The sequence below is a fragment of the Brachionichthys hirsutus genome, chromosome 16 (assembly GCF_040956055.1).
Source record: "Brachionichthys hirsutus isolate HB-005 chromosome 16, CSIRO-AGI_Bhir_v1, whole genome shotgun sequence".
NCBI classification, from domain to species: Eukaryota; Metazoa; Chordata; class Actinopteri; order Lophiiformes; family Brachionichthyidae; genus Brachionichthys; species Brachionichthys hirsutus.
In genome coordinates this window covers 7,712,078-7,784,166 of record NC_090912.1, presented here as the reverse complement: position 1 = coordinate 7,784,166, position 72,089 = coordinate 7,712,078, and the positions used below count along the sequence as shown (strand labels likewise).

At 42.5% G+C, this 72,089-nt stretch overlaps 1 protein-coding gene across 1 annotated transcript; it reads right to left on the bottom strand.

Annotated features, from left to right (window-relative positions):
* Window positions 1–20,443: 20,443 nt before the first annotated feature.
* On the bottom strand, window positions 20,444–23,988 carry LOC137905962 (transcription factor Sox-9-A-like). The gene is made up of 3 exons (XM_068750248.1): window positions 23,561–23,988; window positions 22,937–23,184; window positions 20,444–22,604 (listed from the first exon to the last, which is right to left on the bottom strand). The coding sequence occupies exons 1-3, from the start codon at window positions 23,986–23,988 to the stop codon at window positions 21,844–21,846; spliced, it is 1,437 nt and encodes a 478-aa protein (XP_068606349.1). The 3' UTR covers window positions 20,444–21,843.
* Between the last annotated feature and the right edge of the window lie 48,101 nt (window positions 23,989–72,089).

The window sequence follows — 72,089 nt, the reverse complement described above, 5'->3', positions numbered from 1 at the left end:
TGACTGGGAGTCTCCTGTAGCTTTCAGGGGTGCATTTCCTTGACTATGGGGAATATAGAACTTCACACGCCCCCTGCTTCTGAGGCTTCTGCTAATGGGGTTTCACAGCGTGTGCATCAGCATGCATTTGGTCTAGTTCCCATGTGCAGAACCTGCTGTGATTGTATGTTGTCTATACGCACGGACATTGGTTACAAATTCCCAGTGACGTCACAAAATTGTAGTAAGAATTGCATCATAATGCAAAAGGTCGGACGTTTACTGAAAACACAACTCAAAGAAAGCACCAAAAGCCGATGTCTACGGAGACTAAATAGTCTCTTTATACTTTGATATTTTCCATATCATGACACAGAATCAGAATCAGAATACTTAATTAATCCCAGAGGAAGATTCCATCATGACAACATACAGTATAATATTCTTACGACAAAACTCTCGGAACCAATTGTCGTTGTAACTCGACGAGCCTCTGTATTGGTTTAATCAAATACAAATGCACACTTTTACATGCATATAACAACACACACACACACACACACGCAGAATCAGGAAGTATTTAAACCATTGAAAGTTGCTGCTCTGGGAGCCAAATGTATGGTGTGAACACAACAGAGAGCAGAAAAAAAAAGCAAGGAAGTGCTTTATGAATACTAATTTGTTGCTTTGAGCCAACACTTGAGCCAGCTGGGAACTGCTTGATGGCAGGTCTCTTTGTTTGCAAAGCAATATAAGTTTTTGTCTGTAATCGCTGACTTTTATCGCCGGTATTAGCATGTTACAGACGATACAGCCTTGTGAGACTGTTGTGTGAGATTGTGACTCCATTGGCAGAGAGCTGTTGTTATAAATGGAAACTGGAAAGGAAAGGAAGGAATATAAAGGCTGAATATGACTTGGTCTAGCCAGGAGCCAGACATCTCAGGTACATACGCTCGCTTGCTTTGCCAAATGCTGACTTCACTACGACTGTGTGTGTGTGTGTGTGTGTGTGTAATGTGCTGTGTGCTTTGCATGAATGTCAAGAGGTAATCTGTGACAAAAACATATCCTCGTCTCTCCATAAATAATCGGGGTCCTTATTTTCCTAGATCTTTGGTAATCCCACGCCCCTGGGGATATAACGATCAGGGATTAATCCATACTTAATGGATATGTTGGACATGACCACGGCTTTAACATTGCAAAGCCAGCCTATAAGAACTGGGTCAACGGCCCAGAGGAGGTGATTAAGGTTTGTCTGTTTGACAAGCATCCAAATCCTGACAAAAGAGAGGTAAACTTAACTTAGACGCCTTATTTCTCATGGAGATGATGGGACGTGCCCAAAACAGCGAAGGATCATTCCCCCCACTCTGATTATGTGCATGCCCATGACCTCCAGCTCAAGGCAATTATTTTCATCTTGGCACTATCTGCCTTACTTTATTTTTTACCGATTCAGCATTTTGTTACAATTTTGCTGACAAAATTAACTCGGATGCAGATTCAAGGTGAACGATGGAGCGCAGGATGCAAAGGTGACCCGGGCACTTGGGAGAGTTGTTTGCCCTGGATGAGAAATTATCTGATTTCCAGATGTCACTGGTGTCTCCTTTGACCTGTTGTGTTGCATCACTGAGGGTTTAGATGATTGCTGTGTCTCACAATGTCTCCCAAATGCAAAGACTTGATTTAATCTGCTCAGCAAAAGCCGGCTGCAGGCCTGGCTAGGCTTGACAGGCACTTTGCTGAGCTGCAGTGTGCTGGTTTGGCTGCACAAGGCTACAGGTGCTGCATGTCAGCCCAAATCACAGACTGAGCGATGAGGATGAGCAGCGTTAGCTCAAGTATGGAAACAGAAATATTATCAGAATTTTATATTCATTGCGCCTTAATAAAATAATCTGTACCTCAAAAATTGGTACATTCTGTCTCAAAAAAGATGCCAAATAATTAATCCATGCATTTGTTACTTCCAGGGTAAAGTAATTCCCCGTTTACAGGTTGTTCCAAAAAGTTTTGAAAGAGTTTACTGCTGATTCAGAAAGTTGTTCCATGTGTTTTGACCAGAACTAGTATAAATCTCAACTCAACTTTATTTATTAAGCACTTTAATACAATCATTGCTGACAGAAAGTGCTGTGCACGTGTAAATGAAAACATAAATAAGAGATTATAGCGCTCCCATATTAGGCTCTCTGAGTAATCAATGTCACAAAATTGACTTCTTCTATGGAATTTCTGTCCTTTTCCATCCTGCAGGCTACTTTGGACTCGAATTGGATCTACTGAGATTATGGTCGACACCCTCTGGCATCAGCATCATCATAATCAATCTAATTGCTATTATTATGATCATTTTAATTTTCATGGTCGCAGGTACAACAAATCCAACTTGGGGGCTTTTCCTGTGAGGAGTTTGCATGTTCTCCCCGTGTCTGAATGGGTTCTCTCCAGGTTCTCCGGCTTCCTCCCTCCACCAAAAACATGCAGCTTAGGCTGATTGATTACACACTAAATTGTCCGTAGGTGTGAGTGTGTGTGTGAATGATTGTCTGTCTATGTTTGGCCCTGCGATGAACTGGCGGTTTGTCCGCCTCTCGCTCTTAGACTGCTGGGATACTTATTAATATTATAGTTTTTCCAGCATCCTCCCTCAAAGCTGTTCCTTTTCAGCAATATGTGCACCAAGCATGTGACTTCAGAAACACCATCGTTGGTCATTACTGCACATTGCAATGCTTAATGTTTAAACTTCTCGGTTCACTGTTTATTGTTGCTTATGCTCTGCTTCTAATGCAAAGCAGGTGAGTGAGGCTGTGCCGCATGGCTCGCCAGTTTTGATAGGGTAGCTATTGCCCATATATCCTTTCCTGATGTATCAACCCCCCCCCCCCCCCCTTGCCTGCAATGTCCCTACTCTCACCCCCTTTTGAACCAGACCTAGTCCATTAATGACATCCATTTTGGTAGGCGGTAAGAGAGGTCTTTTTATGTGGCAGCGATAAAATAGCTTTTTTGCCATTGCCTTGCAATGGTGCTGCTCTTGGCAGTAGACCATTACATGAAAATAAACGTAATTATTCTCTCTGCATCTGCAGCCCCCCAGTTTCCAGCTGCAAACTCAGCTCCCGGTCCTCATGAAGCTCAGCCTTCATCGTCTGTGTACAGCTAAACCTAGAGGATATGATCGAGTCACATCCAACACCTGGAAGGATGGTCTTCACGATAGAATGAAACTTTAAAACCCTAACTATTGTTAGATTCTGACTACTGTCTGTGATGTGCTCTCTTTTGGTGTCTTAACTCAAACCTGATGTAAGTGGATTTGGAAAGAAAGACACAACTGCGGAATATAGCTGATAAGTCTTAATCCAATCATTGATATTTGGGCATTAATGCATTTGCAGGTGAGGCTGGAGGGGTAAAAGGGGCTGACATGCTACAAACATGAACCACGTGCTTCTCTCTGTGTCTGTGAATGTGATCAGATTGCTTTGTTCTTACAAGTGCCCCCTAGGAGTAGGTTGAACAGTAGGTTCTGTTTAGCCCACATCTCAATTACTTCCTCCTTCGCCATTCGGCCTAGGCCCCTTCAGGCAGCCGCAGTCCTCTCCAGCCCATGCTTGTGCATCTTTTCCTGGAACATCCTCCTCCAAGTGTCCTTGACCAGATAAGGATGGTGAGTGTATATGCGTAGCGGCGGTGTAGCTGGAATTACTCAATATCTGTGACCAAACCTGGGATAACCGCATTATGAGGACAAGGTGGACCGGAAAAGCCAGAGGGCAGGAGAGACTGCAATTTCTAAAGAAAAGCGATAGGAAATGAATGTAAACCAACTGCAACTTTATTTTGTATCTAATCCCTGAAAGTACAGCACTACAAAGACCCAACCAAAGTGAACACTTCCTTCATGGTGGGGAATAAGGCTGACTACTTGCCCACCTCATGTGTCATTTGGGAATGTGACAAAGACAAGAACAACACTGAATATAATAAGCCTTAATAATACCAATAATAATTTCTTCGCACTCTGTCTAGACAAGGAACGGTTAAATTGGCCGTGTTATGGTTTTTGGACATGGAGGAGTGCAGCCGCTGTTGGAATGGGTGACTAAAGTGAGCATTCTATTGAGGTCTTAGTTTGGCTAATCTCCCCCATGTGACAGCGCAGCCAGATTTGCTGCCATGGAATGCCACAGGCTGTTGTGCTGGGGACAAAAAGAGACAGAAGCTTAAACTGCAGGGGGGCAACACTCTATGGTCCTGGAGAGCAGAGCAGCTATGCCAAGATAAAAAATAAAATAAAAAGGTTCTCAGGGTTTCTGCACACCCCTTCCTCACCTGCTCCCAATGCCACATTGCATCCAACAGGCATCACCGGCAGTCAGCACTCACCGTTAACCGTGACACATGTGTACACAAATATCAGACAGTTAGCACAGCTAGAAATGGCACACATATGAGAATCACAGACTGGCATTGATCATTGCAGGGTGTCAAATTACAGTTTTTCCTCAGTAGCTGTGGTGTTATTCTCAGATCAGAATGACAATTCTCATGAGTATTAGTTCAACCTCCACAACATTTAGTCCTTTGTGCACATCATAGGAGCAATTTCCCCTTCCTCTGGACAAATTGTAAATGCTTCTGGACATGTGTATCAGTTGCTTTCATACAATCATCTGCTGCTTTATAACATTATAATTAGCTTATGTCATGTCAGTCAAAATCATCTATACTTACGGATGCTGAATAGTCGTTCCGAATAAAACTAATGCTCTTCATTTCAGTCATGACATACACAATTGTTGAGCTAGTTATCAAATTCTGTCAAGCACATTTGACAACTTTCTTTATGCACAAATTGCCCTGCTAGCAGCCATGCATGCAGCATGTGATGACATCAATGCAGAGTCATGCAGAGGGTGGATTCACCACTCCAGGAGATTATTTCCTCGCTGCCTTGCAAGGGATGATTTCTGTTGTGATGAAAATGTGTCCAGACAGACAGAAACATCTGGATGTTCCAGAATGATTTACCTCTGTTCAGTTACAACATATACTGTTACCGTATACGGTTCACATTTGTGCACAGCTCTACCAAAAGGGCGTTTCTTTTTCTTTTGCACAATGCTCTTGAATTGCAAAGAGCATATACAGTAAAGATGTGAAACATACGTATTGAGTGTCTTGTACTCACTTGCTCCCCTATCTACAGCAATTTGTAACTTTACTGTAGTTTTCAAATGGCTGTACAAGTAGTGTATATTAATAATAATAATAATAATGCATTGATTTTATATAGCGCTTTTCTGGGTACTCAAAGATGCTTTACATTGTATGTGCATTATTCATTTACTCCATACTTGGTAAGGTGACAGGGGCGAGGCTGCCAATCTCAGCCATCAGTCCTCCTGACCCCACCGACATTCAATCGCTCACTCATTCACACAGGCAATGTGGGTGAAGTGTATATTGCCGTCTTGAGCATTTTCAGGTCGTGACACCGAGTTCTGACCTTTTTTTTTTTTTGCATTGGAAAACAAAGAGAATAAACTGTCAGAATGAAAACATGACAAAGCCATTTGACTCTCTTGTTGATAAACAATGGTGTCAGGACTTCTCAGTTTGATGGCACTGGCGGTTTTATTGACATGAAGGCTTGCTTTTGAGGAATGGACTGTCCATTTTGAGCAAGTGACGTGCCGTTGCAGGTTATCCACTAGGTTTTGCAGTTTGCACTAATTGTTTTTTGAGAAATGCACTAACTGCTGTGCAAATGTTAATAGTGCTGATGTGAGACAAGCACCAAAGCAACTGAGACAAAACGTAAGCTGCTGGAAGCTACACATGTCCTTCCAAATGTGGTGCTTTCAGCCAAGGTTCCTTACAGCCTAACTGAAACAAAGAGCTTGAAAGTTGTTTGGGGCGCAGATAAAATTATATTGTCTCTGGCAATAAGTAAACTGTGTCACAAATTCAAAGGCTCAGCCTCAATCCTCTACCCAACCCGCTTTTCACAGACCAACCAAATCCCCCGGAGCCCCAGATCTCCAGTCTGGGATGGACGTGAGAATCGTTGTCTCATACGGGTAAGAATATGCAGATTTGTTCACGTCAACTCCACCCCTTCTCTCCTCTTCCCCGTCTGATGCTTTAATTAAAGAAATAATCAGGATTTGCATCACAATGGCACCCAGGGCTCTTACCATTAGTTGCCCGTTTGCCATCAGAGGTCTAATGAAAATGTAACATCACCTAAGCCCTCCTTCACGGATTCTCAGATGAGCCACCGTAACCTAGAAGAGAAAGTTCAGACTTTGAGTTGGTTTAATTCTTTTGTATGATAAGCACCCCCCCCCCCACACACACACACCCAAAATCCGGCCTGGCAAATCCTCTTGAGAGGGCCTAAGTGGCAGAGCTGAGTGAGGTGAGAACAGGCCGCAAGAGGAGAGGACAGCACAGGACACGACATAAGAGAGGAATGGATGGGGAGGTAGCCATGGTAGCCATACCAGGCTGAGGCCAGTCCAGACCCCTCCTCCCTTGCTTGCCTCCGCCCCATTGCCCTCCCCCCTCAGCTGTCCCGGGCCACAATAGGTTGAGCATCTTTTGTGGCATTAACCGTTTGCAGGAGCGGGAGAACAATGTATGAGAAGTGAGGAGCACGGGGTTCCCACACATGGCCGAGATGTCCTCACACCCCCACCCAGCATACAGCTGATTGCAGCGCCCCTCTGTGCCCCTCTTTCAGACAAAACACGCTTCCCTCCACATGCATTATAGAACTCAGACACAGTCGTACAAATCAAACAAACGTCTACATTTATATTGCTGTCTTGACACAGATATTTGCACATGTTTAATGCATGATTTCTGACATGGGATGCTGTCTATAGCTTGCATGAAAGCATGCATCCATGCACATACTTATGCACATGCGGTTTAATTGCCTTTTAAGGCCATAGGGCTCTGGGGAAAATCCTTTTGTTGGATGAAGGGTGAGGGTTTGTCTGGGATGTTGATTAATTTGTACTGTCATATATGGGAGGGGTATTTCACCGGGGGGGGGGGTGTCACTTACCCAAAGTTTCTCCCTATCAGATAGACTGATAGAAAACCAGGGTCTCTATGATATCAATGTTAGCACAGCGCTGATTCAAAAGCACGTGTCCACTGCCAGAGGGCACAATATGAAGATTTGCATCAGAGTTTGAACAGTAACAAAAATAACTTTTCCCATAAAAGTTTATGTTTGTTGCCGTTTATTCTCTGCTAATCATGTTAACACTGGCATCGACATGATTGCGTAGGCAGTTAGTTATTGTACATATTAATGTGCTGATGAATTATGAACTAACTGAAGAGTAAAAAAATAAAAATAATTATCTGTTCATACACGCCAATGTTTAAAATGTTATAAAAATTATGAGAACCATGTTTAATATCTTCCAGTAATCTAAATAAAACGTATTTCTTCACCAAGTCACACCCAAATGTTGAATTATCTTTTCTTATTTGTATTTTTAATTCAGCTGCACTTTCTTAGCTGTGCAGGAACAACTGCTGCACACTGCCGGTCACGCGGCAGCAACGTTGTCACGTTGCCATGTGCACTCAGCCATGGGTGGCATTAGTCTGACTAGAGTGGCAAGAGTGTTTTCATGCCTTACTTACAGAAAGCAAGTAGCAAATATGTGTTTGTCATTGTTTTTCAGAAATGACTCAGCATGCATCTGTCAGCAGCTGTATTGTTATTCCTGAACAGTGTAATTCCCCCAACGACTCCGGTGTAATTATAAACAAGCCATCTTCAGCCATCTGTTAAAGTGCCTTTCTCATTCATATTGTATTATAATGCTTGTGTTATGAGAATGATGTTGCCTTCCTGTCACAGTGTCATTGTGCTATTGGGAGCAACATTTCTTGCCCCCCCCCCCAATGCTCTTCCACCCTCTATTATCCAATGTTGCTGTGTGTGGCACTCAGTGGATTCCCACACTCCACTGCTCTTGTGCTGTCAGCCCCAATCAGAAGCCAGATCTGTATTGATTTGCAGCCACCTGTACCAGGCGCCATGCTGCTGCATGGACTCCGGCTCCCTCCTCGCTACCCTTCTCCTGTGCCCTTAAGCCACTGAATCCTGGAGCAACTGACGCACAGGGTGCTCTGCAGTCCATTTGTCACTAATTGTTAACATTTAGCAGGGCAATGAAGTGTGGCGAGATGGGGCAAGGCGGGAAGGGAGGAGGGGGGGATAGGAGCTTTGGATGTGGGAGGGGGGGTAGACAGAAAGAGCTCTATCCAAGGGGATGAGGACCACATCCCACCATTAAAACACTTCCATTGAGGATCATCCCTGTAGCCTTTATTCCGCCATAGTATAAAAGCTGGAGCCCCTAAATCACATATGACACACATTTCCTCCACACTCTACCTCCTTCACAGGTTAAGCACCAGGCCTTACTCACTGTGCAATCACCATGACCTTGTTTTTATTTTCTACACGATACTTTTCAATAGCACCAGCGATCCAACAGATTAGTTGGGAGACGGAGTTTGTTAGTGCAGAGAGTGACTGAGCCTGATGTCTTTGTTTGGCTTCCTTAATAACCAGTGACGCTTTAAGAATGTCAAGGGCTGGATGTCATTAGTGGGGTGTGGCTGGTCCCGAGAGAGAGAGACAAGGCCCGAGTTCAGCTTACTCTCTCCCAGCTCTGAGTCAACAGAGCAGGGGCAGGTTCACAGCACCTATCCCTAAAAGAAGCCAGTCGAGAATGAGAGCGGTGCCCCAGTAGGAGAGCAGATACCAGTGTCCTATAATGGATCTGTAGTCATTTCAGGGGAGGTGGTCATTTAAGCAGACCATGGGGAGAGCTCCCTCCTGCAAACAACAGGCACAGAGGGGTCTATGCTGTAAGGGTGAATTTATGTTTTGAGTAGAGGAGAGTCGATTGCAGCAGACGGCTAAGAAGAGTTGTTCATTTTGGAAGCATGCTCGAGAAATGATAAACTGTCTGATTTAAATTCACTTTGCAGACGTCAGTGTGATCGTCTCATATCATTATGGCTCTCATGGACTGCTTAATGCACCTCTCTAAGTGAACCGACATACAGTCCTGGAGCTCGTAGACGCCGTCTCACTCACCGGGACAAATCTTGGGTCCAATTTAGTTTGGCAGTCAGGCTTTCTACTTCCACCTTGTCAAAAATGACTCAACGTGGTCTTCAGTCCAAACTCGTCAAAGAAGCTCAGATTCTGTGAGTGTGCTGCCTGGATGTGACACCTTGATATTTCCTTCAATTTTCTGAAGCAAACACAGATGCAATGCTTTTGATATCCACTCCACATAAATGCCCCTTTTCACCGGCTGCCAGGTTAAATGTGTTGACTTGGCCTCGACTTCTGGTGCCTCCAACAATTATGAAAATATGATGGGTGCAATCTTTAGCAGTACTTGGTGTGTGTTTACATCCATGCAAAACGTATTGGTGTTTTTGGCAGATTGCTGCTCTGCTTGGTGCCGCTGTGCCTTCTGCGTTAATGGTAGGGGGCGGGGGCGGGGGGGTGTCCTGAATAGCAAAGCACCTCTAGTCAGCTCTCATCATCCAGCATTGGTGTGCCAGAGAATGAGTCTTAGGATACATTTTGGGGATCAGAATGTGTAAATAAACGCTGACCATTCCTTAATCCATGTGGCGCTGATCATTACATTGAGGGCGACATGGTGTCTGTCATGGTGGGGCCATGGGATCAAAAATGCATCAACCCATTTCTTTGAATATCTCCCTTGTCCTCTTGTCCTGAATAGCCCCTTACTATAAAATACATTCAAATCTGTCAACAGTTCCTGCAAGCTGCAAAATGCTAAAGTGAATAGCTGCTGTGAACTTTTGGCCTCTCCGATTGAGCTGCTGTTCAGACTGTTGCCTAACCAAACCCCTGACGAATGCTCAACTTCTCAACAAACCTGTTCACCCAGATTTAAAGATATAGAAGATAATCCAAACTCCAACACGTCCTGCGGCACAGAATTTAATGAGCAACAGTGTAATTGCCGTGCTGAAGACTTGCTTGTTCTCTTTATGGATGGCTGGTCGTCGGGTTAACTCATGACGCTCTGTTCTAACCATGCAATTAGGGCTTACACTGCAATTAAATCTTCATGCTATGCGTCACTTGGCACCAGACCGGGTGATCGCTGCCAGTCCACCATCACCACTCTGTGGATGATCCTTGTGCCATGGCTAGTTATTGTAACGACATGGTATTGTTTCGGCAAATCCTGCACGGTGTATGGTATTGATTAGATTGATGTGTGTGTGCTGCAGCTCCTGAAGCGTGTAGACAGACAGGCACAGATGCAGATCCTGTGGAATCTGGCTCTTGTAGAATCTTCCAGACATCTGCCCGGGTGGCCCAGAAACAATGCTGCCCATCTGGAAGCAACTCTTGGTGGATCCGGATGATCTGATGGATGGAGAGATATTCCTGGGATGTCCAGCTGAGCTTGATGAGAGGGACCCAATCAATCACGCTCCTCCCGTTTCCTCTGACGGGCACCCTCCCCAGCTGAGACCTGCGGGTCAAGGGTTCTGTCAAGACATCTCTCGCGGGTTACACTCGTTCATTGACTATCAGCAAACCGATTTGATCATCTTAAGTGTGTCTGTATCGCAGAAGTGTTCATTGTGTGTCACTTCTTTGTAATCTTCCATCGCTCTGGAGACTCTGCATACAGCATCAGGAGAATTCTCAGGATTCTGCCAGGCATGTGTAGACCCAGTTGTAACCTTGAAATGTAAAAGTGAACGAGGATAGTGGAATATCTATCTGTCTGTGACGTCAAACTAGGAATCTTTTGATCTGGATAGAAATAAATACGGCTGAGGCAGATTAACAATTTAATAAATATGTTAATTTAATTTACTCTTAAAAAGGATTTGATAATCTATAGGTAAGTGAATTAAATATATAAAATACGAATAACAGTTGAATGAATAAAAATAGTTTTTGCATTTCCAGAAAATCCCATAGAACTGAGTCTTTGTTTCGAGGTCAAATTAACACAAAGCAGCGCAGATGCGCACTTTGAATGCATTAATAAATAAACAGAACATGACGTAATCCTTGAGTTAATGAAAAATCGTTATTTTTAGTTGGTTCGAGCGAAAGTGAAGTCCTTGCACTGCAGAGAGGAAGTAATCAGCCGTGCGTAAAAATCACCTGTTGGCAGACGAGACGCGTCACCTGCGCGCACGACGCGCAGCGGCGAGAACGCGGTCAGAGCAACGCACGCGGAGGCAGATTCCTCATCTGAAGAGGCAGCCGGTAAGAAGCTGAAGTCAAGACTTTTAACAAACTGGTGCTGCTGCTTGACGAGCCTGACGCGCTGCGGTGCCGGCACGAACACGCGCAACGCGCAGCCGGGATTGTTTGGTCGGACTCTGCAGGAATGCTGTTTGCCTTGTGCCGTAATGTTGCTATCATCATATCCTTTAATTAACCGGGTTACTGTCAAAAGATGAAGTGAGCGAAAGGTGTAACAATAGACCTCTCTTCCTGTCACTCACTTGGCATGACTCGGCACTTGTCAGTCATGCATTATCACTTCCCTAATGAGGTGGCTCCCAGCAGGAGGGGGGGGAGCAGAACGGAGCAGGCAGGATGGATAAAAGAGGGGAGAGGGAAGGCCGCTCTGCTGTTGCCAAATAGCCATGGCTGCCCAGAAATTGTCAGTTTTTTTATTTTTTTATTTTTTATATCAATGAACAGATTTTAGGATTGCTCAAGAATACTGGGAGGTAATTCGTTCTATATCCAGCGTGTCTCAGTGATTGCTTCTTTTCTTGATTGCAGTGCGAGGGGACACATCAAAGTGTCCCCTCGCACTGATCATATAAGCCTATAGGACAGATTTCAGCTGAGCCATCTGCTGCTGTTATTTGGAACAGGCATATGGAAATCCATGTGGTGCGAAGCGCCAGCGAGGTGATGTGCGTTCAAACGGTAGCATGTGGCACGGTGCAGCCACGAAGCCAGCGGGCATAAGCAAGTTGTTGCTGTTCGTTCACAGTGCGCTATATATGCACTTGCTGTGGTGTTTGTTTTGAATGCAGTGTGGCAGCAGCCGGGCCAGAGGACCTGGGTCTCTGAGTCTTTATGGCATGGCTCTGGACCTGGCTCTGGAGTCCGATGGGAGGGGGGAGGGGGGTGGGGGGGATGATTATCTGGCCTGTCTGCCTTCAGGAGCTCTAAAGGTTTGTGCCTTTGTGCGGCACTAGAGCTGGCTGGGAGCGCGCCCACCGAGAGAGGGGAAATGTGTTTGACATACGTTCAGTGCGCACGGTCGGGGTGGCTGGAACAGCAGGATACGATTAATGACCACAGAATAAGATTGCTACAATATGGCTTCACTCACCCCCACCTTCTTCACCGTGGGGCTGTCATATTTCACCAACTTGCCTGCCTTCTGTGTGTTTGTAGCCTGTTTGTGTATGTGCTTGTGAAGGGGCCCTTTAATCCTGTCTTTTGGTGTCTCTCTCTTTCTCTGGCGATGTGGGTCATTGCTATGCAACGGTGCATTGCTGGATCTTACAGGACAGTCGGTTATTGTGGAGCTCTTTGGCAGGTCAGACGCAACGATGCAGGTCCTCTGACCAATGTTTCGCTCTAAGTTGGATGTAAAACCTTTTGTGTAGAGGTTGATAGCGCTGCGATTTGAAATGTGCAGACAAAACTGCAATTTACTTGATAATGGTGATTTAAAAACAAACGAGTCACTTGCTGCAGATCAATTTTCAGTACAACAATGCAGAAAAGCTTTAAAAAAAAAAGATTCTAGTGAGGAAAAAATTAATCTGTCGACCAAGTGTTGCCATATTGTTGTGGTTTTTAGGGGACTCACTTAAGTTTTGGTGTCAATGCCCAAAGGGCAACAGAGGCAGGGTATAGAGAGGAGGAGGAAGGAGAGAAAAACCTTAACAAGGGGTCAAACATGTTTGTTGGAGCTTTGTATATTAGCATGTGTGGAGCTGAAACTGTGCTGTGATGTTTGTTGACATGGCTGGGAGAGAAATGTTTCAAGTTTTCACAGCTATCATGAATCAGGAGTGGGCATGATTTTTCCCAGATTTGGGAACCTCATCTCAGTTGCTACGTGCCAATTACAAACATCAGTGGGCTGCACAACAATAGGGGCCAAATCCTCTTCTATCATTTGATTTATCCTCCTCATCTGCTCAGTTTATATTTAATCAGTCCCAGCCTCTGCTCGAAGTATTGAAAGACAACAGACGCATCAAGACAAACTATATGTTCTCTCACAAGAAAAATGTGAAGTATTCAATTTGAGAAGTTTTACTTACTGCGCTCAAAAAACCAAATGCCTGCTTCCTATTTCTTGACTTCCTGACGTGTCCGTGGAATTCCGCAGTGAGTTACAGAGAGTGACTTGAGGGGTGGAGGGGTGGATGAACTGTCTGGCAGCTTTGCCATAGCACTCACTCATTTACTGAATCCCACTGTGTTATCCTGCCCTAAAGTGGGAGATTCAAATTTCTCCTTCATCTCTCCGTGTCAAAGAGATGCTGAGCTGGCACCTTTTTCTGTCTCTTTCTCCAGATGCTTTGGCTTGCTTCCTTTCCTTCTTTTTTTTTCATCTAAAATAAGTGTAGGTCCAGTTGAAGTTAGCCTTTGCTTTTTTGTCTCCCTCTTTACTGGTCAGGCAGCAAATGTTGTGCTTTATGCATGTAACATGTGGTGGACCTCATCATCCTCACCATGTGCTCACCACACACACCTGCCCCCCCCCAGCTGCTACTGAAAGGCAGCCTGTGACATGATGCTAATTCCTTGCTTTTTGAGGCCCCATAAAGATAAATAAATAAAATGAATACTGGAATTGGATGGCTTTATGTTGGAAACGCAGCTGTCAAATTACAAAGACTTTAAAATGTTTCATTATGTAAACTGGGGCTGTACAAAACAATGTCCGCCATGAAAGAGACGTGACAAACGAATAAATGTGTCAAACAGGAATGTGTGTCTGTAAAAAAAAAAAAAAAAAAAGGCTGTTCTCTAAAATGTGTCATAAAAGCCTCCTGCGTGTTCCCCTCTGCCCACGATGAGGCCAAATCTGCTGATGCCTCAGATGTAGTTGGAAAGCATTAAACTGCCTGTGGAGAAAATAATAGGGGCACATAGCAGAACAAAACCCGAGCCTCGCCCCACCTCCCCCATCCCAGAACTGCTCCCAATTAATGCACTAAAGAGGCTGCAGACACAACTTTGTGAAAGTTGCAGGATGGGAGCCTGAGCACATGATTGCTTCGAAGCAATCCGCTAAACTAGGTCATTGGAATTATTCTATATATGCACAACTTTAATTTCAATGCTAGTACAAATTTAATTTGCATCTTATTGTCACTCGGTTGTGTGAGCAGTCAGCAGTCCTGCAGAAATAGTCGCAAATCACAAGACAGTTGTGTAATAGCTGTGCCTTTACTCAAATTGAGTTACTGCTTCTATTTTTGACGGTGAAAATATATTTGCTGTAATTCTAAAGGAACTCAGAAGAGTCTGCTTCCTCCTGAGTTGCCAACATTGGGCCTCGGAGTGTCTACTTGGCGCCTTCTGGCAGAGCTCTGCGTGGAGGAAATGAGGCCAGTGAAGACCCCATTGACTGTAAGGCATTCTGACCATATTTCACTAAGCTCCCCTCCCGAAGGAAAAGGCAGCAGAGACGAACCACATCAGAACACGTGCTGGGAACCGGGAGGGGGTTGGGAAAGCAAAGGGCAAGAAATGGGGGTGGGGGGTAGCAGCAATCAGAACGTAAGATCATCCAAATTAACACAGAGGTTTGCAGAATTTTTAAAATGTGCAAAAGCTGTACTTGCTTTGAAAGCAGAATATTGGTCAGGGTGTGGGAGGGGGTGTCACGTCATGTCTACGTGGCAAAAGTCGTGCAATAAATTGCTTTCCTGCCAGCTCGAGCGCCGTCTTTTAAGAATCTGCGTTTGGCACTGAACTTTACTTTTACATGTTAGTTGAGGTTATTAGCTTATTTGGACAAGGGATTAAGTCTTACTGGTTGTCCCGTAGCTGGAATGGACAAACATGAGGGGAGGTATGTTTGAGATACTGGGCCCCCTGAGTAAAGAAATGAATGCTCTGCAGCTAAAGCAAGAAGAGACGTATATGTGGACACGCCCACCCCGTGTACATCTCCTCCCACTGTCCCTTTAATCCATGAATGACAAGTCCTGTATTTGCATTGTTTTATCTGCTGTCATCCTGCTTGGTACAAACACTGGGAATGAATTAGCATCCTTCGTAGCAAGTTGACGACAACCTGAGAGGAGCTTCATATTGTGGTGGCTATATTTAAAATAACGTTGCATGCACTCCTGGAGAGATTTGGCACATGTTCGACTCTCATGCTCCGTCGTAGCAGCATCATTTACTCCTAACATATCCATTTGCGTCCCCTCCAACAACCCGGGTCCTATGAACCTTTTGTAAAGCAGAATGTTAAGTGACTTACCAGGCAGAGGCGAGGAACTAAGAAAAACAAACTACTGTATCCACGGTTGGTTGGAAGCCCACACTTTTCTCTCGGCGTCTTAATTGGAAGCAAATGTAAAAATGGATGGGAACATGTCACAATTACTAGAGAGAATCCTCTGAAAAACAAGGGAGAATAAAGATAAGTCTGATGAGCTTTAATTATTGAAAGCTTAAATGCAAACCCACTTTATTTATCTTCTTATTAAGCCTCCTGGCTTCAGCTTTTTGGGAGTATATTTACACTTTGGCACATTTCTGTTTTGCATCAATATCTGTCATATGAAATAGTTTCCCCCCCTCTTACAGTGATAAAACACATGCATTTCAGTTGGACAACACGAATACACGGGATTATGATACATCTTTGCATTTTGCAACAAGAGCCAAAAATATAAGCTACCCTCTAATATACCCACTGGCTATGTTCTTGGGCCGCGTCCCCCAGTGACTGCCAGCCCTCGCCTACCTTCCTCCCGGGCTGAGTTGGAGCTCATGAGGCCTCAGACACACTTAATGGGATTATGGTAATATAATTTTGTGACGCTGACCTCAGGCCGCTGCCAGGTTTCTTCCACATCCTCGGACAAAGGCAGGGAGCTCACTGAGGGTTCCGGCAGGCTGACCCGGCTCGGCCTCTTGGCACAAGCCGATGTCCTCCTGGTGCCAGCACAAGATGGATGGCTTGCGGGGTAAAGTCTCACTTCCTGAGTCTGATCAAACATGGAGCAAAATCCAAGAGTCGCATGATGGGATTTGAAATAAATAACAAAATACATAGATTTTACTAGATTATTGTATTTTTTTGCTATTGCTCTTAGAACATCTGATTTATACTCAACACGGGAGGGTGTGTAGAAGATAGATTCTATCTTTGCCCCCCCAGACTGAATCAGAACAGTAGTTTTTTAGCTGATGGTGTCGCAGCCATGGAAACGGCCTTGTGGTCAGCCTGTCTCTCTCTGTGATTTAGCGGGGATTTTCTCCTCTGTGTGCTTCTTATTGGTTTAAGACAGAATTTTATGGACTGAACATTTTAAAAAGAACTGTGGGGGGGGGGGGGGGTCATTTCAAGCTGCACTGTATGCTCTCTATAGTAGTCATTACCTGTGACACAAATACACAAAGAACACAATAAAAAACAATTTGAAAATAGTTTCCAATTGGGAAAATGATGCAAATATACACACAGCAGACAGTCCACCAGTGACAACAAAGCAAGCTTCCAAAAATAAATGTTTTTTTGTACTACTTGATTTATTTTATCTAATTTTACATTGTTGTGTATTTTATTATTGTCCAGTCTCCAACGGTGTATCACCAGTTTTCTTTTCTTCCCGTTTTCTTTTTCTCATCCTCTTCCTTTTTCTCTTTCTTTTTTGCCTTCAAAAAGACCACCCATAGGGTTCGGAGGGGGCAGGCATCTCTGTGGAATAATAATGGGGTCGTCCTGGGAAAATTGCCCATGGAAAAGCTTGTCTGGAAAAGAAGAAATCTGGTCTTGTGTCCGGTCCCTCTCAGAAACATCCATCAGTGCACTCCTGCTGTTCGGAGGGTAGCAGTCCCAGTACAGTCGCTGGCTGGGGCACACGGTTTGGAGAATATGCTTGTTTTTTGATGTTTGTTTTTTAATACAAGTTTACGGTAATTAATGATTTTCTAGAGTCTGCATATCTGATTTTGCATACTCTCTGTGAACATTTCTATATAATTATTATATGTAATACTGGAATAAGCAAAGTCAAACTATACATGCTGGGATCATTAATTCCTCCCAGCAAGTTGATTTGTCATCATGTTTGGGCAGCTACTGAGCAAGGCCCAATGAATGAATCACTATGGTCTCACACAAGGAAAGCCTCAACCCTGATGTCATTTCCTGATGGACTTCTACTCTATAACAAACACCATATGACACAGTTGCTGATGAAATAAGCTGAAAGTGGAAATCGTCAGACTTTTTTTTTATGGCGGAGTAGCAAGATCCTGTTTGACTATTTTTTTAACCTTTTATTTGTGGAAATTCTGTCTTATTATGGCAATATCAACATGTAAACAGGCCTTTTTTTGCTTGACATGAAAGAATAAGAGTGAAATGACACATAACTGAGGTCGGCAATGAAATAAACACAGCAAAATATAAATGTAAATATAGCAACTATAAAAAATCTAAATCACTCTGAAAAGCCCAGTTGCCTTTTTGTTGCTCATGTTGATTTCTGAAATCCACTTGTGCATTAAATTCATATTCATGTCATCATGCGTATATCGTGGTCGGATGACAAATATACAAGAAGACCTTCTCATCAGAAGCAGTTGATGGGGTTGGTGTGCCACATTGGTAAAACAGCCAAGTGCTTCACTTTGTTCAAACTTTATTGAAGCCTAACCAAGTGAAGATTTATCACAGTTATAATGTAAAAAAACATAAAAGTTCGAAAATGTATTTGCTTTGCAGAAATGTACAAAGCCAACATTTATTCTGGCAATCGAGTTGCTCTTTCATGGGGAATTGGGTTATTGATGACATATCGTGTTACACCTGTACGCGGGGAGTCTGAGGGCTGATGACACCCTCGAAAAGCATGTATTACAGAGACCAACTATTAATTAGAACAAATATGACACACTCGGAAGTCAGCGAGGGAGAGGGAGAGCTCAAGTAGAAGAGGAAGAGAGGATAGTGTTCATGAATGGATTTTCTGGGAAGTGCATGAACTGCAAAACAATTTGAAATAGTTGGAAATTATATTAGATATCTCATCCTGATCATTGAACGCAAAAAAGAGCAATTGGCTAAAATAGTTATTTAGATTGCTGTGATTTTGAATGAATAATTTGATTTTAGTTTATGTGAACTTCTGATTTGTTTTTGATGAGCTGGATGTCCAAGTGTAAACCTTCCACATATTTCCCCGTCCACACGTGCTGCCAAAACCTGATAATAAAACAATTCTGCACAAATGTTCTGTTCATTGTCTGAAACCGGAGGAACACGGACCTGCGTTTACCGTCCGACGCCAGAAGTCTTGGCTGCAGGTTGACTTTCAGACAGCATCCTCCATCAGAAGTCGTTCGTGGGTACTGCATTAGCCTACGCCTGCTGGAGCCAGCTCACGCAGCGGTGGGACTTTGGAATTGCTGATGCCAAAAGTTATGAGTGAGGCAACATTTATTTTGCATTATACAATCTCCACACCCCACCCCCCCTGACAACAGTAATGTCAAAGTTTAGGTTGAGACTGCCCTCTTTATTCCCTGCAAATTATTTACCGGTAACTGAGAAGAAACTAAGAATGAGCCTTATTTTGAATATTTCCCCCCAAAAATGTAGAGGACCGCGTCTGAACATTTTAATTCATGTCAAGCATTAATGTGGTTCCTTTGTTCAGAGGACAAAAATGTGGATGGGTAAGGTCTTGTGCTTGTGATCTTTCTGCTCTCCACATGGCCTCCCCTTGCCCCATTAGGCTCTGAGGCCCTGCTGCCCCACTCCGGGCCTGAGCCTCTGAGATCATTGATGGATGTGCCCCAGGGGCTCTCTGTGGGAGGTGGATCCAGGGCTTTAACACCCTGCTGCTCCTCACTGTCAGAGAAGATGTGAGCCTTCATATTCAACCTGCATGACCAACGGGGCAAAGCCTGCAGTTACAGAACAAGAAGCGAGACGCAAACAGATTAACGCATTTAGACTGTCTGTGGGTAAATACTTACAGTATTGTCTTTGCTATCTGGGCATTTTGTAACCGTAAAAAAAAAAAATCCATGTTTAATGTTTAAATCATATTTCTCAATGCAATGTTAAAATATCCAATGCTAACTATAGTCAGTCAACATCAGAAACTAAATTGTTGAATAGAAAAAAACCTCATTACATTTTTTAATGAGCCATTTTTCTGTTTCTTCACTCTACATCAAATGTGCCGTGTAAAGATAAATGGCTGTTTCTTTCTTCACAGCTCACCCATAAAATATGACAGGAAGCTGATTCCTGTCAATTTTTATATGTCATGGTGGTGTAATGGTTGGTAATTCTGTTTAAACTCGTCAAAACAGGGTTTTATTTTACGTTTTCATTTATTGACAGTTAGAAACTCACACTTTTGCTTACATGATAAAATCTCGACTAGCCAAATCCCCCCCCCCCCCCAATCATATTCCCATATCATTCCACTTTATAGATATGTTGAGCAACGCGCTCGACATTTAGTCGAGATAAGTGCTTGGCGCTTTACTTCCACTTTCTCCTTCTGCAACGATCACATCTAATTCTATAACTCTACTATCAAGCAGAGGTTTAAAAACGAAACCGCGGAGAGGTGGGGTGCAACAGAGTGACGCTCCGTCCAGTGGATGTGAGGAAAGAGACGTCATCTGTGATTGTGGCTGAGATTTCAACGCAAAGCTATAGTAGCTGATTGTGTTTACACTGTCACTGATTTATTAAAGTCGGCTCTATTCCTATATTTCTTGGCCAGTAATGAATAAACAATATTCAATGTCTAGTTTGTTTCTTTAAGCTCTGGTGTATACAGGCAAAGGGGGGGGGGGGGGGCATACGTCTTAACGGTCCATGGTAAGAATGGACCTGTGACCGCATGGTCTGAGAAGCCAGGAGCAAAACCGCTGTTCCCAGTAGCTGGAATAACGTTGATACAACAAATTATTTTCCCACATTAAATGTACCAAACTGCTGATGGAGGCAGGGATCAAATGGGCACTGATTAATAGAGTCTTCATTCATTGTTGGCAAAAATGTTAAGTAAATGAAACCTTAATTTAGATGAGCTTATTGTTGCGTTTTATGAACCTCACTCATTCGTGAGGCATATTGGTCGGAGCATGATTGCTAATAATGGAATGGGACAAGGGCATATTTCTCAGTGTTTGATTTTATTGCAAACAATATAATACAAAAGATAAGCTTTTAAGACAATGCCATATTTACCTACGGAAACTGCATTAAGAGGATGACATGAGAACTAATGATATAAAATGAGGAACACAACTCTTTTTCAATGTCGGCAAGTATCCTGTTGATTCCAGCAAATTCTTTACAAAAACACGGCATCCATATCTATTAATTCATTTTTGTTAGCATGATAAGAGAGAAGACGTCCAATTGTTCTTTTTTTTTTTAGAGAAAAACTCATATTTATAAGTAATCTCCAACATAACTCGATCATGAATAACAGAAACTTTTGTACGGAAACATTTACAAATGATAAATAAACAAATCTGTCACTCACAACAGCAAGCTATTCCACTGGAAAAATGTTCATCTCGGATAGCTGCTAAATTTAAGAAAAGATAATTGCAAATATTTATTTTCAAATAAAATTAATGCTAAAGAATAAATTAAGACAAAGGTTAGGAAAAAAGAACGAGACTGATTTATGTCAGACTCAGACCTGCTGGCTGCTGAGGAGAGTCGGGTCAAAGGTCACTTCCTGTATCTCCTCGAGCAGGAAGTCAGAATTACGCTGTGGTTTCGACACCCCAATGCCAATGGGAGGAGCTTCCCGACGGTGGCTCCAGAGGCACCGATGGTATCAAGGCAGTATACCCAGATATAAGCAAGCGCTGCTCGGTTACGTCTACCAGCAAAGTAAGGCCACTATTAGAATGACAAGGCACCTGCTATAGCATTTGTAACGCAATAATTTGAGCTGAAGCGACAAATATAAAGTGGAATATTTGACAAATTAATGTCCAAAAAGTTAAATCTATTTCAAACCTGCGTCGCTCAATTCTTGCATTTCATGTGAATGACAATAAAATATGTACAGTACAAAAACTCAAAGCAGAATTATGCTATTACAAGATGGCAATGTCAGTAAAGAGATGTCTCTTACTTCTGTACACAGAAAAATACATTAATGAGAAGTAAGGCCACTGAGGGTGTTTTTTCTTACCGGGTGGGCATTCCCGCTCCTTTTTAGATGTATGATACCTTCAAATCATGATTCTGATGATGACACTGATTACAATGAAGATGACAAGAGCAGAACACATACACAGTACATACTAAAATATTTATAAGCAATATGTCCTCACAGAGGATTTCACTTTTTTAATCTAAAAAAATATCATCACAATTCCAACCGATACAAAAGGCACTGTTGTGAGCCAATCAAAAGATATATTTTCAGTTCTATATTAAAAAAAAAAGGCATTTTTCTGTTGCCGTTGAACGGTGCGTGGCGCGGCGACACGAAGGCGCCCTTGGCAGAGAGGTCTGTTCATGTGGTGGGTGCTGAACAGTCAGTGCTGCGGCCGCCTCCTCATGGCCTCGAGAGCTGTGTGTAAATGGGCTGCTGCTCCCAGTGCTGTGGACTGAGAGTCTGGGGCACGGAGGGCACCCCGGCGTTGTCGGCAATCGGGGTGTAAATCGGCCTCTGGCTGGGGCTCATGTAGCTGAAGGTGGAATACAGGCCCGAGCCTTGGCCCGCTGCGTGGCTGTAGTAAGAGTTGGCACCGTTTTGGTGGTCTGAATAGTCGTATTGTGCTCTCGTGATGGAGGGGTAAGAAGAGGCGCTGTAGTGTTGCAAGTTGAAGGAACCGTAGGTGACATGCTGAGGAGAGCCCTGCTGCTCGCTGTAGTGGCTCGGGCTCAACTGCTCCGTCTTGATCTGGGTGGTTCTTTGTTGACCCTGCTCTCCTCCTCCACCCAAGGTGGTCAAAGAGTGCTGCTGCTGCTGCTGCTGCTGCTTGGACATCCAAGCGTGGGCCCCAACACTGGCTGCTTGGCCGACCGAGGAACCATTAATGCCATAGCTGCCGGTGTAGCCAGCCTGGGCTGCTCCAGTCACCCCAGCGTGGCTGTGAGGTGGCAGGTATTGATCAAACTCATCAACGTCAAAGCTTCCCATGTTGGAGATGACCTCGCTGCTAAGCTCGCCAATGTCCACAGCGCCGAAGTCGATGTTGAGCTGGCGACTGGTGCCCTCCTGCATTGAGCGGCCCTCACGCTTCAGGTCCGCTTTGCTCGAGGGCAGATCAGTCTTCGGGGTTGTCGGGGGTGTTGGTGGGCCCTGGGACTGACCTGGTTAGAGGAAAGGGGTTGGGTTTAGGGGTTGTCCTTAAAGTTGAAATTATCCTTCTACTTTATCCACTGATGCAAAGAAGATACTTCCTACATGGCAGACTTGTCAATGCAAATTACTTGGTGAAAGGATTTTACTGGCACCATTATGACAGGTGTATTTGCTCAATGACTTGTAAAAGCCGCTAATCATTAACATGCATCTACCCAAGGCCCTAAATTGATTTCTACAAACGGTTCCAAATAGAGTGATTTCTGAAAAACATAATGGAAGCTGCTTTTTTTTCCTTTCTTAGTTCCTCTATTTGTCTTTTTTTTTTCTCTTCTCTTACCTGAGTGTTCTCCTGGGGAATGCACCTCGCCCACGCTGGACGCTGGAGAATCGGCCTGCTGCAGCGCCTTGAAGATCGCGTTGGGGGAGATGTGCGTTTGCTCGCTGTCCTCTGGATCGTTTTGCCCGTTCTTGACAGACTTTCTCCGCCTTGGCTGATACTTGTAGTCAGGGTGGTCTTTCTTGTGCTGTACCCTCAAGCGCTCAGCTTCTTCCACAAACGGACGCTTCTCCACCTCATTGAGTAATCTGAAATTGGAGAGTGGAAAATTCACATTAAAATGCATTAAATAACCGAGAAACACGAGAGGCAGTTGATGGATGTGTGAGAAAGAGGACATTTAGGAATTACTGCGTAGACTGACTCGATCATGAATAAGCAAAACCGGCCGAGTTTACGTGTTATACGTTTATAAGAAAAATAAATACACAAATATATACTTATATCTGGTAAAGAAGCATTAATAAGATGAGATGAAACGTATTTGTCAAATGTCCGAATTACAAATCTCTACTTGAAACAGTAGGCAGGTGGTGCATCACGGAAAAAAAAACTTAGTCCAGTGCGCACAGCGGTGCGTAAATACGCGCTGCGAAAGAGACTGGAAATGCAAGTCGATCTTACCTCCAAAGTTTGCCCAAGGTTTTGCTGAGTTCCGCGTTGTGCAGATGCGGGTATTGATCAGCCAGTTTCCTCCGCGCAGCCTGAGCCCAGACCATGAACGCGTTCATGGGTCTTTTTACATGAGGCTTATTTTTACTTGAGCCGTTGACGCGCACCGGCATGGGCACCAGCGTCCAGTCGTAGCCCTTCAGCACCTGGGACACCGCGTCTCTGATACACACGGGGAATTTGTCTTCTTCGCCCTCCTTCTTGTAGTCTGGGCCCAGAAGAAGGTGGTTGTCGGACGGCCGGGTGTTCTCTGCGTCCGAGCCGGACCCGGAGGGGCATGGCGAGCCAGCGGAGTCCTCGGACATGCTGGGACTGGGAGCGTCAGACTGACACTTCTCCTGTTCTTCTGTCATCTTCAGGTAAGGGTCGAGGAGATTCATGCGAAAGAAAAATGACTGAGCAGCTTTACGCAGTAAAAAACGGAGAAAATCCTTTTCTCTAAATCCAAAGCGCTGCGCCCGGAGACTGCAGTGACAGCCTGAGGACGGCACGCAGTTTGACTTGCAAACTTGAATCCTTTAAAAAAAAAAAAAGAAAACACACACACAGGCAAAAAATAGTATGAATAAAAAAAGTTTTGTGCAGTCCTTTTCTTTTCGAATATTCGCAGAGGCAGACTTGCGAATGAGCCTGTCCTTTCTAACGGATGACTGAGAACGCGTAATCTTAGAGGCAAATGCGTCTTGGACACCTTCTCTGGGAAGGATTGCTGAGGAGTCTACAGACGCGGGCGGCGATGGCTGGATTTATGTTTGACGGCGAGGAAATGATTGGAGGAAACTTTTGGGAGGCGGAGATGTAACATGACGCTGCTCAGCAGGAGTAAAGCCCCAATTCAAGTCGGGAAAGGTGCTTTAAAAAAAACACAAAAAAGTTAAAAGTACAGCGTCTGAGGAAAATAATCGAAGTTTGGCCAAATTCATTCAAACTAAGTCCAAAGAGATGCAATAAAACAACGTTTGCCGTTTTAGCTCATTACTATGATATTAATATGGATACAGATTAATATCCAATGAGTTTAGTATAGACGCAAAGTTATAATAAATTCATTCATTAAAACAAAAACAAACAAGAAACATTCTTATCTCCTACGAAATGTATGCTTTATTTCTTTTTTTAAATTACACATTTTCCATATAATCAGTTTAATCGCCTCATAAATAAATACTTACGTGTTGTGATATCCCATGTTTAATATGGCAAACGTTTTTATTATTTATTAAACACTGAAAGTTACTTTAATGAAGGAAGTAATCTGCTGCTTGTAAGATACTCTTCGATTGATGACGGCAGTTTTATCACTATCCTGTACACGTTTTTTTTTACATGTTTGTGATCCATCTGATTATTTGAGCATAAACATTATTTATTTGTTTTTGGACATTCGCGTGATTTTGCAGTGAGTTTGCTGCACACTCGAGCCGCTCCGGGAGCTGCAGCCCAGCCAGTCGTGTCTCGGTGCGGCACGAAGGCCTCGTGGACCAATAGGGGGAGACAGCAGTCCAGAAACTCTGGAGGAAGCAGCTGCACGTGCGGCCTGCTGCAATTCTGCAAACAAAGCAACAGGCCAACACAATAAACGCTCCAAAGTGGAGTTATCTCTATTCACTGTTCAGACCGTCTTCATTCCGGCAGACGGTTGTTCAAACAAGGTGATAGTTTAGAAGAAAAAAGAAGAAAACAAAGTGTCTCATGCAAAATGTTTCTTATAAAAGATGTCACTCTGTCTCCCACTTAATTTGTCTTTATCTGGACATGCAGGCTGTTTGAAAGATGCTTCTCTTGGATTATAGATCATGAGAAGTTATTGTAAGCTTTGTATTAATATATTTATAAATGCTTGTACATTTTGTGTTTGTTGAATGAATAGCAGGAAAAGGGGTAGGAATGTGTAAATATGTACTTCCTACTCCTTTTCAAACATCATTTTTTGTTTTGTTCTTATGTATATATATTGTTTGTTTCCATGTGTTAAATAAAAAAACATACTCTACATACAAATAACAGCTGTTATTTCCACCATTAATATTATTATTAGCAATAATAATAATATTGTTATAATGTTATATAAAGATATTGCATATAATCGTATTACATAATCTTTAGCGGCGTGTAGAGAACCAGAGCAAAACGAGCAACAGTAAAATCTTCGTTGCTGGATTTGTTCCAGCGCTCGTTCTTGTGGACAAAGGACACTTTGTTGAAAGAATTCAAGTCACCGTAATCCATGTGTTAAATTTTAGACACCAAATCCGACTAAGTTTAAAGTTCATATTTAGTCGTGAAAGGATGTTTGCTATTTTTAACACAACATTACGATGTGGCGTTTGATTAGTTTGTCATTAGTTGCACCAACCTGAAGACTTTGTCTTTTCAAAAACTCCTTTGATGTGTCTTCCAATTTAGTTTTCATAAATTGCATTTTGGACTGTCATAACAATGCATTTGTTCAATAATTGTTTTTATCAATACACCTTTACCTTTCCTTGCAAATGTTTTTTTTTTGCAACGATTGCCATCTTTCTGCATAGTTCAAAATCTATTAGAAACTTTCACTGTCTTGACCCTGACATTTTCATTAAAAGCAGCCTAATATACCCGTCATATTTAGCTGCTCTTATTGAGAGACTAGAGACTCGACTGTCCTGTCAGAACTCCTGGACATGCTTTAATGATGTACATAAAAAAAAAACTTTTCATGAAAAGTTAATGTTGGTAAAAACAAAATAAATAATCACAGGGGACTGTAAAAAAACAAAGAAATGCACATGTTTCCCCCCCAACCAGTTAATAAGCATAATTACCCTGGCTTTAGAGCACTTCAAAATAACTCTGTTCTGGATTGAAACCTGCGATTACTCAATAAAGCGAAACTGCACGAGATGCATCTGAGAGCTGCAGCTGACATCATACTGCAGCATGAAGTGTTAATGGGTGCTGTTAAATTTAACTTTCATTAAACAAAGTTTTTATCAGAACAAATCAACATGCAGTAAGAATCAGATGTTGACTATTGGATGTGTGGCTTGAGCGCGCTGAGGCGACTCGTCTCGATGTGCAGAGGAGGAAACTCGATGACGGTTAACATGGAGGCATCAGAGGTGCGGTCTGGCACGTTTGCGTCCCAGCAGTGCCCCTCAGACTGACTTATGGTCAATCCGGGGAGGACACAGCTCTTGGGAGGCTAGGTCCGCCACTTACGGGGGGAACACTCGCATGTAGGTTTGGGTAGGTCTTGGGAAACTTCTCAGCTTGACTTCGAGCTGTGGCGTCAAAATTTTGAGGCAAACACTGAGGGTAAACTGCAAAATCATGTCTTCCACGTCTCTTTGCTCTCTCAGATTCCAAAGTAAACGTCTCAGCAGACCTCCCCTCTTCAGAATATTTTTCAGTGTCGCAGGAGTGCATGTGTGTCAGTACCGGTGAAATGCGAAATGAGACTTTGCATTGTTGTTTGGCCGTTTGTCAAAACACTTTAATCAAATGAGGAATGCACAATGATTTACAGTTTGGGCTATCTATTTTTAAAAGTAAAGGTGGTGGGAGTATACTGTGCACAGAATTTAAAGAATTCCAACACTGTGATGCCAACCCTAATTAAGCATTCATTAACCTGTGTGGAGAACTGTGAAAAGGGTGAGATCTATTGAATTTCAAATACACTTGATGTGTTTTAAAATCTCCACCATGAGACTCATGAGGAATTAGACGTTTCTGAGTGACAAACCTTGCAGCCGCGGCAGCAGAGGCCGACGTGACTTCAATCACTCACTTCTGATATAACGCCTGTCTGAGACTTTCCGCAACTAGTGCCAACCGACCGAGACGTGGAATGATGGAAAACTGTCGGCGAACCTTTATGAACTTTTCCTTCCGGCTGCATCTGGACAAAATACCTCCTCCAAAATGACACCTAGTTTTCGTTTTCTTTTCTTTTTTTGAACGCTCCATGGCAGTTGTGTTGCAGGATGGACTGTGCCCTTCCCTGCCGTCAGTGGAGAGCTCATGTGGGGATGGATGAGCTGCTCTGGGTGTTTGCCAAACCAGATCAGAGTGTTTTGGCCACAGGCAACTATTGACACACGGCATTTTACAAAGGGTTAAGTTTAACGAAGACTTATCAAGGCCCTGACACCCTCGGAGGGATGGGCTTATATTCCCCCGCTCTGACTCCCTCGCACCTCCCTGATATCCCACCCAGAATGACAGCAGCTCCCAGACTGAGAGGGGAAAGTGTGCGGAACCTGCAGGCGAGCTTCTCGTAAACAACTGGATGTATATTCAGATTGTGTTTCTTTAGATAGATACAGTGCTATTGTACACCTTTCAACGATGACGCCAATGCAGGTTGAGTATTTATGAGCTCATTATCGAAATATTCGCAAACTGAGAAATAAATGACCTTCACTCCAGTGACCAGCAGCGTCCGGTAACTGCCGCACACTTTCTTCTGTAGCTGCTCCTTTCTCCGGCCTCCTCCGGAGATAATGCCGCTGTAATCTCCGTATTATCTGCTCCTGGCTCTCAGTGAAGCGAAACACCTTGGACATTCATTAACAGGGGTATCTGCAAAGGAAGGAAATGCAGGCTGATCTGGGAAAGAAGTTGAATCAATAATTCTTTCTGAATGTAATCAGCATTGGAATGGTGCCATCAGTGGAGACATTTATTTTACCTTCACACAAAATACAACGACAACAATGGCTCCTAATTTAACTCTTGATTTTAATTATGTCTGATGATTAAAAAAAAACGTGAGATTCTCCTTGCATGGCATCCAAATATTCACATCATAATCCTTCGGAAAGCACACCTCTGACGCTGAGCCTTGATGAGTGACTGCAAGTCAGCCTCCGTGCCTTCAGGTGAAATGGCAATGAAATGCTAACATACTGCATTTCCCGTAATGGAGCCCGGCCCGTAATTTCGTCTGAATGACAATGGCTCATTCTCAACGTGCTGACATTACATGGTTCGTTGCAGGGACTAATAGCGATCTCACTCAAAAGGCTAAATGTGAAACTGTAGGTTCAAAAGTTGGATAAATCTGAAATAAATTCATAGGTTTTCTTTTTCAATGCAAAGATTACCTTTAGAGAGATGACTTAGACAGAAACTGACCAGTTGAATTAATTAGATGTGGTTTATATATATATGTGTGTGTAGGGGTGTGTGTGTGTATGTGTGTGTGTGTTCATCCTGTACACACACACACACGCATTTGGTTGTGGAACTCACTTCCGTCAGATTCTTGCAGGGTTGTGTCTGGAGTGCTGACTCAGACTGGGTTACAGTCCAAGTAGCTCCTTGGCATCAGTACACATGAAAATTCCATCCACAGGTCTGGATGATGTCATTCTGACACCCCTGCATGCACACTCAGACACCTTAAGGTTTGGTTGAAGTAATGGAATATTCAGCCTAATACTCCTCCGACCAGTTTCTACGATCAGGTGAAAATGAGACTGTTGTTTTGTCACATGCGGTGTCATTAGCTAAATATAAACTTTCCCAACTTCCCCTTCTCCTTTCTGTCACCTGTCTTTGTTTGCTTCCTTATTCTTTATTCCTCGCTGAGGTTTATAAGCTCTGTTTGACATTTTAATTATTGGAATTTGAGTAGTACATTTATATATATATATATATATATATTATAAAGAACACAGAATCCCTGCTGTTATGTTTTTCTTCCCCCGCTCCCCATTCTCTTGTTTCATCATCCTTCCACCCTAACCCGGCCCTTTCAGCGGGGCTCATTAGCTGGGATGGCCGATGAAAAGGGCCATTCTTCCTGCATGGTCACTGCGATACTTGAAATACCGAGTTAATGAAAGAGTGATGATATCTAATCACCTTTCAGAGGGTAGCACCTGCATCTGAGCCAACCTTAGCTGCATGCTCTCAAAATGATGGCCAACAAGATGTACTTCCTCTTAGGTGACTGTGCCTTTGCCTTTGATATCACTTGTCGAGGAAAAAGGGAATATCTTGTGTGGTCAAGCAGATCCAGTTCTCTAAGGTGTTTCCACTGGGCATTTCAGCATCAGACCGTAGCAATGGGATTAAGACGTCTGGAAAGGGCAGGGGGTGAAATGCACAATGGCATACTTTAAAGAGCTTTAAGCGTGTCTTGTTGCAATGGGGCGAACCAAGTCTATTTAAAAATCCTGTTTCATGCAAAGGAAGAAGAGAAAGTCTGCATTTAGAGACTTCAGTCTTTATAAACACATCTCATGCAGACATGGCCTGAACTCGATGATGATGATGATATTAATAATAATATATCAATAAAAATAGCAAAACAATAAAATAATGTATCTACATTTTGTCTGTGTAAAGTCAGCAGGATTGTATTCCTGCATGTGACAACTTCCTAACATTTCACACTGCCAAAAGAAGGTAAGGGACCAGTTCTTTAGCTTTCTCATATCGTCCTCAAGCATGAACAAAATACAAGCTTTGCTGACATGTTTAATTAATGGAATTACATTTTAATTTAAGATACTTTTATCAATTCATAGATTGGATTTTATTTGTTAACTTTATATATACTACACACATGTGCATGCCTGCACACAAAGGGCCTGTAGACATGCAGCAAATAAATAGAAGAGTGATGGGCAGCGACATATGGACACCCTGGGAACAGATCTTTGGGGTTCGGTGCCTTGTTCAAGGGCTCTCCGGCAGAGCTCAGAAAGCGAACTGACACCTCTTCGTCTACCAGTTCACACTCCACGGGGGACTTTATCCGATTCATCAAGAAACACAAAATTAAGTTGAGTAAAATATTTTTACTTTGACCATAATATATATTGAGAGCCAGCTACTTTCTCTAAAAAATAGAAAATAGCTGTGGTTTTGGAAAAGAGATATTCTTTAAAATATTAACATAATATAAAGAAATAAACCTCTCGATTTGCACCCAGCCCCAGCAGTAGCAGTAGCATCTATGTCTCAACTGCCCCGTCCTCAGATGTTTTCATCTCCCCATTCCCTTCATTTCTTTCTGCATTTAAATGATCACTTTGCAACCTGATCAGGTCCAGAAGCATAGATGGAGAAAGACGTTCTTCGAGATGTGTGCCAACCATAACACGATGCTCAGAGCTGTGTGTGTGTGTGTGTCTCCACGCTCTCCTTCCTCCAGTTCTTCCTGCAGCTCCTTTCGGGTGCTCCAGTGTTTAGGCTGGCCCGGCCCCTGCAGGGAAGCTCCATCTAATTGGAGTGGCCCAGCGGTGGCGGCCCCAAACCTCCAGGAGCCAGGCTCGTGCATTCTAAAGTTACACTCAAAGGAAATTGTCCTCGGCTATTTCCTGAGATCTACTATTTTAGCAGCTTTTTTACCATCCTTAGTGGGAGTAAGAAAACTGTAACAATTTTATTAGATTTGCTGCAGAGTTCAGTCCCATCCTGTCTGGCAGAGTTGACTGTGTCCTGACACTAGATCGGTGAGTTCAGGTTAGCCTTGACCTGGTAATGCACCCAATGTCATGATTAATGGAATAAGACATCTGGTTTGCACAGAAATGTTGTGTTTGATGGAACAGCATTGCAAATTTTGGCATTCTGATTTTACCCAACCCCGACACGTACTTTGAACAAGTCAGCTGAAGACGAGACGATGGTGAGCATCTCATCTTCAAGAAGATGAATGAATGAATAATTTTACCCAGCCAATCACCAATAAAGACTAATTGAAACCGGGCCATAATTCAGATCACTGTTTGTGTGAATGAGTCCAAAGGGCTCTAGCAACTAACCCAAAAGTGGCAACAACAGAACCGGAGTCGAGGTCTGCTATAACATAATCAATGTTTTCAGTAATTTGAGACATTACTGATTAACAAATAGGAGATGGATTACGCTGAGACATTCATTCAAAGGCAAACATCCAATCATACTCACATTCACACACACTCAGAAATCAATTCACCTCTACTGCATGTTTTAGGCGGTGGACTCTGGGATACCCGGAGGAAACCCACGCACACATTGGAGGAACTTTCAAACTCCAAACAGAAAATCCCCAGGGTTAGGGTAAATAATTATATAACAATAAAACAATATGTTTAGATAATCCGGAAGACGTACTGGCAACAGAAACAATGGATCTTAAAGAATATTTAACGTAGACGTTCAGCTTTGGTGTCATCACAAACCCTATAGTCATTGTTTCCTCTGCAAGCATCATTGTTTTCTGCTGAGCCAGACTATACACGGTGATTCAGGCGTGCGGTTTCAATGGCAAGCGCCGAACGCAGACGGCGGCTCTTTGCTTTGAGTCTACAGAAAGTTTCCAAGACGCGTATTGATGCAAAGATGAGGTTTTGTCCCGTTCTCACAGCGTTCCACTCTGTCTGGGCGATACGCAGCCACTGACTCACCAAACAGGTTATCAGGAAGCCGTGACCCTCTTATCGAGCTGCCGTGCACACTCTGTAATTAGAAATCTAGAGTTACACAAGCACCTACACCTCAGCGCACTCCTGCGAAACATGTGGCTTCAGCGCTCTTTAGTTTGGTTGAAGTCGCTCGCTGAGGCCGAACTCGCTAATAATGGGTGTCTATACGGAAGGAGGTCCACATCGGTAGTCCCTGAGAAACAGCAGATGAATCCTGAGGGATAAAACCCGGGGACGATGAGCGCGTGGGGGGGGGGGGACTGGAAAGTTTTATCAGCGAGCCCAATCCAAGTCTCTTGGGCTGCCACTTAAAGTTGTGCATGGAACAGGAAGGAAAAGGAACACCTCTTCATGTTTCCCCATCAACCTAAAGATCACAAGGCCGCCAGGGAGAGGGTGCCACATGGGGAATGCTCAGTTTCGCATTTACGGTTGAAGGTGAGGGGCTAATGGTGAGGAAAAACCAACATGGAAAAACTACAGCGGGCAGGACGGGGTAGGAGAGTAGCAGTTCTGTGTTTCGCTACTCGAGACGGAGGAAGGCAATTTCAGCATCGCGTCAGAAGCATGTTTATCAGCACTGTCGTTTGTCCTTGAGGTGGCATTCGCTTTAAAGTGGCCTGCGTTGGTAAATTATTTGAGGTAACCTCCTAAATCTACAAAATAAGGGCGTTCAGTTAAATGTTATATATAGTAGGGAACACATCTGGTCATTTAAGCAGCAATTCCCTGTTTTGAGTCTGACTCTTTGTCCTTCACAGTGACAGACGTGCACAGTCACCTCCTCAATTGGCGCCAGTGGATTTATTTTTTTTATCACTTTTGAAAGTTGACTCCACAAGCTCTCCGGGGTTCCGCATAAATTTCTCATTGACACAAATGATAACCGGTAATTCTGCTTTCGCCTCGGCCCAGATGCGCCATTAACAGCAGCATGTATACAATTCATACTCTGACTTGAACATTACCCAAATATTTTTCTGAAGATGACTGTTTTCTTTTTTTTTTTATGCTTACTTGGAGCAGGAGCCTCTTTGGATCAAATGTGCAACCAAATGGCCTGCTTTAATAACTATTAGCCCCTGGGTTTCTCCAGACAACACTAGTTTAGATAAGTTGGGTGCATTTGTTGTTGTAACCACTTTATTTTCTGAATATGGGCTGCGTATTAAAATTTATCAGCTGAGGTTTCTCGCCTCCTGTAGCGTCCCGAGTAAAATCTGGATTTCATCAAGTCCCTTTTTAATGTATCTCAGAACCACTGTGCTCCACTAATGGGTTTCATGAAATCCGATCTCGGTCACATTCTTGTTATCCTTCTGGGAGATTCAATAACTCCAGACAGACAATGAGAATCAATTTGATTGGAGGACAGTTGCAGGTGACTTCATATATTGTAGTATGAATGTGGTTGTAATGGATGGAGCGCAGGACTTTTCTCCAAAAAAAGGATGTTTGGCTGATCAAAAAAGGCGATGCCTTCTCTCACACAGTGAGGGGGGATTGTACAAGCAGCCTGTTGCATAGAAATGCTCTCATGGCTTCATAACCATCCCTCATGGGATATTAATATCCCCCTGGGGATCACAGAATGGGCTTAACTGTAGTCGCACATTTATGCAGGGATCATCCTCATGCTGCACCGGTACAAGTTAGCACTTTATACCATTTCAGTTGCCACTGTCCCCTTGTGAGAAAATCCAGCCTGTAATATTGCACAGCCAGTCACCCACTTTAAAACAAGATGAAGTGGGATGTTCTGTTCAAGGCCACATCTATAAGTTTCTGTTAACATCATGTCTTTGACCCTTTTCTCCAGGGAGTCTCAGGAGGTGCAGAAGTTATCTATTGATCAGAGGAGGTGGGGGGGGGGGGGGGGGATCAAATCCTGGAGTCACAGTGACAATCCGTCTTTTTCTATGGTACGAGTGATCTTAAATGGTTCTCCAGTAATGGAAGACACACAAGACGGTGCATTCAACATTCAAATTGGCAATTCCCAGCCTGAATGAGGGGTTGCATTCGGTTGGTAATGCAACCCGTATAATAATACTAATAATAATATAGTATATGCGAGTGGGACTGTTTCAAAACCAGTTAAAAGTTCCACGTATTAAGGAAAGGAAATGCTAACCACCAATAATACTTCAGCCAATCATATTTACTTAAAGCCAAAAGAGAACAGACCCCAGGCGCTAATTTCTTCATTGAAGTCACTTGCGCCTCCTCCACCGACCTCCTGGCCATCGCCTCAGTCGCCACTTATATTCAACTTGCCAGCCGCTCTCATTTAACATGCAGAACAGAGGCCCTCCACTTTACATTTCAGTGGCACAGCTAACCAGGTCAGAGTTCATCTGAGGACTGCTTTACCAGCCGGGTTGCAGATGGTATGGTGAAGTCTTGAAGACGGAGGGAATCTTCTGCTCTGCCCGGTCTCTGTCAAAGCTACTGGTGTGGACAATGATCTGAATACATGCCACACATTCCCGTTGGCTGGTCCAAAAGACGAGCTACGAGGGCCATCTATGTGGGTTCTGTTGGTAAAGCTTGACATCTGTCCTCAAAAGTATTCTTGATGTCATTTTACTTACAGCAGTTACTAATGATGCTTCATAACCATTTGGAAGCGTCTTTCATCTATATGCCTTCCTTTTCTTTCTATTATATTTTACTACCGCCACAAGGTCCCAGCATTAAACCTAACTTGCATAAGGAGTTGTGTACAGATGTGGTCACAGCAGCCACTTGTGAAGTTAATAAGTCCTATAAAAACAGTGAAATGTCTTTTCTAATGCGTCATGTTTATTACAACATTATGCATTAGAGGACTTTATTTTATGAGGACTTCCTCGGGGTGACTGTAACCCCTAGTTTCATTTTGGAATAGCTTTTATTTGTATTTGCCCTGCTTTTATCCTCCCTTCTCTTCCCTCAAGCATCATGCATCATTACGTTGCTTTTATAATTTGAATTACTGACAATGTCATTATTTTTGACAATGTGAAGTGGCAGACAAAGAGACGCTCCTGTTTTGCAACTTTTACACCGCTTTCTCAACTAATTTCCAGCCTTGCAGGCATCTTTCATGCCGAGAGATTTGAGCCGAAATGCATGTGCTTGGCACTCACTTCTCTGTTTGCGTCCAGATGTTGCTTGGCTGATGCACAGCACACTTGTCAAATGAAACCGAGTGACGCTTCAGTGGCTATTATTCCCTTTGTGCTGAATTGTAGCTACACATATGCAAATACACACACTCGGGAAGAACTCTGCCAACAAATCTGCATTTGCCAGGGCTTAATTGTTTCCATGTAGCTCCAGAAGATACTCGGCTCAACAGCTTTTTCCTTCGCTTATAACAGTTTGTCTCTTCAAATAGAGATCGAAATAACACTATATGAGAATTGTGTGAATAACATGGAATAAGAAATGAGAATACCATGAATAAGATTATAAAGTTGTCAAATCCAAGGCCAGCCTTTCATCAAGAGCAGTGCCTGTCTTAAATGGTTTGCCTTAAAGGTCACATATTATACTCTTTTGTTTTCCTTCCACAAGTTAACGCAGTTCCCAAACACTTGTATGTAATATCCGTGGCAGTCTTTGGTCAAAATAGCAAACAGATGCTTGCAGGACAGCGTCCCTCTTTTCCATCTAAAACAGCTCCATCAGAAACGCCTCTGAAAATGAAACTGAAATGAAGTTCATAGCGGGCACAGAAAAAAATGAGCAAGTGGAGACTCCTGAGCAATTTCGTCAGGGAAGAACACAAGAAGATGTCTCTGAATGGTTAGTTATTATCTTTCTGTTCTTTGCACATCTCTTTTTGTTTGTTTTTACAACTTAGTGCACGTATTATGTTTGTTTATGTCCCGGTTTATATATCAAAACTGACACTGATAGCAGTTATGTAAAAGACAGTAATGCGAAAGTATTTAATCTACTCCTGTTATAACAATGATCTAACAGTATAACAGCATGAAGCAAAGCAGCATCGTGCAAATGATGGGACGACTCATGCACGAGCCACAGGTCGAACGTCGACGTGCGGCGCGCAGACACGGGGAGAGTGCACACAATATCTTGTGAACGACCCCCCCGCCCACAAACTGTGACGTCACAGACGAAAAGACTGCTGCCCGGACGTGGAGCAATACTTGATTACAAAACTACACAGGATTGATTGGATGGTTCAATTTAGCGTTTTTTGGTTTGGTAATGACCCAAAGTTGCCAAATATTTGTGTAGAAATGTGGGAAAAGTGATTTTATTTTATTCATAATATGCCCCCTTTAAAACAAGCTAATGGTTTATTTTTGATCTCATGAACTGTAACTGTCATTTTTCATTTGAAGAAAAGATGCAACAACTGTCAAGTTTTGTTTTCCATCAAACCCAGGAGGAGTTTTAGTAAGTGGCAGAGAAAAAAGGTGGAGTGAGAGCACGGAATAGAAGGGCGGTGTGATGGATTTTGGTCTGACATCCAACTCTGCACACTTACCCAGACTGGTGTTATTTTTCTTGTGTCAGCCTGGAAGTTGGTCATAAAAGTATCCCACCAATTTCTGGCTGGTTCATTATTAATACGTTCTGCACACTCGGCTCAAGTGACCATGTGATTATAACACCTTAAGATATTTTGTCTCTGGTATGCTGATATCACCGTACTGTACTTCAGTCGCTACAGTCTGCCTGCCATAGAAATCGCACGTGCTCGCCCATAGCATCTACTTACAACATCTGTGTTCTGACCTCTGAGCTTCAGTAAATAAATTGGCTAACACAAATCCCCTTTTGAAGAACTCGCGTAAAGATATTCATTATGACATATTTATGTATGACGTGTCCATTCGTCTCAACGCGAGACACACGGAGAGTAAAAAAAAAATGAGCCCAGTGGTGGTTTTATGGCTCCTGGTTTTATAAGCTGGCGGGATGGTGGAGGTGAGGGGGCAGTATGTGCGCTTTAACAGCCACTTGGGGGTTTGATGGCTGCTGAGGAGCTACTTGAGGATTTGTGTTATTTTACAGTCGGGGTTATGGAGGATAGAGGCTAAGTTATGTCCAGGACCTCAGCTGTGTTTCAGGCCGTTTGGGCTACCCAGAGAGAGAGAGAAAAAAAGGAAAGGAAAGTCGCGCAGATGAAGCCTTCCTCCTGGGCTATAGGACAGAGTAGGTGTCGGCCAATGGATGACAGCGAGCGAAAACCTAAGTAAACACACTGTTGGGTTTCAGGAAAGGAATGACAAACACCCAACGCGTGGGTGTCAAACGCCAGTGAACAATTAGACACTCGGAAATAAGGAAATGGAAGTTTTACAACTCCTGGAATTCCCCCCCATTCTAGAACTTTATGCAGGTGGTATTTGACGATCAATGAAACAGACCGGAACTTAAAAAAGCAAAAAAACACTGTTGCCTTCTCATAGCATCGAATGCTGATGTTGAACAAACACTTGACACACATAATAGAAAATCAAATGCATGATGATGGTTGCTTTGGAAGCCCAATGAGATGTAACATTCTCACTTAGGAGTTGGTTTTCAGAGCAGTAAATCTGTTTAGTTTGTTCTGAGTAAACGGCTTAAAGGTAGATGCAGACTTCAGACTAGCGCAGGGGCTGCTAGTGAACATTAGCAGGCGAAATGGACATCTGGAATAACGAAAGGTCGGTCTGTTTTTAGAATTAAACGTCCTTCATTTCTTCAACAATGCAGCTTTTTGCATTTGTGTTTGGAGTATCTGTTGAGTTGTGCTAATGTGTAAGTTTTAGTATTGTCCAACAGACAAATTAAGTCCGGTTTCAGCCCAGAGACAGGATGTTCCAGCTGTAAACCACTGGGAGTATAGTACCTAAGTTAAAGGTCAAAGGTTAATATGCTGCCGGAGGCAATACAAGACACTGTCCTAAATATAGTGCTTAATATGTAGTCTAGACTGTCATTGAACCCCAGGGACATATAGGGATAGACATGTAATGACTGATTTGTCTCACTTTGTTGGACATTTTGAACTATACCTTTTTTAAAGCTTACTACTGGATCTGTAGAAATGTAATTATTAATCCATCCACCCATGCATCAATTTTCTTCCACTTTTTCCGCTTTACAGGTCACGGGATATCCCAGCTTTCTCCGGGCGAGAGACGGGGTACACCCCAAATGTGTCGCCAGTGCCACACAGAGACAAACAACAACTCACGCACACATTAACATTCAATTTAGAGCAATCAATTGACCTAAATAGCATGTTTTTTGGAGATTGGAGAAAAACGGAGAACCCAGAGAAAACCCACGCGGAAACGGGGAGAGACACATCGACCCCCGGTACCCACCGTGCCGTTTTGAAATTAATAATGATATATTTAATCATATTAAACGTCATGTCTTTGGTGATAAGATCACTTTGTCAAGGCGCAGTGAAATTCTGAGGAGTTACCCCAGCGGTTTCGAGACAGGCTCGGTGCTGAGGGAGAATGGCTGTTGCTAGGTGATGAATTAAAAAGCAGGGAGAAGCAGAGTTCATTTGTGAATGAATAAGAAATAATGATTCCTGATTGAGCATAAGCTAAGGTTCAGTCACACTTGCTCGAGATGTTATTCCAGGGAAATATTTCATCCCCAAAAATTATTTCAGTTTTAAGGTTTGTGATGGACAAATGTTTTAAAATTAAATCACAGAAATGAATAAGATACATTTTTCTGTAATTAAGTCGTTATAAGTTAGTTCTTTTAGGTTATTAAGTGCAAAATAGCTTGAATCAAGTTTGAATGTAAAACTGTATGTTGAAAGAACATATATATAATGAGGCAATGAGATAAATATTACCTTCATAAAATATCTTTCACCTGACTGAGATTTCAGTTGCTCCAATGGGACCGTGCAGCTCACTGCCTTGCAGTGGCTTAGAGAGGAACACATTTCTAACTGGCTCTAAAAGAAAAGCTGGCCTACAGCAGAGAAAATTATTAGCTGGCCATGTCCCATGAGTTTAGCAGCTTTACATGCAGACCACCTTAACTGCTGTGAACCCCCTGCTTGATCAGTCCTTCCTGTTTCCCTCTGTGTGAGCATGCATGGCTCAGTGCAAAGCAAGCAGAGAGATGCGACGTGTTGGGATTGCTTTGGGTCCCGCAGTCAACCAACTGTGTTGAGACGGATTGCGTTTTTGCTTTGTCCTGACATCTTGGGCCGTCTGCGTCTCGCCAAGGAGCCTTCAGAGACGAGGAGGGAGAGGAACCGCCCGGTGAGCCTGTCTCGTCTCAGCGTCCACCCGCTCAGGCCTGCTTTCCGGCCGTGGCTCTTAATTGTGTCTTTGGGTGAAGTGGTCGCAGTGGGGGAGGGGCCGTGCATGTGTGATGTGAATAAGACCACACACACAATTGCATGCGACTCTGCGTATGCGCATTCACACCAAAACTTCATGGCCTGAATAAATGACCATCGTAGTTGTAATTAGTGGTTCTCTGGTGCATAAACAGGGCCCAGCAGCAGGATGGCTATAGGACCTGTATAGCTAGTGGCTGGATGGTGTCACTCAACCAATGCTGGCTAACTTTGTAATGATACTCATCTTCAAACGTCCATTTTTTGATGGGTTTGGGCAAGATTTTCTACATTCACTAAACCCCATATCTTATTTTGATGACAATAGAAACATATAAGTCAGAATTTAATTCCTATCAATGCAAAGTAAAAAAAAAAAATACACCAGCAGTGTCTCAGTTAGTCTGGTGTGTGTATATAAGCCAACCCAGAAATAGATTCACAGCACGTCTCCACCTTCTCTCCTTCGTCAGAAGACTATCCCATAACAGTGATGTCACCACGTCTTCCTCACACCTAGCTGAAAGGATTTAGCACTGGCTCATGCTGAAGGAAGTCTGGCCAGCTTCCTGTCTGACCATCGTGGGCAAACACAGAGAGACGGGCTGCAAACATGGGTGCATCCACTTATTATCAGAGGTCAAAGACGGCAGAGGGAAATGGCTTGCCTCCAGAGGGAATGATTTCTGTCTTATAAAGGGCTGTACCTGAACTGCATCCAATAGCATGGTAGAAAAAGGCATACAAATTACTAACAGGAGCAAAGTAGGCAGGAAATGGCATCTTTATCTTGCTGTCCATTTTTCAAGCTCTGGCTCACACCCTTGCTTCTTCTTTTCTTTGCCGACCGACACAAAGCAATGATTAATCAAGTCAGTAGCAGTGGACTCGGTAAAGCATGCACATTGTGGCCATTGATTGAAGGCCTTAATGCATTTAGCTCAAACTGGACAATTTCAGCCTGTCTCCAGCTTTCAGATTGCCTAATTGGGGAAGTCCGACCACCTACGTAAATTTATCTTATGCGTGTGCATGCAGCCGACCGGCCACCGTGTTTATCTAATGGTAATTGTTGGACAGGTGGGTTGGAGGCCTGTTGTTTTGCTTCACCTTCTCTTTGGCAATTTGGAGCCGAGCTAACTAGACCTTGCTTAACCCCGCTGAATTTAGCCCCAATCAACACTTGGGTATTAGGAACCATGTAGCCCCTGCTTTTGTGTATCTGAGCACTGGTTTGTGGTAAAAACCTGTCAAAATATTCCACTCTCATTTCTGTGCAGTGACAGCAACAAGATCTCTACAGTAATTTCCAGAAATCTGTCCAAATTGCTTAAGTCTGAAATTATCTGTAATTGGCCCCTGCATTGGGTTACTGGGGGGGCAGTCTCCAATCATGTGGTGGGAAGCCGAACGGGGTCTAGTCACTTCCATCTGGTTAATGACGGCTTACCAAACATCACAGCAGTTGCCAAAGGTTACCGCGGATGAATATTAGCTCGATGTAAAGTTTATTTTACTAAATGGCAGGGGCACTTACATGAGACAAACCACTCTGAATTGCTTATGAATGATTTCACCTCTGGTGCAAAGCCGACTTACCCGGCTCGTTGATTTATTTTTGCGTGACAGCGTTCTTCTCTGTCTTGGTATTGTTTTACATGATCCGAATTGATTTCCACTGCGCAACTGAGGAGTCACTGAACTGGATGCTCCAAAATTGTATTGCTAAATGACCCCCCCCCCAATGGCAAGCAGTCAGCTTGTGTCGGTATTATCTTTTTTAGTACCTGGCTAACCTGTAACATGAACTCTCTAAATAGCAATGATAACAGGCTTCTCTGCATGGGGTCACACTGCATTAGGGGTCAGGGTGAGACAGACTCTTTCTTTGTGCTTTGCCAATGAAGTTTAGGACCAGGGCTAATCAGGGGGGGCGAAAGCGTACACCATTCCAAATCAGCTCCAGCCAGGCAAGCTGAATTTATCTCAAACTTATTAACTTTGCTCAGGGCTCAAATTGAAACCAGCTCGGGTGCTTATGCTCCAGAGGTGCCGAGTGTGAGAAGTGACAGTATGATTTACAGGGTTGAGCCACGCCACAGACGCTGCAGAGCGAGGGATGGATGGGGTGGGGGGTTGATGTAAAGTATTTTCATCAGACAGGAAACACCGTAATGCTGGAGAGTGATTGCTCACAAGCAGCTTGTGATGAGATCGTCACGATCAGCGTTATGGGTGGAAGCAATGGGGCTGGCGGAGGGCAGGAACAAGGTGTGTCCCGTTGATGATTGAGATGGTGATGCCCTGTCGGCTGTTCTCATGATGAAACGGCATCGCCATCATAGAAGGTTACATTTCACATGCATTGTCTGTCCCATGACCCAAAATATTCTTGCATTTTCTTTAGTCCTAATAAAAAAACGGAAGGTTTGTTTCTCAACTTATAGATGCGGTTCTTAGGGAGATGGATTTTCTCAACTGGCACATAAACTTTGGCTGCATGGCAATACTTTTTTCTTTATTTTTTTTTATTGTTCCTCACCCAGTGCTCACAAGAGAGTCTCAAAACATATAAATCATCAGGGATCTTCCCCAGTGGGCTTTCAATGTCTCTTAATTTTAAATTGTTGTAGGATGAGTCTGCAGATGGTCTAAAAAGAAAAAGGTTATAAATCTTTCTTGTTTATATTGGCTTACACTTGTGGATATTGGTTTTGTGTGTGTGTGTGTGTGTGTGTGCCTACGTTCATGCTCATCCCTCCCTTCTTTCTGGGCTTTGTTAGACCAGGTGTGCCTGATCTGAGTACCCGGGGAGTCGTGAGAACGCTTTCTTTGGCCCTTCTCTCCCTCCTCTATCTGATTTATTTCAACCTCTTTGGCATTTTAGCAAACAAAAGTGCCGCTCAATATTGATCTGGATCTCTCTCCCATTTCTCCATCCACTCCCTTTGTTTTGCTCAGGTCTGGGGTGGCTGCTTTAAATCAGGCCCTCTTGACGTTTGCTTAATGTCTAATTAGCCATGGGTGGGCATGGCCTTTGATTATAGGAAGTGCCTGGAGGTGGGTCTGCAAAGACGACTGAATTTTGACAAAACACCCCTCAACTGATCAATCAATGCCTGACACATTGTATTGTGCTTAAGTTTACAGTGCCAGGTTTAGGGATATGTCCTTTTGGTCACCTTATTCAGAGTTCAAATTATGTGATTTCCTCTCAAACAGGCCATGTGCCACTTTTCCTGAGCTGTGATGCATGTCTCTAGCTCCACTTACATTTACTTCAGGGTATGCTGCGACCAATACATCAATCTTGAGTGCACTGAGTTGATGCAAATATCCAAACCTCCTTGTTGCCATTGCAATTGATCTAATCTGCAGAATTATCTCCTGATAACTTGTCCCATAGCTTGATCTATGTATATGTACAATATCTTTGTAAATGCAAATAAATATCAGTGATGTTTTTTTTTTTTTTTTTAACTAAAAGATGAGCCTACAAGTTGAAAATAGAATATATGGTGAGATGTATTGCATAGAGCATTTAAATTGAGGCCTTAAAGCCTTCCACCTCCATCCCAAACACTGGGCAGATGGCTGGAAAGTTGACTTTATTTAAATCCCCCCCCCCCCCTCCCTCTCTACGGCTTGCTCCCACTCCACCAACACTGCTTCTCTCTTCTCTCTTCAGATCCCTGCGTTTTGCAAGCAGGTAGCAGCCAGAGCTTAGAGAGAACATGCGAGAATGACACAGTGATGACACACTCCCGTGGAAAGGATAAAGCATCTAACATTCCCCGGGAGAGATCTGAAAAAGGAGAAAGATTGACTTGAGAATAATGAAATGGTATTTTAGTCGGAATCTGATTATGGTTTTTGATAGCTTTGTTGTATGCTATGTGTGAAACGTATAACTACAAAAGCACACAGAGAGCACAGACCTCCGCCAAGCAGCTCATTCCCCTCTTAATTGGATTTACACCATCCACATGGTGATCTGGATCATCATCAAAAGGCTCTAAATTGTTCTTGGTATCTTTATGCACCAACCATGAAAATTAAAAGTGAACCCATAAATATCTGTCAATAATCAACCGAGATATAGAGGAACACATTTTGAAGCTCCATTGACTTCAATATTGCCGAAAATTTCATAGTGATCCAGAATCCAGGATTTCTTCTGGATCATCACCAAAATTTCATCAAGATTCTTCCATGGCATTTTGATTTATCTTGCTAAAAGTCAAAGAAACAGACAAAAAAAACAACGGCGGCAAAAACCTAGCTTCCTCGGAGGAGGAGGCCATTAGAATGTATCACATTGTGCTCATGGAAACCTGCAAATGCTACTTTGGCTGCTGTGCTGCTATTTGTATTTGACATGATTTCAGCACCTGTCTCCCATTGTCTATTTAAACCACCATCCCACCTGCAGCACACACTTCAGTGGGCACCTTTCATGTTGCTCTCCTCCCTCGACGAAGACCCCACACTGACAGAGTAATGCCCCTTATTAGAGCCCCCATTAAAATGGGGGTCATGGGTCAATCAGCAGGCCAGATGACATCAGACTGTCATTAAGTGTAATTGTTGGCTTGTGATCATCCTCCTTCCTCTGATAAACTCCTTCCAGTGTTTCATAACTACAATCCTTTTTGTTATTGTTGATGTTTTTGGAATATAATTTGCAGCGGTCATTTGCAGATTATTCTCGTACAATTCTTGAAGAAATTCTATGTGGAAATCCAGATCCGAAGAAAACCCTCTGACATCATCTCCTGTGCTCCATAATTATCCATATTCTTCCAGTGTTGCTTTTTCAATACTCCCCACCTTAGCAAGTCTCACTTTTAAGCCACCCCTTTTCTGTAAAGAGAGAAGCCTAACTTCGCTAGTGTGGTCATCTGAGAAGGAAACAGAATATAAATCCCTAACAATGGGCGGGACGCTGGGGGAATAGTCCGAAATGGCCATTTAGCAGGTGCACCTTCGTGGCCTCCGCACAGTTCCCACACATATCACAGAGACTAGTGGTCTGCCCTAGAGAGTACCCCTGAATCACCATCGAAGATCAAGTAGCGATCAATTAATGAGAGAACAAGGCGTCCGCTGGGGGGGATGTCCAGTGTCCCACCTCCCCTGCTTTGACTCATAGAAATGTCCATTTGCAACTCTATCTGTGTGACTGCTCCATGTCAATGTGTGTGGGGCTGGAGAGAGGGGGGGGGGGGCAGAGATATTATCGGGGTGACTGTGAGAACCAGCACTGGCATTTTCACTTGGCCGACCTTTGTTTGCGAGAGCGAGGGCTAATTGGCGGTGCCGTGATGAGGTCACCTGACAGAGCAGCAGGGGGTCCCATATCCATTCTCCACCTGACTGATGAGAACTGCATGGATGGGGTGGCAAACCTAACCCCGCAGCTTTGTGAACACACATTAGACCAGCGACCAGCGTGAATGTTTTCAGTCACACTACATGGGAAATAGGGGATGTTTTCCTCTTACATAACATCGGCCCAACATGTGCAGTCGACTATTTGAAGTGCAGGTCATATTTGACATTCCTTTCCTATCTGTTTAAAAGAAAAACATGTTTGCTCATGAGTGACTGCTGGTGATATACCAGCATTGATCAGTGAGTGTGACTCTCCTAATTGCATTCTTGCCCATAAGCAAACAAGCTTAATCCTGGCCACTGATAAAGCCATGAAGGCAAAAAGACACCGGGAAAATTTGTCAGCTATAGTTTGAACTAATGCTGCAAATGACACACTGCTCTGGAAATCAAATGATATACACGACTGATAGAGTACATGTCAGCTTGTTTCTAAAATATGTGCTGTATTTATAAGACATTTCTGTTTGCTCTCAGAATGCATGCTGGACCTACATGTGTCCATATTGTGGGATTTCCCTAACAAGACTGGGAATGTTTTAATGGTATTCATAGCTTTTGCAAGTCAGGCTGCACCCCAGTGGCCCGACAGCCAGCCCTGAACGCCCCAGCAATGAATAAAGCTGTAAGTTATAAACATCCTTATATAACTTCACACCCCCAAATATCATCGGGACATTTTTTTTTTTTTTTGCTACATTTATGCAACCAGGGAGCCTCATTAATGCTATGATTGATGACACAGCAGCCTCTTAATGATGCGTTTCTTTTAAACGAGTGAAATAGCAGTGATCCTGAACATGTAGAAAAAAATACCAGCATAAACACACATAAAGTATGTCCTTTAAGAAATAATCTTACAAGTAGTTTTACTGTCAGAACTGTTTTTGGCAAATTTTATTATCTAAGAGTTAAACTTGTTTCTTTGCCTTTTATTCAAGTTGAAGAGTCCATGCATAGAAGTCACCTTTTCACCTCAATGATTAAATGGATCCTTTCTTTTTAATGCTCTCTCTGTTCTCACTTCCCTTCACCAGTGGCAGACCCACAGAGTGATGGACAACTAGTGTGCAATTACTGCAAGCAGACAACCTCAACAAACCCAGCATGTCATCATGCTGGAATCCACAGTGGAATCTGGTCCAACCTTAATTTTGGATGCACACAGCATAAGCACTGCCACAGATATCCTATCTAAAAGAACACTGAGCCCAAACACAACCGTTTAATCGTAATCGATAAAATAATTGTCCTGCTGAATGACTTACTGACTCGATGTGGGTGTGTTGTTGCAAACGCGCGTTAAATATTAATATATGGATAGATCTTCGCATCCATATGCCTAATATATTTAGCGTTGTTTTTCTTTGGGGTTGTAAACTTGATTTCCCAGCTCATTTAAATTTATAAGACTTGAGCGAATGGAATATTCTTATATGTGCTTCTTTGGAAAGGCCAGTTTTATAGCAACAAAAACAGATTTTGTGGTCTCAAAAGTCCGGGTTTGATGCAAACGCCTGTGGAACCTTTTTTGCAACCTGGCGTCCAGGAGATTTATCATAATATTTTGCTTTCCACCCTTTTTGAGCCTTTTAGCCCTTGCTAAAGGAAAACTGCTAGCTCACAGCAGAGCAAAAAAAAAAAATCCATAGGGTCAAATGTCCTGAGTGGGCCATTTGCCAGGTTTGTTCGACAGGGAGGACACTAACACACAGACTGGCTCCAGCCTCCCAATCCTTCAGAAACATATGAAAACAGAAGCAAATCCCACCACGATGGCTAGCACCAGTGGGCCATGAGAATATAAGAGGTTGCTTTAGTGCAGCAGCACCGTAGATCGCCCAAGAAGATTAGCCTCCGTGCTACGGGGGCCTCGTGTAAATCTCCTTCTAATTGGCAAGGGAATTTGATTTGACTCATGCACTGTGAGAGGCCAGTGCTCATTATTGCTGCCCAGTTAATGCATAAACAGAGGTCTCAGCAGGTCCCCCACTAAGTGGTACCAATGATCAGATAGCAGTCTCTTGGTCTGAGAGGATGCCTTTACAGAACTTAATTGTGCTTGCTTCATTGAGCAGCTCCGATGACATTGCAGTGGTTATTTTGCTGGTCATTGCAATAATCTCGATCTATCAGCTTTTCAAAGCCAATTTTATGCCAAATAAAAAAAAATTGGGGTCAGAATTAATTCCCATAAAAACATTACATTTTAATGTGGGCCAATGAGAGTAAAAGTTATGTTTGCTATGAGTCGATCAAAATGATTTATATATTTATTCATTTGTTTAATGGGGATAATAAAGATTATTAACAGCTGTTGTACAAATACATGTAGATATGTCCTTAATGCTATAGTTATAAATATAAATATGTTTATTCTCCTTTTATTTGCACACAATAATTTATTAAATAAAAATTTTTTTAGACTCTTACTATTATTATTATTATTACTATTATTACTATTAGTCACTCTTTCATCTTCTGATCTTTGTGTCCGTTACCGGGTCGGAGCCTATCCCAGCAGTCTATGGGCGAGAGGAGGGGTACACCCTGGACATGCCATCAGTTAATTGTAGGGCCATACATAGACAGACAATCATTCACACACACACACACACACTCACACCTAAAAAAACCCACAGACACTGCAAACGCCTCATTAATATTATTATTATTCCTCTTTTGCATGAAATGATTGAGGATTTTAGAAGATGTCTGTGGTTTCTGTGAAAAAACATCCTACGACACTTCCTTCCAATCTCATGCTGACAGAATATTATCAGCTGACTGAGTCGGGTGACTTTGTTCCTGTAGTGGGTAAAACTGGTCCCTCTGTGCATTCCACTCTCAAAGAACAAGAGTTAAAATTGGTTACTAATTTGAGAAAATTGAGGCCAGCAAGTGCCATGACACAGCGGGGTCTGGCCCTTCTGGTTAGTGGCTGTCATGCTGATTCTGCCCACAGGCGAGTTGGGGTCACAAGGTAGCTTTTGGAGACTGTAGCGGAGCCAACCACCCAGCCTTGGGCTCCGTGGGGTGGAGGGACAAGGGCGAAGTAATCCAGGATCCATTAGAGTGTGACTGATGCCTTTCTTTTTGGGTCTCATGATTGGATGTCTTGCCTACGGCAGCCTGGGGCTGTCTGTCTTAGAATGTGGGACTGGATAGAAAGACCCACAGCGGGCTGCTAGTGATCCAGATCCTGGCCCCCAGACTCTGACCTCACAGTGGAATCTACTTTGCTGCCAAATTAATTTTTCCATTTCTCTAATGGGTGAACACATAGTATACCAATAACATTTAATATGACAGCTTGTCAGGTGAGCAGATGAAATTTAAACATGGAAGCTCAATTAAACATTGACACACCCTACTGTGAAAGGCATTGCAACTTCATGGTGAGTGTGTGTGTGTGTGTGTATGTGTGGAAGCACACACACGGTTGTTATATTCCTGGTTAAGTTATTTCAAATGAACATTTCTTTCATTAGTTCATTTTAATGGTGTAAATAAGCAGGATTGCTCAGCTGCTGCTTGCGGTATGAACAGCTCATGATTAAATCTGTGACTAACAGTGGGTGGTATATCCTTCATTTCATCACCTGCCAATATTCTATGCCTCAGATTTGGACTAAGAAGAGGGGAGACGGGCATCTGGTTAAGACGCGCTGAGCAGTGGACTGAGGTCATGGTCCTGCAAATCAAATCTTCCCCCGACAAAGAATAGAACTGCTTCTGCTTAGTGTTTTACTTACCGTAGTAATTCTAAAAACATAACCGTAATTAACTGCCTGATCCAAAGAAGAAACTGTTCGGTTCTGGAGTAGATTTGGACAAAGGTCATAGGGATCTAATGTTCACATTCTTTATCATAGTAAGAATCACAAGAGAAACTTTAATCACAGATAGGCATCAGAAATGGTCCCGGGTGATTGATTTTGGGGAGGAAAAGCCCCTCGTGGAAGACGACATGCTGATTCTTTGTTGACAGCTGTTCTCCTTCCAACAGCTATAGATGGTTAAAACATTTCAGGTGCGTGATTTGATGGTGAAAGAATCCAAACTCAGCCCCCATACGAAAAAAAAGAATACAACTTATACTAAAATAGGGAGAATTTATCCATTGAAAGCAATGGCCGCCCCTGTCTGGGGGTCCTCCAATATTCTAGTTTTAATGTTTTTACTCTTTTGAGAATGTTTCCCACCAGAATCACAGCTTGGGTATCATCTTGAGCTGCTCGCTGCTTTCTTCCTTGTAAGTCCAGATAAAGGCATTACACTCCCCTAATCCTGTTAAGGCCAAACTAAAAGCATGAGGTCTATACTCTATCTGCAGACAGTCAGCAAAAGTGTCTCTTTAATGATTAATGCCCCCACATGTGGTGCCCCCGCGTGAGCCAATTGCTCATGTCCTGGAATATCGACTGGTGGGAAGCTCCTCCAGGCCATTGCTGTCACACATGGCTCTGATCTCTTTTACCAGAGGTGTGGCACCCTGCTGGTGTGAAGCTAAGTGGCATTAAACTGCAACAGTGCCTAAGATGCATCATAAGAAAGTCGGCAACATTAGTGATTTCACTCTCAGCTGTGTTGGTGCTATCAAATTGAGGTATAAGCAGATATAACCAGCGAGATCGCCCTCAATATAGCTCAGATATTTAGAGGAGTAACTTTCGCAGGGCTGATCACATCATTAGGCTTTGACCCCCACTGACCCCAGACTCTGGGAGACTGAGCTGTAACCAAGGGAACTGATGCAATGATGGGAGCCAGTCTGAGAGCTTGAAGCCACTGGTGAAGATAATGCTAATGACCAGTCATGCAGTGAAACAAACTGGTTTAATTGTACTGGTTTCATCTCGTGCTGAGCCACAAAGGCAAGGGGGGGGGGGGGGGGGGGGGGGAGGATATGCTTCCAAACGTAGATTATTGTAATCCTCCAGTAATTAATGAGCCACGTCCTTTCATAGGAGTGTGGGGGACATGAGAAAAGTCACCTCGATGTTCAATTCACTTTTCAATTCATTTGTATTCATATAGAGTCAGATCATATGTCGATAGGTAGAGCGGGGAAAGATGGAACTACAGTTGTCCCACGAGAGCAAGCACAATGATCTCATTCCTTATGGCAGCCATTGACGACAAACTGCTACCACTGAAAACACAACTCGCCTTAAGAGTCGCTCAGACATTGCACATTTACAATACCTGCTAAGAAGGTCTGGAACAGTCTAGATGTAAGTAAACGGAACTAGAATAACTTGCTATCTTAGGTGCCTGTTGCATCTCAGAAAGCTATAAAATGTCGTTGTTTTTTGTTGTCTTTTTTTTTCGGGCACAATGGCCTACATGTAAGGTCTTTTCACGGCCTTGAAAATGTTACGCTCCTTTTCTTCCTCTGAAGCCGCAGATAGTGCATTTGGCCAAGCCTGCCCTTTCTGGCTTTTGACAGGAAGCTCGTGATTTTAAATGTACGACTCATGCATAATGAATGAGACTGCACAGGATGCTGAGGCAGTGCATCCAGAGAGCACCTGGGGCAAACAAAGATGCCCTTTCTGCCATGGGATTTGTGCCCTGGTACCCGCTGTCACCAGCGCCCGGCTCGCACCCAGCTGCAAAGCATTCAGACTCACCACGCCGCATTCATCTCATCAAAGTTGACTCGAAAAAGTGACACAGTCCAGTCAGACATAAAGGGGCTCTTTATGGGGTTATTAATGATCGGCTGGAAACTCAACAAACGTTTTGGGAACAAGTTTGTCACTGTGGCTGAGCGCTGCTTTGTTTCAGTCACAGCTGGTTCAGTCGGACTCCATTCCACTGCTATAAGAGTGCAGTCTGTGTTAGAAGTTGTCTGATTGTCACAGTTTTGCAGTGTGTCTAAAATCTGTTTCTTTTTTTTGACACTCAAACAACCTTATCTCAACGGCAACTGCAAGGACAAGAAATAAACCGCGATGGTGTTGAAATCCTCTGTGAAAATGAACTTGGAGCTGAGTCCTGCACATAATGCAATTTTTTGGTCGTCCCTTATAGACAATGCCAATGAGAGTGAAAGGAATAGACAGCTTTGTGTGGAATCCCATTTAGCCCCTGACTGAACAAATGATTAACGATTCATATATGCATCCCACAAGACAAAAAAAAATGCCCTGGTAGCAACAAACAACCCCACACAACAATTTATTTGTGTGCATGTGCTTGTATTTGAGCGTGTACAGCCGACTTGGCATAGAATGACCCAGTGGCATTGTTGTAGTGTTTGCAGCCTCAAGCATGGCAAGATTTATGCCGATGGGGGTGTGTTGGAATCTCGCTCTCTCATCCAGCCCAGCTGCATAGCAAACAAAACCAAAGGCCCAGCTGCAGATATTAGAAAGGTCTCTCTCTCTCTCTCTCCTCTCCTAGTGCATGTGTCCTCACCCAACAACTCTGTCACATGCCCATGGGGCTTTTGTGCCTTACCCTGTTGTTATGGTAATAACTTGGGCCCACAAGAGAGAAGAAAAAAGAAAGATGTTAAAAGTTGATTGCAAACAAAATGTAAAGTGAGAAAACCAATAGGAAACAAAGAGGGGGAAGCGCATAAAAGAATACTTAATTAATTATTGAGTTCCTCTTAGAAGGTTGAGTCAGTGGTGCTAACAAAAGCATCCGTGCACTCGTATGAACACGCAGATACACAACAAGAGATGCCACACAGCCTTGCATGAAATGCAAACAGCCCAGTCTCGCCGTATGACTGACACAAGCACAGGCCAGGCCTGGTTTAAATGTAAATAGTAATAAATGGAAAAACGGTGATGCGCATTTTCTTGTCTTTGTTTTGTGTAAAGATCTTTTGTATATATCTGGTTCTGATCTGGGGGGGCTGTTTCTTAGATTACATGTGACACTGACCACAATGATTCGTTCCTGGAAGTGAAGGCAGTACAAATGCTCATTTATTGCTTTCTGTTATTTTTATGATCTTTCAATTGTGGAAAAAGTCCTGTTTGCTTCCTTGAATCACAGAAGAAGGGCAGAGAAATAGTAAGACTGCTAAAGGAGCACACAATGAATGAAATACACATCTATTATCACCTTTCTTACATTTTAACTGTGTTGTTGTCCAGCCTCTGAGGCTATGACTCCACTGGTGCATGGCGAGACACAAAACCAGACTCGGCACGTGTGTGCGTGTGTGTGTGTGTGTGTGTGTGTGTGCATTCTGAGGCAAGCAGTGGTGGTCTCCTGCTAGTCTGGAAGCTCTTACTGTAGCTCCCCTTGGTCCAACACATAAGTGCCTCATCTTTCTGAAAAAATAAGAACCCAAGTTCGTCTGTGCCTTCTGTTGTTCCTGTCAGCATTGGCAATGTACAGTATCACTACAAAATGAACCAAGTAATGGCAACCTTAACTTCTTAACTGCCCCCCAACCCCCCAGACACACAGGGTTACTGCTTTTTCTGCTGCCAAATCACTGTCCTTTGGTTGGCAGCAACAACAGCTCCGCTGTGCCACTGCAGCTCCTGCTGTAAGACAAAGATTAGACAGATGGCTGCATGAAAAGGGACCTTCTCTGTGTGGCCTAACAAAATGAAGCAACTGACAGCTACTATGGTGAAGAGACTATTTCCGACCTCCTGACCTCACTTATAGTAAATTTGTGAAGTCTGACCTTTTCACCAAAATGAGTACATCCATCCATCCATTTTCTTGACCGCTTTTTCCGCTACCGGGTCGAGGGTCGTGCTGGAGCCTATCCCAGCAGTCTATGCGCGAGAGGAAGGGTACACACCCTGGACAACCCGGCAGTTCTTTGCAGGGCCACACATAGAAAGGCAATCGTTTACACACACACACACACGCCGGTGTCCTCCCTTGTGTGGGCAGAATCAGCATGACAGCCACCTGGTGGTGGCAGGAAGTCGGAGAACCCGGAGAACCCGGAGAGAACCCACGTAAACAAGGAGAACATGCAAACTCCTCAAAGAAAAGGTCCCACGTTGGATTTGAACCTGCAGCCTTCTTGATGTGAGGCAACAACGTTACCCCGGCGAGTGCAGTCCCAAAGTCTGAATATTCTGACGTTGGCGTTCCTTCTTATATGTGGCGCAGGCACAATATTCAACAGTGCGTAACATTCTAATTAGCTACGTTAACTAGCCTAAATGTACAGTAGTCAGACTTTTACACTTAAGCAGTACAATTAGATTAAGCAATTATAGGTGTCACTCCTTGAGTGTTTATTGCCCTTCGATGGACCACAGGGATAATGGAGAAATCCATGGTTTAAAAGCATACCTTGGCTAAATTCAATCCATTTCCTAATCCAGGGATATTTATCTGCTGGCGTCAGGGAGGGACACTTAAAGTCTTGCGGGGCAACGTTTGTCAAAATAAATTGTCCCATGCACGGCTAGTGGAGAGTGACAAGTGTGTATTTAATAAACCCTGATTTGTTTACTGGCTGAGCACTTTAGACCATAGGCTCTCTGAACACGGATAGCCTGGACAACAGCTGCATGCGTGTTGGGATGCAATGTTACTCGCCATGTGTACATTGGAGTAATGAGGCAGTCTTGGACATATATTATATTCTGTGCAAGGTTTGGACGTGGGGGGGGGGGGGTCCCACGGTGCCTCAGCAATCATATGAGGCAAGACCTGGCAATCTTGCATGAATCATGGCGCAGTTCTGACCGTGGACTTTGTCCGCTCTGTGTTCTTTAGACTCTCAGGCCGTAGCTGAGAGCTCTTTAGGAGGCACAAGTACTGATAAGAGAGCACGTCAGAGCCGTCTCCCAGCATTGATGTCCTGGTAGAATGTCACCTGCTTACGAAAGCAAAATAATGTTTCATTTATTTTTGCAAACAGATCTATTCTGATAGATAAACATTACAAACACACCATGCACACTTCCTTCCTCAACATGTGTTACTCTGTCTACCTGCTCTGCCACAGCAGCAGGGCTCTGTTAATGGAACTAGGTCAATACTCATTGCATAAACTGCCTTGCTACTGCTTCCCTGATACGCCATTATTATGTATCGACTATACTGGACTGTATCCTTTAGGTTACCACTGAAAGAGTATGGAGTAGAAGTAAGAGTATGGACTGGCTGGTATTTTGATTAATATCATTTTAAGTTAAATATTTAAGTTAAGATTAAGATTTACTTCCTTAAAATCATCAAATTCCATTTGGAAATATTTAAATCATGATTTTGATGTAACTCCCTCTATTAGTACCAATAAATATAAATAAAGTGTTGGTTAATGAAAGCCTCTTCTGAAGGCCAGACAACATTCAGCGACATGTGGAGCGCTGACCATCGAGCTGCCCTTTCACTTATGACGACAGGCAAACGGGAGGAGATTTACTGCTCCAATCAAAGCCCTGCCGGCTGCTGGAAATGGACCATGAATGACATCATCAACCTGTCCCGACTCCGATGGTTTGATTTAAAACTATGCAGGATACTTGAGTAAGAAAAAGACTCATCTTGATGAGACTATAGTTCTCCTGCTCATCGTATTAAGACGCTTTCCAGTGTTTACACTCTTGACACACAGCACAGTGATAAACCAACCTATCAGCACCTTGTTTATTTGCTCTTAATTTATGTGAGCCCGAGCCAGACATTAACAGTAATGCTGACCCTGTAACTTTAGCAGATGGAGTTAAACGTGTTTCTGTTTGCTAAGAGGCTCAACACAGCTCATTAGCTGCTACTTGCTCTCCTTGCTAAATAATTGTTCAGCTTTTAGCCAACTCTCAAGAGGTGTTTTTCTGTAGCACAGCTTCTTTGTTTGAAATCATTTAAAAAGAGGAGCATTTCCCTGCATGTGATCATGACGACGATGTATGCATAGTATCATACTGCTGTCTTCAAGTGCATGTGTAGATGGGGGACTAATTTAGTTTATTGCAAAAGGATGATGGATGGATTGTTAGCAAAAACAGTCCTGTTTTGGTTTTAATAAACAGTTTGCACCCTTGAGAGTATTCCATAAAATCTCCTGACAAATATCATATGAGCTGAGGCCCCCTTTTGCCTCATGCCTTTTGAAATCCTGGTAAAATTCAGTGTAAAATCAAGGTTTGCTGGGTCCTAGAATCCTCATCTAAAGTAAAGCCTTGCAAGGGATAACATTTCCCAACAAACCCCAGTGTGCTTTTCCAAACATTTGAAGCAACATTTAAAGATCTCTTGAGTTGTTATCGAATGGAATGTAAATTATTGTTGTTGTTTTTTTTATTATGCCATTGTAATTGTGTGAAGTCAGAACAAAGCAAATGCTGGCCAAGCTTTCCTGGCAGGTTTTTTTTTTATTGGTATTCAATAATAATAATCTGACTTGTTCATTGGCTTACTTTGTCTTTTTGAGAGAATCAAAGATGGAGTATAAATAGAGGGATATTAATTAAATGTTAAGCAGTGTAGTGTGGCGCCATGGAAAGAGTGCTCAACTTCAAAACATGCCAACTTCTAGATGGATGGAGTCAGGGCGATCTGTCATAGAACGTGACGGGACATATACATTTCCAGTGACGTGACTGAGCAATTGAAACAAAGTTCGCAAAATCAACACAAGTGAGTCTCTGGACATTTTGGTTGTTTTTGTTTTCACATTTGTTTTCATGCGAGAGCACATTCAGGCTCTTGCTTTGAATTTGGTTCACAAATATTAGATGACAAGTTATAGAAAGGCGGCACGGTGGCGCAGTGGTAAGCGCTGTTGCTTCACGGCAAGAAGGTCACAGGATCAAATCCAACTTTGGGCCTGGGTGAGTGCGTGGGTTCTCTGGCTTCCCCCCACCGCCAAAAACATGCAAATTAGGTGAATTGGTTACACTAAATTATCCACAGGTGAGAGTGTGAGTGTGAGTGTGTGTGAATGTGAATGGTTATCTGTCTGTGTGTGGCAATGGGATGAACTGGCGGCTTCTCCAGGGTGTACCCCGCCCCTCGTACTTCAACCTGGGTAGATAAAATGTTGTTTGATTTTAAAACCTTGCCTTAATATGACCATGTAATCGAAATTGTCTCTAAGTATAACAAATATTAAGAATCATTTTATGTGTGAAAACATTACCTTAAATAGTGTAAAAAATACATAAACATTTAAACAAATAAGGAGGCGGCAGCAGAACCCGTGTTTAGAAGTGTCTGATTGGGCTATCAACAATGATTTTGCTCTGAATAGCTTCACAAAGCCCAGAGCCAGTTCGTTTAAAGCAAACTAATCCAAGCGTGGAGGCAGGACACCGAAATAGCAGAGCTGAAAGGTGACCTGGCAGCAGAACGGCCATAAGTTTACACAAGATAAATACAAACAATGACGAACAAGATAACAACTTTTGTTGCCAAGAAACCATGCCTTTACCCTGCACTGAGGGGCCTGCGTATGCTATTGTGCATTTAATCTTTGTTATCGGGCCTCATTTAAATTGTGAAATGAAAGAGTGGCAAATTAATATCATGGGTGTAAGAATTGTTTTCGATATCAGAGTGACTTCTCTCTCGGTCTATTAGACAATTAGACCTGACAACCTTGCCCTGCATGTCTGCGCTAGCGGTGGGGTAATCAGCAGTGTCTGTGAAAACCTTCGTGTGGATTTCAACCCTGGACTGTTGAGGACTTCCATTGCTCACATGTGGCACACAACACATCTGCCAGGCCTGTCAGTTCCTGTTCCAGGCCACTCCTGCCTAAATGGAACCTGATTGGCTATTTGGACAGGGAAGTGTGCAAAAGGTTGACATGTGAGAGGTTGAATCACCATTGCTCCACTATTTCACACTATAAAGAGAAACATGAGAGAAAAAACTGCTATCCATGTTAGCGACATGAAATCCAATATGCCAGAGTTGACCTTTTTCATCATGTTTAATCAGTTCTCATAAATAAGACTATTCATCTTTCTTCTATCACAGGTCATTATGACATTTTGATTTGATTAATGCCACCATGAGAATTGGGCTATTTTGTCTGGATGTTTTTGCTGTTTGTTTGGTGCATGATTGTTTAATTGTTTAATAGGATCCTCATTAGCTCCCACCTCGGTGGTTGCTGTAGTCTTCCTGGGGGGGTCCGAAAATAAAAAGACAAAATTCAAATACACAAAATATACAATATAAAAACACACAATAACAAATAAATGATATACAGACCCTTGAGATAATGGCTATAAAACCGGTCTGACAATTCATTCGACCGTAAATCTACTACACATTACCTTGAGCTAGGGTTGCTAAAAGTGCAAAGAGTTGATAAGTTCTTTAGCTTTTTAGGAAATTGATTCCAAAGTTGAGTGGATCTAAAAAAAACAAAAAGACAGACAATTGTAAAAAGAAATTATGAATGAATGGGGGGGGAGGGTATAATGACGCTGATGCACTATGGTAGAATTGCTGCTGGCCGTCAGGGATTTACAACCTTCTATCAACCTCCAGGTTCTCTCAAAAGGCCCTGACCTGTCTGCTTCGTGTTTTATTGCTGCATTTATTTATTTCTTTGTTACGGTCATTCCCAGTTCCAGCCACCCTGCAAATCTTATCGAGTAGTATTACAGCATGACCAATAGTTTTACACACACTCTAACTAGACTGACAGCATCATTGCTTGCTGAGGATGAGACGGTGGTGCAGACACTGATGCAAGGAGATTGCTGCAGGGAGAACCGCAATGCTTCCTCATTGGACACGGCAACAGTTAGTGTCATATCTCCTCCCAGAATTTGGCATGGAGGGTTATTTGATATTGACTCGTGGTGTTTTTGGCACTGAAATATTGTGGTTATTTTCTGGATAAATAAATGTTTGATACCTGTGAATGAGACTCAGCTGCTAGGAAGGCACAAGTTCCAAAAGTTGTTTCATGGTCAGCATGCAGAACCACTACGCGGTGTAGTGTAGGGGTTCTGCAAATGTCGATGTGATGGTTTCGTGCATCTTGCATGCAACATTTCTGCATGTGTCATATTATGTTCACATTGCATGCAATGTTGCAAGCGAATGGGATATTTTTGAATGAGATGTTTGTGACAACAAAACCAGGTGTTTTTAGGCAAAATCGGATCTTTTCTTTAATCCAAGACTGTGCTATTGTGCCGAAAGCAAACCATACTTTAAGGTAGAAATGCACAATGACAACATTCATTAGGTTAAAGGGGTGTGTGCGTCATGATACCTAGAAAATGATTTGAAATAGTATGTGTGTGTGTAGCAGAGTATCGCCTCAAACTTGGAGACACCGTTGTCTGGCTGGGCTGGGAAGAAGTGTAGTCAACAGCTGCTCTGACAGTGAAGCTGACTCTTGGGATAAAGAAGTAGAAAGAGACTCATAAAACTGACATCACTCATAGTATTTAAATCCGACTCAAATCAAAAGCCCCTCGGGGTGAAGCGCAGCCTGTTTTGATAGCATTTTCACAGGAAGTCGGTAGTCAATGACGTCTTGCCGAAACAGCAGAAATCATCGGCCGTCAAGGCTGCAACTTGCATGGTGAATCAGCTGTGAGAGAGAGAGGACAGAGGATGCACGGGTGGTGCAAAGAAGAAAATGATTCCTCCCACCACAGCAAGCTTTTTGGATTCCCAGTAGCAAGACTTTACATCCCAGTGAACGCAATTGGAAGTTTTGGTCAGAAACCGGCAGGGTTCTCATCATTGGAGAAAATGACTAAACAACATGTATGAATGTCTTTATCAAGAGTTTCCTCCAAGTGTGTAAGTCAGCAAATGTTTCCTCTCGTTCTGTTTTTGAATGTCACAAACGTCTTATCATTCCTTGAACAGGAGCGGCAAAAGTTTCCTTTTCTATTGTGAATATAAAGGCAAGGTCAACAGAGCGAAACGGGAGGAGGTGTGAGAGGAAACGATACTTGCTTGATGGATAACAGAGCGGATCCTCCACTGTGCTAAATGTTTGCAGCTTGTAGCTTATTGAATCAAATCATTTAGTCTGATATATCCATGTGATCTGAATGGAATGGTTTCGGTTCAATGTCAGATGTTGAGGATATAACTCAAATGCAGCTATTTTCTTTGTCCCTCTCAAAGCGGTGCCAGAGTATAGAATGTTTACAGAGTAATCTGCCAGGTCTGCTCTCGCACCAATCAGGGCGCATATTCATTTATTTGTATATTTACGGTAGGCAAACCAAAGAGGTGCCCCATCTTAATTAGCCACTTAATGAAGCATGCATCCTCCAGTGTTCTTCGGGCTACTGTTTATTTAATTTCTTCATTGTAATGGAACTCAGATGCCTCATGTTTACACAAGCAGACGTCTGCGAATAGATGTCTAATTTGCTTCAACGGAGCTCCAGGTGAAGTTAACCATATATTTCCATACTGTTATTCCCCTGGAATCATTAAGGCTTTTCTTTTTTTCCTGCAGGCCTAATTATGCTGGAAAAAAATATGTTTGCAATCATGCCAGATCCCCTTAATAACGGTGAATGCCATTCTGCCTGTCAAGTTGCGGCTCGGCGTGATGGCAGTGAAATTAAATTGTAATTAAAAGCAGTTAGTGAGTTGGTGGCAATTTAATCAGAGTAGTCCTACAGATGAAAATATAAAATATAATTTATATTCATTTACCTCTAAATTCATCTGCTACATGAGTGTAAATGTGAAATATAGGTATGTTATCATATAGCGTGTGTCGGAACATTCAGGAGACCTCTCAGACTTCCTGCCACAAACACTGGTCGGGTTACACCAAGGGTCGTATGAAGATCGTTATCATCCGGTGATCAGTCAGAGTAAAAAGGGCATCTTCTATACACAGGAAGTGCATGCATTCCACATGAGCTGAATGGTCAAAAAGTCCAGGACAGCTGAGGATAAGTGGCTCATTCTATGAACGGAAATATAAAGGAAAGTGAATAAGTATTGTTTGGTCTGCAATCTATCTTCGAGAGAGACAATGTCTCTTTGATTGTAATCTCTGTGGCCCCCGAGATTCAAGTTCAATGCCAAGGAATCAATAGGCTGTGGCACAGGGGCCCCAGTTGTCAGAGGTCAAATGAGTGGGAGGGTGCCCCGGGTGTTGGGGGGGGGGGGGGGGGGGGGGGCAGAATGGGAAATGGATGCGTACTAAAGTCAGACAGAGAGATAGTCCCCCTCTGAAAGGAAGAACACCACAAAGCAGCAGAATGCTTTATCTGACCTTTGACCCCAATCCTGAAATATGTTTGCGACCATACTCGCGTCTGACGGGGGTTAAATGAGCATCATAAGAAAAGCAATTTGCACAATCGGGAGCAGTTTTGCCGTTTTCATATTTGACGAATCCGCTTCCTATTTTTAAGAAAACCCTTAAATCTTCCTTGCGTTGGTGCTTTTAGTCAGTTTCTTTTTTCCCCATCTTTTTCGTTTCATTTGTATGGTAATCTAGACCTAAGATGTTGCTGTCAATGCTCCCTCCGATGTCATTTGTTAACTCTTTTCATAATAATATTAATAAAATTTGTCGGCATCAGGTTGATAATGGGTGGTTCTGTCTTTCTTTTTTTTCTGCAAAGTATTTATCTGCTGGTACTGAAAAAGGTTGCATTTTCCTAAAGAATTTAAAAAAGTAGATTAAATTATTAAATTAGCATGGCATGACATAGCATGTGTGGTGGTTGGGTGTAAAATGTCCTGTATGTACTACAGGAAGTCAGACATGTAACCTGACTCACGGTCACATCGTCTGAGTATTACCTGAGACAGCAGTTTAACGTTTTGTGTGTCTGATGCTGTTGCTATCCCGCCCACTCAGCTACTGTCTGGAGGACAAACAGCAGGTAAAGGAAAATTGAATATGTTAAGTTGCTGTGTGCATCTGTCTGTGGTTTTGTGTAATTCTGTAAAATACAATAATGATGTATTTTTCGTTATATATTCTATGGTATGTATTATATCGACTGGGGTTCATAAATAGATAGCACATGGATACCAAGGAATGACCTCTGTTTGAATACGTCTCAGATATATTTATTTCTGTCATCCATTTTACTGATTAGATTAAAACATGATTCATCGCTGCTGTGTAATTGCCCTCCAACGGGAACGACAGTTCGGTGTGTGAAGGCCCTGGGACAGCCATAAACAAGTTTAATTATAGTGTTTGACTAATACTGTATTTATTCTGTCTAAATGCAAGGAGCAGTTTGAGGGGAAATTTGACACACCCTGATCGTGATAGGAAACTGTCTGTTTCACATGCATGCAAGATTTATTTTCCCTTTAAAGATGAGTCCAAATGGGACTGTTGCCCAGCTCGTAACTGAACGCTGACTGAGACTGCAAGTCTGGATCAAATTCTGGCTCTGTTTATCCGGTGTAAAAACATAACCCTGACGCATGTCGCCAGTTTAATTTGGGATTAGAATTACCTGGGATTATTTTTCCTACAGTGACCATGAAAAATATGCTAAATAAATGTGTTCAGTGCTCATCACTAATGACGCATAAGTTTGCCAAAATGTCGCGAGTGAGAAGACTCTTTTCTTCTTTAATGTTCGGCAGACACTCGGATATGTTTGACCTCACAAACCACATTTAGATAAACTTTGTGGGATTTGTGGAGGAATGCTCCATTGCACTGCCATCTGAAAGAGGGTATGTAAAACACATGAAGCACCAAAGGGCAAGTAATTATTGTTTAAGAGCCGTGGTGAGTTTGAGCAAGGTTTTCTGTGTGCCGGTGGAGAAGGGTATTTAGTATAATATGTAACCAGCGTAGCATGTAGCACATCACAATATTCTAATAAGAACTGCTACTTTAGTTTCTCTTATTATTATGACATTGACATGTTTTCCTTTTTTTTTCTTTTCTAATTTGTAAATAACAATTTACTATCTTTGAGTAGGCTCAGTCCTTGTGTTGACGTGTTGTGGAACATCATCAGAGCTCAAACCGATGCTCATTAAATAAAATTTAAAATAAAATTTGCTTCTGTGAAATGTATGGATAGATTTATATTTTTCTCATTTTACAACGGTACATTTCCTTTTCGAGCAGATTTGTTTGTTGTTAAATAAAAGTTATTTTTATTTTGACAATTGATTTGGGAACTAAAATCTGACTCCCTCAAAATGTCCCAATAAACTGCTGAAGCCCTGAAATAAAACTACATATCCACTCCTCGTGTGTTTTCCTGTCAGTGTACATACCGGTAATAGTGAGAGCAGAAGAGACTCCCAAGTGCGACTGAACAGAAACCTGCCCTCGTGTTTCTTTTATCTGACTCACCTTTGTCAGGAATGCAAGAGATGTTTGCCAGTGCCTTTGCAGTTCCTTAGAACGAATGCTATGAAGCAATGAATGAGGGACCAAGAAGAGGGACCTTAATTAATCGCTCTTGTCATTTAGGCGACATCATAATCAGTATTTCACATTGAATAAAGTCTTTATGTGTTGCTTGCACAAAATCCTATACAGCAAAGTTAACAAAGTTCTATCCAGTGAAGAAAAGTCATGAAATATTTACAGAGGTGTATAATTAACCACAATTTGTTCAGATATCAGGTTATCGCCATTTTTCATCCAATCTTTATAATGAAGGAGTTCTTGATTGTCTGCCAGAGTTATTCCAGCTCGATCCATAAGTGTTGACTTCAGTGCTACGTTCCTCTCTTTTGATAAACAGGGTCATGAACGCAACCAGTAATATGTATTCCATTACAGTTTGTAAGCAACTTGCCTAACATTGCATCGCTAAAGCAACACAATGAGGTCATAAAGAGAACAGTCATGGCTGTATGGTCTCATAGGAGAGTAGATCAGCCAATCAGTGAAGGGGATTGAAGGCCTGATGGGTTGCTACAGTGCATTATTCTGCCCACAGTCCTTTGTATTGAGGTCAATCACTTGGCATTCCTTCTGTGAAGGAGTGTGCCTTGTAAAAAAAAAAAAAAAGAAACTTTGGTTGCATAATTTTGTCATAGTACAAACACATTATTCGGCTGTACTCTTATAAAAATGCTGATTGTAAAAGTTGTAGTATTTAGATACTGGGAATTAGTTCAATAAATGGGAATACACAAGTTTGAAACTTCCACATTCTTCAATACTTCCATGAATCTATCCTGCAGAAAGCTCCATGTTATTCCAGATAAGTGTTCTGTGGTATGGAAAGAGAACATAATTATTGCTCTTTTTTGTGTAATTTTAATATACTTAAAAAGCCTCTAAACTGTATTGAATTTAAGTTTGATGAGTATACTATTATTTTTTTATTAGCGTGTAAATAAAAAGTCCTCACATTGTGTCTAAAAGCCAATGAAACACCCAACCCCAGAATAAATAGACTAGGTTCTGCAGAGACACTCTTTTTATTATGCATTTTGTTTTAATCCTGGGATCAACACAAGGTGATACAATCTGAATATCATGACAGACATAGCAATACGATCGCAGGTGCCCTTGGATCAAAGAAAAGCAGATGAGCCCAGGAAAAGACAATGGAGTCATAATCCCCGGATCAATGTGGCGCATTCCAGGAAGGTCTGATCTGTCTACAGACAGGCTGTCCGAATAACCACCCTTCTGAAAGGATAGTCCACCTGTGTCTCACTATTATGTACAATTATATTTTATTTACCGGTAGTTTAAATAGAAATATCATGTATGATACTGTAAAATTATGTTGTGCTCTTTTGTACTGTCTCAGTGAAGGACAGGCAGGTGTCAGAATCAGCTGAATTTACCAAAATTTAAAAGCATCCAGGCTTTGATCCTGGCCAGATGCAAAATGTAAAAAGTTCTCCTTTTGCTCATGCCACATCCTTCCACAAATGTTCCATTAAAATTGTCTAATTGCTCTGTTGATGGACAAACGACTGAACAACTGAAACTTTTTATGAGATCAAAATTCCAGTTAAGAGAAAATTAGACCTCAATCAATAGTTGTAAATACACAGGTGCAGAGGAATCGACTGTTTGCTTAAAGAAACTGTAGCAAGCAAATGAGCACAAATTTTAATTACGGTAATATATTTGCTCAGTCAGATGGAATAAAAGTGACTGTTTAAAGATGTTAATATGTGATTACAGTTGTGCATTTAAAATACAAACAAAGCATCTTCATTGTTCTGTGTACATGAGAGAACAAAGCATACAAAGCGTAGAAAAAGCATTTGGCATGTCAAGCAAAAGGTATATTTGCATATGTAAGCACAGTTGAAAACAAATCATGCACCTGTTCCTACATCCTCTCACAGACGCTCCAAAAGATCTGGAAACCTTTAACACTTTAAGTTAAATTTAAGAATACAAAAATTCCTAGCATATAGTTCTTCACACTAGATACATCCTCAGCAGATTTGGAAAGTTAATGTCAGCACTAAAAACACCTCTGACATGAGTGTCATTTTTGCGCTATTATGCTTTTCAGCACAAATCTGGATGGTGGTTTCTTATTAGTGGCTTGTGCTTATTAGTATTCAAAATATCTTTACACAAACTTTATTATTCCTCTCAGTATGTAACGCGTCTTCTGCCATAAAAGAGAGAAATTACGACAGGTTGTCACATTGTTTGTAAATTGTGTGGAATCTTAATGAGGTTTCCAGATTAAATAAATGTTAAATAAATAAAACTGAATGCTGAAGCCAAAAGGAATCCTGATTTTGGCTAGACCGTATGATTATATACTAATCTTAATATGTATAAGATAAACAACTTACCAATATTACATGATTACTTTTGAATTTATCTGGCATTATATATTATTCTCCACGTATCCTCCAAAACAACAGTGTAGAGCTTTTGCTCCCTGGAGTTCTATCAGTGGGACCCAATCACAATTTGACCCCGAATCATTTACATGACAATACATTCAATTTAATCAGATGATGCTTTCATCTAAAGTGATACAGAATCAGAGACGCCACCAAATAAGGCATCAGCTGAAGCTAAATTGTCCTACCAGGCTAACAGGTTGGCATGCAAGGCATTAGTTCCAGCTGTATCTTTGCAAGGTCATTATAGCATTTTGTTTCATTTCAATAGGTCAAATTAAAAAAATAAAATAAAAAATCTTCCGTAATGCCAACTGGATGTTAATAAAATGGGGGGGGGGGGGAGGGGGGGGGTATTTAAAATGATCAGAAAATGATTTCTGATCATTTTGTTTGGACATTTGATTTTGTAAAAGTTACGTTCTCCAAGTTTCATTTAAGAATTTCAGATCGTACGTATTTCAACATTAAACAGTGTTAATGATGGTTATAGGTGCATTGTGCAGAGCCTGCTTAATTTCATTGCATCACCGTGTGTAATGACAATAAAGTGCTATTCTATTCTATTCTATTCTATTCTTAGTAATATTTCTCAATCATCAGCAAGCCTGGTATTTGGTCACATGACATAATGCAGCCTTTAAGTCAACCGCTCCATGCATCTTTCCATCATATTCTAACTATTCAGCAATCTGGAGGTGAATGCATTGACAGAAAAAACAACCCAATACGTTTCTGTAAATACTTTTAAATGAATGCTGATATGGCCCCTCGATGCGCTGGTGGCGCGTCCAGGGTGTACCCGCGACCCGCAAAAGAGATGACTGAGGTCGTCTAACCGACAAGAAGTTGGATGCAATGCTGTATTTATTTCATAATTATCAAATTATCTGATTTATTTGATGTGGCTCTAGATATTTGGAAGCATCGAGAAAACGTTATTTTATCAACGCTTCCAAAGTGTTCCCAGCTATTCCTGTACGGTTGTGTTTACACTGTAACTGCTGTGTTCTTGTGCTTTCAATATTTTAAAACTTATCTCAGTTGCTCGCAAAGTCAATAGATGATGGAGATAGACGCCTTCATTAAGGGTGGGGCGGTTTTGTGTTTGGGCTGTGCCCTCATGCAAATGTTGTTTTGACATAAAACATAATACAGGGGTCCTTTCATAGTCTGAAATAGCTGCCTTGATGGGAGCACATTAATGTCTGAATTATCTTGTCTTCTATCAAGCAGCTGGGCTAATATCACGAACATCACTTTTGACATCCGTGATTACTGTTAAAAGCATCTCATCGGGGACATCTTGGCTCATATGCAGGCATTATAATCTGCAGAATTTTCAAAGCAACTAATGCTCTTTGTTATGTGACATCAAATCTTAAATAAATATAGACGTCTGCCATCTGCCTGGTTTCTGTCGTTGGGCTTGTTTATTCAAAGCAGGTTAGAAAACACACACATGGCCCAGAAGCTGAGACGAGGCCCATCTTGACCCGTGTGAAGGATCGCTTGGGAAACAAACGGCATCGATTCCACTCCTCTTTAATTCCTTCTCCTAATATTTACAGGGTTTTACAAGGTTGTTTACGGCACAATGCAAGTTTGGCATGCACTCTAGCACAGTAGGCTACTGCAGCCATACCAGTAAAACCTGTCTGACCAATGGGGTTCAATGAAAGTCAACCAACAGTGAGCCTTGTGTTCATTGACACTGTCTTGGGACACAGGATCTTTATTCCTGTCTACACTTTGGAGTGCACAATAGAGGTGAACAGCACCCGAGAGTGTATGAGGATGACTTCGCTTTTATTGACTGATTGGTGCCTTGAGCTAAAACACTGCAGGCAGAGATGTTGGGTCAAGTTAAAAGTGGATGTAATGTAAGAAAGGAAAGTGTACGTGTGGATCTTTCTCTGTGGGTTTTTTAGAAGTTTCTGCATAAAAAAGAAATAAAGCTCTGGCCTCTCGATGTTCAAGTTGAGACGAGCTGCTGTGGTACCGACTGTCGGCTGGCATCTATCACCAAGTGGTCGGCTACTGTACAGTCTGGCAATTACACACACAACGGTAACCCACGGAGGCCTGCAAAGTTTGCCATGTAGTACAAACAGCACGCTTCCTACAGCGCCTCACTTTCTCCATTAATGTGTTGTGCATTCTGGTTCATTGCTATTTAAGATATTATGCAACTGTTGTTTTTGTCCGTAACATGAAAATATATGTTATCTTGTTTGTTTGTTTGTTTATTCAACTACTTATTCAAAAGTGCATTGTCAGGCAGATAAAAAAAAATGTAATGCAAAAACTAAATGGATCTCTTTTTTTATATTTTAACGTATATACACATTTGATTATATAAGTAAATATTATATGATCAAAGTACATTTTTGAGAAATATGTACATCATTTTGGACAAAGGATAAGAAAGGAATCGTACGGCTAATTTCTGTGGCACAAATCCAGCATTATTGCTGACCGCTCAGGATAAAAAACATATTATGGGCTATCACAATTAATTCACCACACTTTATCTAAAGCAAAATGACTTTCAAAATCAAGTTCAAATTTAAGACATATTTTGATAGTATCAGAAATGTACTACATTATTAAGTTAAATTCTATCACACTTAAACACTTTGGTTCATGTGCTCACCAAACTCTAACTTAAAACATTTATCAATGCATCTGTAATTTAATGGCCATAATAAATTAATTATGGGGTAAGTGAGTGCGTTCAAACGTTATGAGTGTGAGTTGGAGTAGAGGATGACAGTGATGAAGAGTGTTTAACTTTAGCATGACTTTGGGTGTGGGCTTCTAAATTCCATTTCCATTATAGCCAGGCTCTGGGTCACGAGACGTGTGCTGGCACCGACTGCCAAGATGGAGGAATCCAACTGCGCCGAAACGTACTCAGATAATCTTGTAGAAAAGGAAAGCACATAAATTAAGCTACTGTCATATTATAGCATGTTTGATGCAAGAAACATGAATGTGCTTCCTTTGCTATTTATTTGCATGAGTCGAAAGCATTGAGGAGAGTGATGCCTGGCCGTAGTGGGACACAACCCACGTGGGAAAAGGGCATGACTTCAAGGGAGGGAAAAGGGTGTTCGCGTGAGCAGCACCTGTTCTCACGTGCTGCAGCTGTTTGGCAGTGAAGCTATTCAAAATTGCTACCTATTATCTACCTGCTACTTGTTTGGCATAAGAGGGTGGCACAACCAGGGGTGAACGTATGTGATTGGGGCAAATACAGGGGGAGAGGGGGGCCAAGTAGCAGCAGCAGATATTTTCACCAGAATCACCACCTGTGTTTAAACAGTGAGGAGGAAATGACTTTTCAATGAAAAGAACATTTGTCTTGGTGGTGGGTTTATGTGCAGAACATCAGGAGAAACACTGTCGCCCCTGTTTATTCAAAGGCAGATCAGCACAACACAGAATCTTCTCTAAACCAGAGTCAATTATGCAAGTAGAGAAGAACTTTTCAACTCTGTTTAGCACATAAACAATTGATTTATGGCTCTAAACTCATCGAACAGGCTTCATAAGCTTAGTTATTCATGTTAGGAGTGACTACAATATATAATGTAGCCAAAATATTCAGACATAGGGTCTTAAAGTTACATCTGTACTTCGTATTGGTGCTTGTTATTTCCTTACCATATGTACTGTTTTTTTAGCATTGTTGGTATTTTCACTTTCCTTACCATAGTAGGTATAAATTGTTGCTATAAACAGTAATCAGTTACCTGTGATAACACCACCATGAAAAGAAGAAGGGAAAGAAAATGTCAGCACAATTTAACTACTGCTTCATCAGATGTTTTGTTGAATTTTGCAATGTCAGCATTAAGTCTATAGTTGTTGTTTGATATATGTTGGTGTGTATAGGTGTATTATTAGTCATTATGTGCAACCAGACTTCATATTTTATTATAGAGGATGAACTAGGATTTAATTTTGAATAAAGGAGCATAATGAAATTGATTTCAGAGGGATGTGTTAAAAACTTTTTTTTTCCCTTTCATCTTAAAAGAATCAGAAATTAGAAATAGTATATCTTAATTAAATCAACACATTTTATTCATTCATTCATCTTCCTAACCACTGTATATCGCGGGTGGCGCTGGAGCATATCCCAGCAGTCTACGCACAAGAGGCAGGGCACACCCTGGACATGCCGCCAGTTCATTGCAGGTGTCAACACATTTTAATTAGTCCTTATTATCCTCATGAATTGAATGGGAAGGACAATCTTTAATTGCAATCCGAGTCTTGTTTGCTGCTTGCAACCTGAGGTGCACTTTGTTCTCAACCTGCCTGAGCTACGACGCATCAGTTTGAGTTTGCTGTATTGTTTTCATAAATCACAGTCTCCAGTGGGTTTAATAAGTCAAGTCACTGAAGAAAAGATGCTTGTTTTCCCACCTCCATAAAATTGGTAGGGGATTTCACTGTTTTTCCAGGCCTCTCGGGCCTGTTCAATACTTTGGAGAACTCTAAAGCAACCATTACTACCTCTTTTACACATTCGCCTCAGAAGAGATGTGGGTTGAATCAAATTGGAACATTATATCTTCAACTCAGAGCTCAGCTTATTTAATGGAGAGCCCGTTAGTGGTATTTTCAGTCCTCAATCAGAGTAATAAATTAAGCCTGATGGCTAATTTTAGCTGAAATCCAACCCTTGACAATAAGTTACAAGCCTTTCGGGACCTTTTATTCAAACTGTCTGGCATGGCCACAATTGGGAAAAAAGCCTTTAAGATAAACGTCTTTCCCAAAGGTTGCGTATTTTCAAAGCAGCACTCAAGCCAGATGCATGGGTCATGCACATAAAGCGAACGCCATGCCCTCACGCCTGTGCAGGTTCCTACCTTTTGGGTCACGCCATTTGTGGTCTGAAGCGCAGTCACTGCTCTTTTTTCACTTGAATGAATTTGTATTTGTTATCACAGGGTCCGCCCTCTCTGCCTCGGCCCCCTTCTGCATGAGAAGACCAGCGTCTTGGTCAGCGTGATTTCATTGTATGGCTCTCAGTCAGTGCATTAGTAGTGACGTGATCATGATTAATGTTAATCACACTGGATTTACTGTGTGTTTATTTTATGGCGCACTTGGCAGAATGGGGTTTGGCCCTTCTCTGAGAGCTCCTGATGCCAGCACGAGGAGGCGGGCCGGGGGGCGGGGGGAGGATTTGGACGATGCTTGCCTTGATACTCGGCTGTAACGCCGGCTTGTCCGGGGACCTTGAGTCTGAACAGAGGCTGCGTTGTCTGTCATGAGCGACTGCGAACATTTCCTGCTTTGCTGAAATCTCACTGATGAGGCTTTCTCTTTTGATAAGATGACATGATTGAATGTCTCGTAATTCTTTTCTTCTTGCTGAGCTCAAACAGTTCTGTATTGTCTGTGCCTCCACATCACAATCTGCAACCGATCTTTAAAGATCACATAATATACTCTTTTTCCACAAGGTATCGCAGTATGATATGAAATGATATGAAATATTTGTCAAGGTTTTTGTCAAAATAGCAAACAGATGCTGCAGGACAGCGTCCCTCTTTTCTGTCTCAAACAGCTCTGTCAGAAAAGCCTATGAAAACTAAACTGAAACTAAGTTCATTGCGTGCAGCTGCGTGCATGATATGAATGTGCATGCATGTGCATGCACATCTTGTGCACGTTCACCCTCTGTGACATCACAGGGGGCGAGATTTCTGCCAGATGCGTTTCAGTAGGTGAATACAGAACTACGCAAACTATGCATGATTGTCTGGCTGGTTTATTTTGCTGTTTTTCGGTTGATAAGGACCCAAAACCACCATAATAGTGTAGAAACATGGGAAAGTGGGTTTTTTATATGTCTCCTTTAAGGGACAGTTCATCCCAAAGCACTCCGATTGGATAAGTAGCAAAATAAACGCAGGTACAATTATAGTTAACATCTGGGGTCTTCCTTTTTTAAGATGACGTGTAGCAACTGTAACTCCCAATCTGTGGATCAAAATCTCACTGTGGATGAAGATCAACCTGTTGATCCACAGCAACTGTCCCTTAGTGGCTAAAGAGTCCCAAAGACAGTGCAACACTGCCACCATGTTGAACACAAGACTAGAATGTCACAACAATTCTTTCTCACACTGAATGTTTGCACCACATCTTAAGCAAAGCAGTGAGAAAACTGCACAAGGGTTTTAATTCTGAAATAATAATTGCTAATTTCACATTTTCTCACCACTAAATCTCTGTCTTGTTTATTAGAGAGTCAGCAGGAGCCCTGAGTGGGGGTGATGTTCAGTGAAGCAGCAGTTGTGTAAAACTACATCTGGCGGTGAAGACTGTCGAAAACAGCCTGTATTTCATTTCAACAAATTTTAGTTTTACTCACACACACTCTCCAATATTTGCTCCAGCCTGGCTCTTAAAAGAAATAGAATAACAGAACAAGCTTAGATAAAATCCCAGTGTGCATTGTATCTGCCTTGTTTACACTGACGGATTCCCTTACCACTTGTGTTAAATGTAGCCCTCCGTGTTATTCTACCAAGCAAGAAAGAAAACAATTACTGAAAATGAGGCTGAGTTGAGAGGAGGCCTTGTGTGTAAAATAACAAAGACGTGCGACTGTTTGGATCTGATAAGCCCTGTCGAGTGTTTCCTCTAATGCCTCTGAAAATAAACTGCTGGTTTGAGGAGGTGAATGGAGGCTTGGTTTGGGTCCTCGCCGCTGCCACAGCCCGGGAGCTTGTTTTAGGGGCTGGACCAGTCAGCGGCAGTAAAGGGCCCCCGTCAGTGGCTCAGGCGCCGAGTGAGTTAAACAGGTTAGTGTGTGTTGGCCGTCTAAACCTGCTGTGACACACGCTCGGAAAACAGACACAGAATACACCCACCAGAACACATGTACATGTGGATACACCAGAACAGGAGCAGCGATCCCAGAGCGCCCAGGATGTCATCAACAAAAATATGTCCATAAATGACGATGCTCTCATGTAAAGTATGACATATCACAAGTGGCGCTGAGAGCAGACCTCCACCAAGCAGCTCATTAGAGACACCATCCACATGTTGATCTGGATCATCATCAAAATGTTCTAAATTGTTCTTGGGATTTTTATACACCAACCTTAACGTGAATCAGGGTTGCTGTGCATTTGTAACAGGCTTTTGAATCGGCAGAGGTAACTATAGGGGCGAGGTGGTGCAGGTGGTTGGGAGGGTCGTCCTATGATTGAGAGGTAGGAGGTTCGATTCCCAGCTCGGGCACATGTGTACACTGTCGTTGTGTCCTTAGGCAAGACACTTCACCCACATCGCCCGGGCGCACGCGGTGACCAGCAGCAGACTACAGTTAGAAAGTGTAACTGCTGTAAACCAAATTGCCCTCCGAGGGACAAAATCAATAAAAGGTATTTAGTATTTATAGGGGATCTGCAGCTGATGCATAGTTCATATTTCCATGAGGGACATTAGAACTCATCTCATCCTACAGGCTGCCTTCTCTATCTGCAAGAACAGAAGCGTTTCAAATCCGTGGATTTGAAAATCAGTTTTAAACTCGACAAGACAAGCATCACTGAAATTGGTGTATTGTTTATAAATCATTAGGGGC

Bases quoted from the DNA above. Each gene is read 5' to 3' on its own strand.
- LOC137905962 (XM_068750248.1), bottom strand. From the start codon at position 23,988: ATGAATCTCCTCGACCCTTACCTGAAGATGACAGAAGAACAGGAGAAG. The intron at 23,185-23,560 runs GTAAGATCGACT...CTCCAATTTCAG, and splicing joins ACCTTGGGCAAACTTTGGAG to ATTACTCAATGAGGTGGAGA. The intron at 22,605-22,936 runs GTAAGAGAAGAG...TCCTCTAACCAG, and splicing joins TTCCCCAGGAGAACACTCAG to GTCAGTCCCAGGGCCCACCA.